General features: G+C 41.5%; 2 protein-coding genes across 2 annotated transcripts; one reads left to right on the top strand and one right to left on the bottom strand.

The window, feature by feature from the left end:
* Positions 1-14,597: 14,597 nt before the first annotated feature.
* Positions 14,598-35,627, top strand: LOC308299590 (MAM domain-containing protein 2-like; the record flags this gene model as incomplete). The annotated part of the gene is made up of 16 exons (XM_080743385.1): positions 14,598-14,628; positions 14,812-14,922; positions 18,314-18,474; positions 19,586-19,702; positions 21,223-21,307; positions 22,736-22,873; positions 23,690-23,967; positions 26,228-26,321; positions 26,785-26,931; positions 27,863-27,982; positions 28,623-28,768; positions 30,924-31,020; positions 31,781-31,936; positions 34,067-34,320; positions 34,640-34,724; positions 35,575-35,627. 16 exons carry the CDS (start codon positions 14,598-14,600, stop codon positions 35,625-35,627), a joined length of 2,073 nt encoding a protein of 690 aa, XP_080599511.1.
* A 9,082-nt stretch (positions 35,628-44,709) lies between these two features.
* On the bottom strand, positions 44,710-50,899 carry LOC308299377 (uncharacterized protein). Its single transcript, XM_080743151.1, has 4 exons — positions 50,722-50,899; positions 49,981-50,079; positions 49,010-49,111; positions 44,710-46,158 (listed from the first exon to the last, which is right to left on the bottom strand). The coding sequence occupies exons 2-4, from the start codon at positions 50,048-50,050 to the stop codon at positions 45,104-45,106; spliced, it is 1,227 nt and encodes a 408-aa protein (XP_080599277.1). The 5' UTR covers positions 50,051-50,079; positions 50,722-50,899; the 3' UTR covers positions 44,710-45,103.
* Between the last annotated feature and the right edge of the window lie 21,190 nt (positions 50,900-72,089).

The following is a 72,089-nucleotide window of genomic DNA, read 5'->3' as shown; positions in this document are numbered from 1 at the left end:
TAGGCTTTCAACATCGTAGAGCCGTCTTTGTTTTGGTGAGTAGCGAAAGTGTATTTTACATTTTGACTACAGACGAGAGGCTGAGCAGCCTGGGCTACCGCGGCATTGGTGACATAGCGTTAAGGAGGAGAACTCCTTCTAACGCTATGGACCAGAGGTAATTCAGAGGCACCACCAGTAACAGTAGTACAGTGAGCGACAACACGGTCAGTCGATATACAAACACAGCCGGTGTTTAATTCCCCCGTTTATTTAGAAACAAATCCCAGTAAATGACAAGCTGACATAATTCTGGTTTCTCTTACCTGGCCTGGCTGTGTGTGTGTGTGTGTGTCACTGGGAAGGGGTGGGTCGTCGCGTCGCAATCCACATCATCTCCATCTTTTCGTGCGGCTCCCCCTCCCTCCCTCCCTCCCTCCGCATCCTCCTCCTCCCACCCACTTGTATGGATTATAAACCGGAGCGCTCCGCCTCCACCCTCCTGTGTCGTGACATCAGAGCGGATTATGCTCGGTGGTGCAAAACGTACTCACATGTTTTACTTGAGTAAAATGTAAAAGTACCCATAGTGCATGCATGCATACTGTAGGCCTAATACCTCTGTTAAGGCACGGTCACTCACATATTCTACCTAAATGAGAGTGGAATTCTGCCAAAGCATTTCAATGGTAGCCTATAATGGCACATTTTGCTGCCAGTTGCAGATTTCGTTAAAAATCTGCTCCTTTCCCATTGAAATGCATTGGCAGAATCCACTCTCATATAGGTATAGAATATTATTCCAGAATAATTGGATAATTTAGTTATTATATTTTTCTATAGTTTTTTATTTATGTAGCCTAATGCTGCCTTCACACTACAGATATATAGTTGAACGTTTAGTTTGGTAATTCAATGTAATCTCAATGGAAACCAGCTTTAAAGCTTTCAAAGCTTCGTTCTGTGTGTGTCCTGCATCTTTAAAGCTGGTTTCCATTGAGATTACATTGAATTACCAAGCAAAACGTTCAACTATATATCTGTAGTGTGTACACAGCTTTAGCCTATACAAATAACACATTAACATATATAGGCTACAGGCTACAGTATGCGTTACTACTTTAATAATAATCATAATTATTGTTATTATTATTTATAGGTCTACTATTTTTATTATCATTAGCATCATTCATTTATCATTATTATTGCGACCGAAGGTCGCATATAGCCTACTCTGAAGAATCGTGTCGCTTGAGTGTCCGAAGCCTCGTGACCGTCCTTCCGAAGCCTCTGTGATGTCAGTGTGATGTCAGCGAGTTGTGACATTACTTCCTGTACAGGGCAGCTACACGAAATGTGGATAACACTATATATGGAGATAGTCCAGTCCATCATGTCATATGGGACTACCGTCATAGAAAGTAGCCATTGTTAGGCCGGAGTCAATGGCTGTCTGTCTGACTGCCAAGTCTGCCATTGACTTGCAGCGCATGAACGCCGCACTGGAGCGTGAAAACCAACAGGCCTGATGGAAAATGATACATGGCCGCAGGCTTTGTGACGTCCCACATCTTATGTGCTGGGCATACTACTAACCGACGCCAAGGACCTCCAGAGGCCATACAAAGAGTATCTAACCCGAGGCCCCTTACTAAGTAGCATACATTTACAACATACCTTCTCCAAAAACATCAATATTGAACTCCATATGTATATGGATACATACATGTATTTTTATTAATAAAGGATACAATAAAATAAAAATGCCATAGATGGGCATTCCCAAAAGCAAAATCCCTTTATGCCCATATATGGGGATTTCTGATGTCATCAATCTCTGGCCCTAACTAGCTCAAAAGCCTGCTTTACTCTGATTTACACCCTACCTTTCCAGATGATGACCTATTGGGTACACACTTATGTCCAAATATAGAAATCCCAAGGCATCAAACCTAAGCTTGGCTTTACTAATTAACATATGTTTCATGCCCATATATGGAGATCCCTGTCCCAATGTTATCAATATTAAGGACATATCTGGAAATGCCCATATTTGGTAATGTCCACATATGGGCATGTTTTGACATAACATAGTCAGGGAACTCCATGTATGGGCATAACATTGATTCTGTGAGTGTGCCATGATTCTGTGAGTGTGCTGAGCTCCTAGGGTTGATACCCTCACAAAAACATGAACAAACTCCCCCCAGAATGACAACAACTAGAATCGTCAGAGAAACGCTGTGGTTGGCCAGATTGTCAAGAATTGGCGTGACCTCGCCCTTTAGGGCGAGGTTGCATGTCACCCTGAGGTCGCATTCCACCCTTGGGTGTCTTACTAGTTATTATTGCTTTTACGTCTATGCCACATTGCCAAACATTGATTATGTGTTGGGGATTTGTGGGAATCTAAAACCAGTGAATTCTTAATGCACCTGCTGTAAAAATGCTTGTGTCAGGTTTAAAAGTCACATGCAAAACTCGTACAATTCACTGAGCACCGGCTGTTGCCAGCCAAGTTTCCCTCGAGGGCTGCTTCTTTGATGATGGATGTTTTACAGATAGCCTACGGTATTATTTTGAGCCCCTCTCGGCTCCAACGCGTTTCACACCTCAGTCACGTGACGACGTGTCCGTGCCTGCCCTCTGGAGTTGTCGTTTCCATGACAACAACGTGGATGCTGGTGGTGCGAGGAGGAGAAAACATGGTACCCCAGTCTGTTGCAATAGCACACATTTTTCTGTCAACCTCTAAGGTCAAGCAAGGCATCCAATGTGATTATGTCCAATATTTTTGGATTGCATTTCAGAGTTGGCTTCGGACTAAAGAATAATAAAGGGGATGGGATTTTATGGTAAACTAAACCACTAGATTTTGTTGAGGAAATACTTTATTCATAATGTAAATATTTGATGGTTCTGAACCTTCATCAATGTCCAAAATTACTTCAATAGCCTATAGATCGGGTGGCAGTGGCTCAGGGGTAGAGAAACCGTCATTAGAACACAGAGGGTTCCCGAAGGGATCCCAGTTTGATCCCGGGCTTCCCCAGAGTTAGTGTCGAAGAGTCCTTGAGCAAGACTCTGAACCCCTAGTTGCTCCTGATGAGCAGGGGGGTGCCTTGCATGGTTTCCTCTGCCGTGTGTGTGAAGGGTTGAATGTAATGCACAATCTCTGTAAAGCGCCTAGGATAAAGGCGATATATAAATGCACCATTTACCATGTATACATCAGTGACTCACAAACATTTTAGATCAAGACCCAAAAGAGAGATTAGACCTTTGCCCAGGACCCAATAGTGAAAATAACAGATCTGCAAGCGTATGATGAACAGAAACGCCCTATTGAACCCTCATAAGACCCTCACTCCTTATTTTTTACGTTCTTGTTTTTCTTTTTTTGGAGCCGTGTGCAGAGCACATGAGCTCCCTCTGAGTGGCAATGTGTGTCCTGTCTCACCAGAGTCTGTGTCCAGTCAAGAATGAACAGGATCTGCCCATGCGCAATTCTTTGGATGGGATTTATGTCACTTTGAAGTGAGCCGATTTTTTGGATGGGATTTATGTCACTTTGAAGTGAGCCGATTTTTTGGATGGGATTTATGTCACTTTGAAGTGAGCCGATTTTTTGGATGGGATTTATGTCACTTTGAAGTGAGCCGATTTTTTGGATGGGATTTATGTCACTTTGAAGTGAGCCGAATCTCTGGGATCCGTTCTTTTCAAAGAGCCGTTCAAAAGTTATTTATTTTGTAAATACTTTGTAGATTTTGATTATAATTACAAATCACTTCAATCAAAAACATAGACCTGGAACTGCTCAAATTCACGGCTCCACTTCGAACCGAGGTTTGATTTTTACTTTTCTTTTGAACATACATACTTTAACTAGGTTAATTATGAAGAAAATGTGCCGCACATAGCTAATGAGCAGAGTTATCTATGAGGATGTGTTTCATCAATTAATTATAGGTTTATCAGAGTGTGTAATGTAAAGCCTCTATCAGAGTCCAGGGTGAAGAGCTATTCACTTCACCGCGGTGTAGTTTTCTAGCTATCACCTAAAAATACATAACAAAGCCTAGGTGATAGCTAGGAAACTACAACGCGGTGAAGTGAATAGCTCTTCACCCTGGACTCTGATAGAGGCTTAAGATAACATTATTGCTAGGATTACAAGAATCGTTATAAATTATAATCCTAGCAAAGTTAGTTTCCGTGCTCCTATTTTAAGAGGAGGCATCAATAATGTATGAGCCACTCTCTGCATACATGGATGTATGTTCTCTGCACTATGGCCCATTCAGCAATGTGACATGTAGTGAGCATGTACTAAATCCTCCACTGGAATTAACCTTCATGAATGTTTTATGAATCCCACTACACTACAGCCTTAGTGGGGGTGGCAGTGGCGCAAGGGTAGAGCTGCCAGATGGGAACCGCAAGTGTTCCCAGTCCGATCCCGGGCTCCCCCAGAGTTTGTGTCAAAGTGTCCTTGAGCAAGACAATGAACCCCTAATTGTTCCTGATGAGCAGGTTGGTGCCTTGCATGGTCTCCTCTGCCATCGGTGAATGAATGTGCGTGTGAATGTAATGCCCAATCATTGTAAAGAACTTTGGATAAAAAGCGCTTTATAAATGTACCATTAAGGTAATTAATGTACCTTATCTCTGTCACCACCGTTTCACACTGCACACACCCACCACCCAGTGATGCTACTGCATCCTGCGTCCCTGACGCATATGTTTAATAAAGGAAGCATTAAACTAAGCATCACTGCATCCCCAGGACGCTATCCTTCCTGCTATCAGTCATTTCACTGCACCAGCTGAGCTGCATGTGGTGGAGTCTGCACAGCTGTGCGTTCTGGCATTATTGATGAGATGATTGAGATTGTCTTGCAAATCCATGCTTCTGTCTTTTATTAACTATATACAAGTAGCTATTTGCCACTATTTGTTTAAATTACAGTCCTTTTTGATGTTATATTGATGTTTTATTTATTGTACTCACAGTCACAACAGTCACTTGACAATGTCAATGTAATTATTATTTTTTTTAATCATGTAAATATGAGTATGTTGTGTCATCATCAAACTTTGAATTGAATCTACGCCTGTCGTATGAAATGTGCTATGTATTTGACTTGACTGGACACTGCGGCCACAGTTCCACCTGCACCAATGTTCTTACAGCCTACTGGATGTACAGCAACATTCAGTTAATTTATCTCTGAGAGCGTACACAATCTGTAACCAAATGGACCCGTAACTGGTTACATTTGTACACTCTAAAATCTGATAAATACATTTAAAACTAGCCCTTACCCGTTCAAAGATATGAGCTCCAAAATGATGTGCAGTGTGTGGGTTATGGGATGTGCACTGTGCATACAGTATATGAGGGATGGAAAGTAACTTTAACTGGTGCTTGCATGATAATATGTAGGAGCATCAATGTAAGAAATACCCGTTTCGTTTAATGGCAAACGGGCTTCACAGTTATGTTAGGTGTGTTCATATGCTAATGGTGATGCGATTTCAGATCAATTGCTCCAGCCACTGAGGAGAAACGCTGTTTCAGACAGACAGACAGACAGACAGACAGACAGACAGACACTCACTCACTCACTCACTCACTCACTCACTCACTCAGACATTCGCAAAATTATAGTATAGATGTGGTGATGAGCTAGTAAATGGACAGTAACTAATAGTCTGAACTGGCCTGTAGGTGGCACTGTTTGACATCTCCAGAACAGATACACATGCACAGTAGCCAATATACAAACCAATGCATGTGATACACAATAGTATTGCAAGCTCCAATAACCAATAGTATGAAATGAAGTAATTAAGGGTATTTATAACCTTGAAAAGAGCATTTAATTTGGAGACTTTACAATGATAGAGATTTAAGGATCCAGAGAAAGGGTAGTGTGTGTGTGTGTATGTGTGTGTGTGTGTGTGTGTGCGTGCGTGCGTGCGTGCGTGCGTGCGTGCGTGCGTGCGTGCGCGCGCGTGTGTGTGTGTGCACGCGCATGTACGTGTGTGTGGCCTTAATGGAGGGTGTAACCTCAGGGTGAGTGGGTCTCCCCCAGGGGCCTTGTGGAAACACATCTACATTGTGAGGGGAACACGTAACAGTATCCTCTTACAGACCAGTGCTCTGCATGCTCCACAGATGTCATCTCCTGGCGCTCTGCTCTTATTTATTGAAACACCCACATGTTGTTTACACAGAACAATGCTCTGAGATGAAGGATGGGGTTCTAGGTGTGTCAGCGGCTTGTAAGCTGTCTGACCATTTGCATGCAGACAGTTGTAGTTCTGCTGCGTCCAATTTTCCAAACCAATGATAACCCTTTCTTTCATCATCATAATTTTTAGATTACGTCTTCAGAATGTAACGAATACGTTTATTGTAACCACAAGGCCCCCCTTAAAACCACTTAACTCTATATTACCAGGGTCCCTCAAGGCTCTAGTCACTGTCCACAAGTATGTCCATCTAAGTGTACACAAACCGGTCTGTCTTCTTCTCTCCAGATAGAGCCTTGATTGCAGTGAAATCAGACACTCATGGTGGATGGATGTGGTGAAGAGAGAGAGAGAGAGTTCACCCACCCTTCTGCTCCCACCTTGAAATGATTCAACACACCTCATGAAGCAGGCACGTGCACACATAGACATCAAAGGGGGCTTGAGCCCCTGCCCTTTTACCTGCCCTCTCCAGACCATGAATTATTTTACAGTTTTTAATATGGTGAAAGAAATGCAAATGCCCTCTTTCCATGCCATACCTGAAGGCAGCATTCAAGAGAATTGCCTTTTCCAAACTCTCCTGAACCTGAATGCAGCATCTTGTTGAAAGAATTGCCCTCTCTGTGTAGATATCCATGCCATTACGCCACATCTCCAGTATTGACTTGATCATGCTTAATTCAGTGTGGTATCAAGTATCGATATTTCCACCAAAAGGCCCCTTTAGAAATGTCAGCCCCTGCCTCTCTAACATTCTCTGCACGTCCCTGCTATGAAGTCACTGAAAAACACAGGATGAAGGTATGTACTGCACTAGAATATCGCCCGCCTTTGGCGGGCGAATCCTAGAGTTCGCACGCTTCGCGTGCTCACATGCACACACACGCACAACTGCTCCAAGCCATGTTGCCCACAAAAAGCACTGTTTCTTCATGTATTTTGAGTGTGTGTGTGTGTGTGTGTGTGTGTGTGTTTGTGTGCCCTCTTGTAACCTGAGACTCACTCTCTCTCTCTCTCTCTCTCTCTCTCTCTCTCTCTCTCTCTCTCTCTCTCTCTCCCCCCCCTGTGCAACTGACCCCCCCCTTCCCTCTTGTAACCTGAGACTCTCTCTCTCTCTCTCTCTCTTGCTCTCTAGCGAATGAGCGGACGGCATAGGGTGGGGGCCAATGATAGAGTTATGGGCGGTATTCCCTACGTTCTACCTACATCGGACGTTCTCCCTACCTACCGCTTGGAAGTGGGATGCGGCTTTAAGCTAATTGTAAATATAAGATGCACAAGGAGAGGGAGAGAGAGAGAGAGAGAGAGAGAGAGAGAGAGAGAGAGAGAGAGAGAGAGAGAGAAATACCATGGTAGACTGTAAAATCACACCCGTGTGAACTGAGCGGTGGTTCCCCCCCCCCCCCCCCCCCCTCCCCCCCCTTCCCCCCTGTGTGTGTGTGTGTGTGTGTGCGTGTGTGTGTGTGTGTGTGTGTGTGCCTGGTCTGGCCTGGCCTGAACAACATCGCCCCTCCCTTAACATGTGTGGTCAGAAAAGGTTACTGCAGGCTACAGACAGACAGACAGACAGACAGACAGACACGCAGACAGACATACCCACACACACGGCCACGTATAGGAGCGTTGTGACCACCGCTCAAAAATCAGAGAGATAGAGAAATACAGAGAGAGAAAAGAGACAGACCAAAATAAAGAATGGCAGAGGTATAGAAAGGGCAGGAGGTAGACAGTGAAAATGAGAGAGAGAGAGAGAGAGAGAGAGAGAGAGAGAGAGAGAGAGAGAGAGAGAGCAACATAAGGTCTTAAAGTCTTGCAGATGGATGACAAATGTGGAATAAAGTGTTCCCTTCAGTATGTCATGTGTTTCAGCAGTCTACTCCCAGTCTGACAGACACTGTGTTCTTTTCCACCTCTATTATGTGGAGTCACTCAGAGTATCAGTTTATTGACCAAGGAGGTTTGCTGCACATGAATGAAGACTATGATAACACATTAAAAAACGATACAACTGGGGGAATAATTAAAAGCAGAAATGACAAGGTAAATAAACAAATAAAACACGTAGGGTAATTATCGGTGTCAACTCTGTATGTAGTAAAAGCCTGGGAAAAGCCTGTATTTATTTGTATTAAGAAGTTATAAACACATCTGTATGGCTTTCAGTCCTCTGTAATCCAACTAAAAATCGACTGCTGTGAGGCGCCCAACTGAAAATTGATGTTTTCACTCACCTGTCTTTCTTTTGATCTGAATCACAATCGTTCATGTTTGCCAAGTATGGTTGGCACATAATAGTATGCTATGAGCTATTGGACAGGGCATTTTAAAAGAGAGCAAAATAGTCTGGCTCAAAATGCAGGGCTGGATTAAAGGGGTGGATGCCCCCTGGGCTTGAGTAATTGGTGGGGCCTCCATACTACACCACAGTGGTGGGAAAAGTGCTCACACTTTTTTGCTTGGACAGTACTGCAGTCAGTGTAGAAATAACTATGTTACAAGTAAAAGTCTGGAATTCAAAATGTACTTCAGTGAAAGTACAAAAGTGTAGGGGCAGAACGACCCTTTCACACGTTTTCAAATTTATAAATTGTATACAAATCTTTGAAAATAGCAGATCTACAACCTCACATTGCGTCGTAATGTGGCGCATTGTGAACTTGTAGAACCGCTATTTTCAAATGGCCAAAAGGTAGGTCTGAAGTTGTTAATGTTATGTTTTGTAACAGTAGTTTTCTTTTTAGGAGTAAAAGTACAATATTTGCTTCTGAGATGAAGTGGAGCAGAAGTAAAAGTAATGAACATTGGAAATACTCCAGTAAAGTAAAAACTCAAAACTGTACTTAAGTACAATACTTGAGTAAATGCACGTAGTTACTTTACACCACTGCTACACCACAAAATGATAAGCTAACTACTCCAACCAGCACTTATGACCAGAAACACATGCATCCCAATAGAGTATATTATTGGCATAATTGTAAGCACATGCAGAAAAACCAAGACTCTCTGAGGATGACAGAAAAACGTATATGCAATGTCAGAACTAGGGCTGCTACTATTGCTTATATTCATACTGATTAGTATTGATTATTAATCTATTAATAGTATGATTGCACGTTTAGAAGCATGTTTAAAAAATATGTATTTTTTAATTTATGTTATGTTACACTTTGTTGCACAATGGTGTCATGCAAAACAGCAGTTCTATACAAGCTCACAGTGCATCACAGTAGGTCATCTATTTTGGGCTACTCATGTATAAATCCAGCTGTGCTCAAGTGTCAAGTAAGGTGGTACAGTACAGAATGCAGACTCAGCAGGCAACTCGACTTGGTAGAGGTGGAAGATTTATTCACAATGCTCACCGTTTCACAGGTGCCTCGGCCAAATAGAACAATAATAAAAAATAGCTCAATGGAACGCCAGCTGCACACAGCCGTACAACAATGCCAAAAATTAAACAAGACCCACAAGTCCAACTCAACATGTAATAAATTAAACAAACAACTCATGTGTGTCTCAACATGGTCTCACCTCTCCCCCTTAAACTTCTTATTCTTTAACTTGTCTTATGTTTTACTATAGAGTATAAGTCTGACTGCTGCTGCTCGATTATGTCAGCTTCCCAGTGCAAACTATGTACAGTACAGTGTCTCCCATAGTATTGTCTATTCCAGACCTGTCTGAGTTGGTGCAAATCCTTCCCGCAGTGTATCAAATTCTGGGGCAGTGGTGCTCAAACCTTTTAATTTCAAGGACATCTATAACTCTGAGAGTTACAGACCTGTAAGGTTCAATTTGGTAACCCCCTCAAGGAAACCTGAGGATCCCTGCACCCCATTATGAGAACCACTAATCTAGATCCTCTCCATTAATGTCCACATCAAGAATCTCCTAGTCCTAGCTGCATCCATTCCAGCACCATCTTAATTCTTTCCGACTTCAGCTCTATTTCCAGTCCACACGTTTCCACAGTTTATAACCATACCAATGAATGCCAGAAATCGTCTTGCTTCCGTGCAGATATTTTGCCCAGTTCCAGTCCTTTTTTTGCTCTAATTCCTGTTGAACTGCCATCTTTCATTTTTCTCCCTCAGCAGAGGACAGTCCCCTTTCTAATATAATCCTGTTCACATTCACATTCTTGTTTTCTTTCAGGACATTGTTCTGAACGTGCATAGTAATTTCCTTCACAATGCAGACATTTTGCTTGCTCTTCCTCTTCTTTACACTCTTGAATCGTGTCAATCGTTTCGCTTCAATGACTTGGCCTCAGCTGACAGTGGCAGGCCACTTGTAACTCCCTTATAACCTTTCTTCTTTTGCACAGCAGTGATTGATCTATGTCCTGATGTTGAGGGCTTTATCCCTCTGCTCACCCCACTCGTAGTCGTCCTTGTAGATCTGCTATTTTTGAAAAGTCGTGAAAATGTGTCCATATCTTTGAATATATGTATTTTTTAAGCAAACATTTGTAACTGAAATGTTGCTTCTGGGGGGTACCAGGAACTAAATGTTTTGAGATGGGAAACATAGGTTTTTCCAAAAACCTTAGAAGGATTTGAAATATTCAAAGATTTTTCAAAAATAGCAGATCTACAAGCACTCGGTGCCACGCTGTGAGCTTGTATATCTGCTATTTTTTAATAGTTAAAGCACAATATAATGTGTTGCGTTCCCAGTCTAAATGGCTTAAACCCCCTCCCCATATGAAGAACATTCATGGGGGGCCCGCAGTGAATCCTTGTACCCAGGACCCAGAATTTGGTGCGACACCCCTGGTAGTCCTAATCGACCATTTGTCTCCAACCTTTCTTCCATCAAACTTTCCTACCTCATGTGGATCATTAATAATACTATTTATTTTCCTTATTGACAGAGTAGAATCATCTTTTTCCTTCCCTTTTCTTTTACTGTCATATCCAGGACCACTCGCGACCTCCTCCTCGTTTTGAATTTCACTCTCTAAGAACTTAAACAAACATATTATGGTTGTGTTTCTGCTTTGACCTACCATACAGTACCAACAGTGTTAATTCTTTCAGCAAATTTTGATATAGTCAGTCTTAGGCTTTTGAATAACACACCATTTAGCCTTAGTCCTGTCTTAGTCTTCTGCAATTGTATTAGTCTAGTCTAGTCTTAGTCGTCTAAATATAACTAGACCAGGTCACCTGGTCGTGCCAGACCCGCAATGAAAACTAGTATGGCACTGAACTAACACATGAACACACAGGATTTTATAGTCTCAGCAACAAAGCGTAGTGAGCTTGTAGATCGGCTGTTTTCACTAGTATGGCACTGAACTAACACATGAACACACAGGATTGTATAGGCTGAGCAGCTGGAAATGTTTGTGAGCTTGTAGATGGGCTGAGGAATTTATAGTGTCAGCAGCTCGTCAGCCAACTCAACTCAGCTGGTCCTGTACAGGTGACGGCACTCAAGGCAATCAGCCCAGCAAGGGAAGGGAGGGGCAGATGAGCAGGCACACTGAGGAAAAAAGGGACAGGCACACTGAGGAAAAGAGGGACCGACAGACCGACCGACAAAGCCTTATGTAGGCCGACCCCCTGGGTCTGGCAAAAATATTATAGGCTAAGTCTTTTGGGCTAAACATAACTCTGAACATGTCATTGTCTTCTACTGCCTGTTACTTGGTCGAACTATACTATTACCATACATAAAATATGTATTTGGCTTTAATTTCATTGCAGTTACATATCAGTGTTAATTTTTACAGCTATTAGTCTTAGGGCTAACAGGATGATAAGTGAAGAACTGTTATGAACAGATTGAACACAGTCAGTATGGTGTAAAGTAGTAGATAGATGATAGATAGATAGATACCGGTACCTTTATTATCCCAAGGGGGAAATTCAGTAGTGTATAACCATGATGACCAAGGAGACAAGTGACTTGAGTACAGAAGATAATTCTCACCCACTTTGTCACATTATGTCACACTTTTCATTAAAGTCAATTGGCTGCATATGTGCACAACACACGCACGCACGCACGCACACACACACACACGCACACCCACACCATGTGTGCACTTATGTACTGTGACACACGCAGTGCACATTTTGTCATAATTTCTTGAATGTTATTGTCACATTATGTCACACTTTTCATTAAAGTCAATTGACTGCATATGTGCACAACACACACACACGCACACGCACGCACACACACACGCACACACACACGCACGCACGCGCGCGCGCACACCCACACCATGTGTGCACTTAAGCACTGTGACACACGCAGTGCACATTTTGTCATCATTTCTTGAATGTTATTCGGTACACATGTTGGATCGGAGCTCTACTGTGGTCAGTATTCCTATGGGAGGGCCGGGCCGGGGATATGCCTTCTGCCAAGCTTCTGCTAAAGACCTCATCCTGGAGGAAATTACAGGAACACGCTAATCCGTCTAATTCAAATTTATTGAGCGGAACCTTTTTTTTTGTCCTTCTTCTTTTGTTCATGATTTTTGGGGCAGGTTTTTCCCCCCTCCTTTTTCTTTTCATTTAGATAAGATGGTAGAGAAACAGGAAATCAAGGGCAGAGATGTGCTATCCAGTCAGCCCCCGGCATGCACCAGTCAATCTTCTATATAAAATCCAATTGTACAAACAGCCTCTCTTCTCCTTTCATTTTTTTACCTCTCATCTCCTCTACCCCTCTTTTCAAATAAAGCCTGTCCTGTGTTTTCAAAAGAAATACTCTCCTCTTCTCTTCTAATCCTTTCCTCTACACTTCTCTCTAGCTGTTTTCAGGCCTCTTTTTTCTCTCCTACGTTCTTTCTGTTCTTCTCTCCAGCCCCACCCCTGCACACACACTTGCACACCCTTACACACACACACACTCACCCGCTCCCCTACAGTGCCTCTCACCCCTGCCGTTCATACTGCGTTCTTCAGATGCCTGCAGAAATCTCCATCCTGATTGCCATCTGGTGAGGTCTGGTGAAGTCATTGCTTTTTGTCATTTATAGTGTCACTGTTTTTTATTTTCCCCTTTTTTCTTTGAACTATTTTTTTTTATTGTGTTGCAGTATTATAGCAATGCAACTATGTAGTTATATTTGCATACTTATTCAAATATTTTCAAACACAAAACAATTGGTTACTTTTACAGCCTGTCTCAAGAATTGCCCCTCAGGGATAGGCTACATTTTAGTTTTTTTTTTAATTTAATGAATTGAATATTTCTCTCCTTCCCTCAGTCTCATGCTCTCCTCCATACAGCTCCGCCTCCTCTTTCAGTGACTCTCACCCTCTCTCTCTCTCTCTCTCTCTCTCTCTCTCTCTCTCTCTCTCTCTCTCTCTCTCTCTCTCTCTCTCTCTCCCAGTCCCTCCTTCCTTATAACTTTCTCCCCATCCCTCACTGACTGGCTCTCTTCTCTTTCCATCCCTTCACTGTGTCCTTTTTTCTCATTCCATCTATAAATCCTTTCCTACTCTGCATCTCAATTAAAGGCTGCTGCTGCCTTCGATGGAGTTATTTATCTTAACCTTTCTTTTCTCCTCTGCACTGTAACTGTATTTATTCATTTTTTACTTATTTTGTTATTTTTGTTTCCTTTCCTTCCTTTGTTGAAATGTGCTAAACAAAATGAATTCCCTTGCCTTGCCTCGTCAGACCGCACCAATGCAACTCCTTGCAACATGCAACTACTTGCAACCATTATCCTCGATATCAGTTGCCTGACCTTAAAGGAGTTGCAACTAAAGTTGCAGACTATAGTTGCAGGCCCTTTTATCCGTCTGTAAAAAGTGCCCTTAATTTCCAAATCATGAATGCAGTGGTGAAAGAAATGCAAATGCCCTCTTTCCATGACATACCTGAATTCCATGCCATTACTGTAAGCTGACCTCCAAGCTCACAAAGCATCGCAGCGCGATGCGAGCTTGTATAGTTGAGCCTGTATAGTTGCATTGGTGCGGTCTGGCCTTTTCTCTCCCTGCTCCCACTCCCTCTCTCCCTCCCTCCTCCTTACAGCTCTCTGTCCTTCTCTCCTCCTCCTCTGTAGAGCACACAGTCTTCCCAATGCAACAATCCTCAGTGTGCTGCCAGTCTGCCTGCTGGAGAGACACTCAGAGACAGTGGCACAGAGGGATATTACTCTGGGATACCGCCATAAACACTGAAAGGTTATATTTTTTTGAGTTTCGGGGAGTTTTATTTTTTCTGCTGAGGAAGCACGCACGCACGTGCACACACAATCGCGCATGCACACACATATGCATGCACACACACACTCTCTATACCTTGAAGTGCAGTAGTACTGTGAGGATCCAGAAAGTCTGTCAAGGTAGGCCTGTTTGCTGCACAAAAGCTCTGCGATGCTTCCACTCTACCTCCTGTCTCTCGCTGGTGAGTATACTGTATGCTCTGCAAAGATGGAACGGGTCTACAGTGGCACTGCTTTTAACTTTTGGCTGATGTTTATTTGCCACTTGGTATGATTCATACTTACCATTCCCTCTCTCTCTCTCTCTCTCTCTCTCTCTCTCTCTCTCTCTCTCTCTCTCTCTCTCTCTCTCTCTCCTTTCTAAGTCACCGTCCAAGCCCTGAACCAGCTTTTGCCAGGGTCCTGTAACTTTGAGTCCAGCACCTGTGGATACACGTCAGACCCAGAGTTAACGAGCTGGACCCTGAATGACGATGGTACTGGAGAGACTTTATGATGCCACCCACTGTCTGTTGTAACCATAGCATAGGAAACAACATATACAGTAGCTCTAACGCTAATACAGATAAAAATCAGATGTAGCCTCTGTCCTGGGTGTCTTTATATCAGAACAATATTTAGGCAGGTACATTCTGTCAAGATGACTTTGAGAAAGTTTTTATTGCTGTAGTGGTTGTTGAATTAGAGTGAAACGGGGGCCTTCTTTGCGAGGCTGCGTCGCAGTTGACTTTACGTGCTATCACTTGATGTGGTTTTTCACCACACCGCACCATAATAATCCATCTGGACTGCATTGATTCCAGAATCCAGCAGGAACAACATCTGGAGACAGTGAAATAACACATTTAGGCATCTGTGTGCTGTAACTGGGCTGGTACCATGTTATCACAGACCAGACAGCCCTGCGCTTGTCCAGGGTGATCAAAGCTATAGCGGATGAGCTCGAATTAGATCCTTGATTTATATAGCATATCGTCACTGTCGGGCAGAAACCTCGTATCTCCAAGTTTCAAATGTAAACCTTTTTTCAGCAAGCAAAGCCCTGCTTCATCATACAGGCCGTCGCACAAAAGTAGTGAAAACAGCCGATCTACAAGCACACAACGCCTCGCAGCGTGAGGCGTTGTGTGCTTGTAGATTGTCTGTTTTCACTAGTTTAAGTCATTTTTAAAATGATAAATGCAAAACGAACGGTTTTGGACATACAAGTTTTTCACCCGACAACGACGATATTAAACTAATACGTGTTGTGTTTCCCCCGGAGGTATGGTGACAGATGCTGTTGTCGTTGCCATGGCAGTTTTATGGAAGGACTTGTGTTGTTACTTTGTACTTTGTTTAAGAGCCCCAAAACGTGAACCCTAGCGGTCTGTCATGCAGCAGTAATTGATGAGTCAGGAGGAGGAGACAGTATTCTAGGTGGTGATGGACATCGTCCCTGTCGGGGGTGGAAACCTCATTGTGTCCAAAACTGTTACGTTTCAGGATTCAAATTCAAAAACAGCAAAAGTAACAGGTCTACAAGCTCAAAATGCATCGCTTCGTGCTGTACTTCGAGCTCGCGGATATGCAGCTTTTGATGCTTTTGTGTGACACTGTAGTATGAATGTATGATCAAGCTGGGAGTTCATTTACGAAAAAATTACGCCTAGAAATGAGCAGAGCTATTCACGAGTTAATTTCATCAAGAGTCACACTATATCACTGGTTCTCAACCTTTTCAGGCCACGACCCCCAAAATAATCATATTTTAAGTTAATCATCTGGGGACCCCCAAAATAATTTGGGGACCCCCGACCCACAGGCTGAGAACCACTGCGCTACTTCACAGCGCATCCTGCGAAGCTTGGCCAATGGGACCCTGGGCGAGTGGGCGTACAACAAACCTTTTTGTGGCACCGCCTACATCTTGGCACCGTTTGTGCCAAGATGTAGGCCATATCTAGGCCAGAAGTAGGCCACGCATCAGTTTACTTACTGTAAGCCCCGGACATTTTTAACACGTTTTTCCCACTGGTTTCGAACCGGACAAAACAGATGTTGGAGCTTAGCTCCTGTTCCCGGGAGCGCTGCTCAAAAAACACAAAAAAGTTAAAATATGGAGATAGGAGGTTTCTGGCCAACAGCAGCGATATGCTCTAATGCAGTGGTTCTCAACCTGTGGGTCGGGACCCCCCTTGCTTTCTCACTCAATAGTAAACTGGCCAACATACAGTATAAGTGTATAGAGTATCTGCACATTTATAAAGTCACAATTTAAGGACCTTAAATTGTTACTAATTTTAGTACCTCTGGTGAAACATTGGTCAAATTGTCAAATATTGGAGGCAGAAATTGTGAAAATAACCGATCTACATGCTCACAACGCCTCACAGTAGATCTGCTATTTTCACAATGGAATAGATCGAGTCAAACTAAATGTAATGCCAACTCCTACAATTCCAAGTGCTTGTGCAGGTTGGGGGTCCCCAGTTGAAATATGATAATTTTGGGGGTCGCGGCCTGAAAAGGTTGAGAAACACTGCTCTAATGTACATGATATCATGGGGAGAATTATGTTTACACTGATATCGGTGGTGCGGTAGATCTGCTGCCAACAAGCACAGGGATCTGACCATAGTCATACTGGCTGCTACAAGGACATGTTGAACCATAACAAGCAAGACAGGCTCTTTTCAAAACAATGGCTATCAGGCCTAAATAATAAATCCTCAAGTCCCTATTCTCACATGGCCCTAGCATCCCTGTGTTGGGGCTTACATTCTTCAAACACAGCTGATCTACAAGCTCGCAACATGTTGAGAGCTTATAGAAAGGCTATTTTCGACAAGGACATTTTGGTGTAGAGGAAAAAAAAGGGGCAGACCCAATAAAGAGACACAGGGAGCCCCGGTCATGTAGAATTTATATTTTGAAGGCACAAAAAAACTCTAAGTTTGTTGTATTTTGGTCCTTGTTTTTCACATTTCTCTGAGGTGACATTCCTACTGTCTGCTTTCATTTCCTGTGGAATACGTCAAGTGTCCCTGGTTTCCTGTTTCCATCGGTAGTGCTCTGCACACATAGGGCTCTTGTTAGAAAGGTCAACCTGGGAGGTTAATTGAACAGCCCTTGATTGTGTCTTTCCTCCTCCACGTCTCTCTGGAAACGGCAGAGAGACGAGAGAGAGAGAGAGAGAGTGAAGTCATGGTAGTCGAATGCATCGCTAAAGCACTAAGGCATAGTGGTTTTCTGGGTAATAGTTGATGATAATGCAGATTCTGAACAACGGAGAAGAACTGACAATTTGAGTCAAGAGTTGAGTTTTGTGTGTGTGTGTGTGTGTGTGTGTGTGTGTGTGTGTGTGTGTGTGTGTGTGTGTGTGTGTGTGTGTGTGTGTGTGTGTGTGTGTGTGTGTGTGTGTGTGTTGTGGATGGATGGATGGATGCCCGCACTGAGTGCATGAGAGTTTAGTAATAGGAACAAATGATACATGACGGACTAGCAGCAACTCAGACTCTCATCAAAGGAGGAATGAGAGGAATGGTTAACTGCACTGCAGGGACAATATATATCAGGGGTCTTCAACGTTTTCAGGCCAATGACCCCTTAGTAACCCCCCTGTAGTAACTTTGAGGACCCCCTAGGGGTCCCGGACCCCCTGTTGAAGACCCCTGATATATATATTACAACCGTAAATCACGTGCAGGTAAAATGCAAGGCAAAGAATTTGCAGTTTTCTCTTGAAATCTCCAGAATTAGACTTTTTCAGGGAATACAAGTTCAGATTTCTTTTGTAAAATATTTATTTTAATCACTACTCTGTACTTGATTTTTGATTGGGAATCGAAAAATCGACAAAAAAAAGTCCCTTCTTTATCCATTCAGGCCGGTTTGTGTCATTGGAGCAGTCGCTGGATGACCTCCAGACGGGTGAAGGCCAGGTGCAGAGAGACAACAGGGGCATTCTGCAGAGTCCTCGTCTGGAGCAGGACGACTGGAGCTGCCTGACGCTGGTCTACCAGATCACTGAGGCAGGATCCCTGCAGGTCCGTGAGGAGAAGTACTCCCACTTGTTACCTTTTAAGTAAAAGTCGGCTACAGTATATGCACACAGCTATATTCCTTCACAGGTGTTACCAATGATTCTAATGAAGGCTCTGTTCCATTTAATGTAACACATTGATTCTGAAACGTTTTAATTTCAACGACTTCCATAAAAGCCTGTCTATCCACCGGTTTCAGCGAGAATTTACTGTAGCATTATCTGTGGGACACTTCCGGTTAACAGCAGACATACAAGCTCACGTCGCGTCGCAGATGCAACCGTTGTAAGCTTGTAGATCTTTCTCGGCTGCGACGCCGGAAATTGCCGCACACCCTCTGCGCAATGCACGACGGGACGTGGGAAAGTTGTGGATACTTTGACCGAAACCGAACCTTTCATTCAAAAGGTCCGGTTCGACTATAAAATGACGCCACTTGCGACTTCTGAAAAGCACTACACCTGACCGAATGAAAGTTCGAAAATTTGCACGTCGGAAATCGCAACTCAGCGAACATTTCGGAGATAATATGGACAGGCCTTAACTCTGAGAGTTTTCAAATGGAACCAAATCGACCTGTATAAGGGTATACATAAGGCGTCATTTGGAACTACCTCAAGGACACTTTGAGTCCCACTGGTGTAGCAGAGAGTTTCCAGGGAGCCAACATGCACAATGTCAGCACCCTGACTGTCTGACCAGAATGGAACAGAGCCTCAATTAGTATCACCTGTGAAGGAAGTAAGGAGGAGGCCCAATTTCTATCCAATATTGCTGCTGAGGCATAGAGCAGAAAATACTCAAGTAAAGTAAAGGTACCTCAACATTGCATTCCAGTTCTTGCCCTGATGAAGAGCTTAAACGGTCGAAACATGTTTTTATAGAATAAAATTAGTTTTATAACTTTCTCTCCTCCACATCTTTTGAGAGCTCGGATCTCCTCTTCCCTTTTAAGTCTACATTCCCACTGATCCTATATGGAAGCACCTACAATACACTTCAATACAATACGTTGTTTTCTTTTTTTTTTATGTTATCTGCAGTGAGCACCCGGTTGGCCTCAGTGTTTCTTCTCTTCCTCAAACATTGTGCTTGTAAATGTGACCCACGGCAGGTCCAGAGGCGCCTGGAGGGGAAGAGCTTCGACAGGCCCATGTGGAGCAGCCAGAGCCCCTCAGACAGCTGGGTCATCGCCACCATGGACCTGAAGAACACTGACCAGCCTTACAGGGTAAGATACATGCTGTAGCCTACTTCTTATTATAGAGCTTTTATTTAACCAGGAGGTCCAGATTAAAACAGCTTCTTTCTTTCTTACTTTCTTTAATTGATTCTAAGATTTTATGGTTTGTTTTTAAATCACCGAATGGGTTGGCACCCCAGTGTCTCTCTGAACTTTTAGAGGTTTATGATCGCCCTAAGACTAGGTCGTTGCGGTCTACGGGCCTGTTAAAACTGGAGGCCCCAAAGTATATAATGAAAAGAATTCTCTTTCTTTCTTTCTGTCTGTCCTATCTGTGGATGAGTGTTCAAAGAACAGAGGGAGGGAGGATAACATGCACATCCCCACAGTCCTTGAAACAACCATAGTGCTGGGCCAAAGAAAATGTGGAATGGAAATGTTCGCACACAGGATCACGCTCTCCCGTGCTTTATTCAAAAATCACACCCGTGTGAACTGAGCGGTGTGTGTGTGTGTGCGTGTGTGTGTGTGTGCCTGGTCTGGCCTGGCCTGAACAACAGCGCCCCTCCCTTAACATGTGTGGTCATAAAAGGTACTGCAGGCCTGCAGGCTACATACAGACACACACGCACACACACACGCATACACACACGGCCACGTATAGGAGACGGTGTAACCACCGCTCAACAATATCTCAAAGAAGCACAGGAGAGCATTATACTGTGCACGGACATTTCCTGTCTTAACCGTGTGTGTTTAGGGGACCCTGTCTGACACTGTGCTGTGGATCCCCATAGTGTTTATATTACCTTATAGTGCAGTCCAAATGTGGTGTCGAGACTTACATGATGACAGAGCATGTCTCTGCTATGTGCATATAGAGGCCCCTAATAGCATAAACACTTCTAGTGCAGGCATGGGTTGACCTCAATAGGCCATAGCTAAAATAAGCCTGTCATTTAACTCTGCGTTTCTTCAGACTGATCTGGGACTACTCTAAACACCGCGTATGCATGCATGGTGCAGGCATACACAACGGTACATGCATGTACGCTGCACACATAAGCATACATTTACAGCACATATAGTCTGACCTCATTTCCTATATTAGTGGTTCCCAAAGTGCGGTGCCCCAAGGGCAAGGGGGTCCTTGAGAGTGTTCCAGGTGATTGATAGTTAGGAAGCAAATAGAACCTTTAGGGGTCTATACCGGTAACTCAGAGAGTTATGGGGGTCTGTGTGTGGCTCTGATGCATATCAAACTGGAGCGGGGGTGGGGTGGTGGGGGGGTCCCTGAGATTAAAAGGTTTGAGAACCTCTGTCCTACAGAAACATTAGTGACATGATTGCCGTTTGTTGCAAGCGAATCGTAGACATTTTCATTTCGTGCCTTGATAAATAATGACGTGCAGATACCCGTGAGGCTTCAGGCGTGCACTCAGACTGAACCTCCATGCGTCATCATCTCACAGGTCCTCTCTCTCTGTACAGTATGGTGTTTTAATGTTATTCCTCTGTCACTCCACACCGTTGCTGGATATATGACCGAACATGTGCTGCTGGTTAAGCTGGTCATTGAAGGCAGGCCTGGTGAGAGACCTGGGAGCAGTGTGGCCGTCTTCCAGATCCACATCAGCCCCGGATACTGCTTGGGTCAGTGGCCTCGTAAATGAATCACTCTCACGTATCTGAAGGAGTGAAAATGTGTTTTAACGTATAGCACATGCATGTCGGCATGCATATCGTCGTTGTCGGGCAGAAACCTTGTATCTCCAAGTTTCAAATGTGTACGTTTTTTCGTAAAATAAAGCCCTGCTTCATCATACAAGGCTATCGCACAAGACTAGTGAAATTAGCCGATCTACAAGCACACAACGCCTCGCACGTGTGCTTGTAGATCGGCTATTTTCACTATTTTAAATCATTTCTAAAGTGATAAATACAAAACAAACGGTTTTGGACATACAAGATTTCCACCCGTCTCACGTATTTGAAGGAGTGAATGTGTATACATCTATAGCACATCTCTCCTCTCTCTCTCTCTCTCTCTCTCTCTCTCTCTCTCTCTCTCTCTCTCTCTCTTTGTCTCTTTCTTTCTCAGGTTAAGGGTAACTGACATGTTTGCCAAGTCCATTCTAAACACACATAGCCTACTGTCAGTTGACATTAGCTAGCTACATAATCCAGTTAAATTACATATTCTGCTATACATCGAGCATCAAGCAAAACAATATAAACCAGAGGTTCTCAAAGTAGGGGTTCCAGGGTTCTTTGAGGGGGTTCCAAATGGACCCATACAGATCTGTAACTCTGAGAGTGCACAAAATGGTTCCATTTGTGCACTCTCATAGTTATGGGGGTCCATGAAGTTACAATAGATAAGAATAAAAAATAGTCTGCATACCAATTTCTGCTCCCAAACGTACGTTTACTAGTGGTAACGTTTGAGAACCAATGATAAGCTGCAACATTGTGGGGTTTTGTGGGTTTGTTATTCATTTTGAAATCTAGGCCCCAGGAGACCACATTTGTCAGGACTGATCGACCTTGTACGTTTCCAATAACAACAGGGGTGGAGCTGGAGCTAGGATTTTACCAGATCCGGGGCTTATTAGCCCAAAAGCTCCACGGGCTTGGGGTGGTTCCTACTATTGTGCATAGAACACTTCATGTTCTTAAATGTAATGTAGAACACGTTATGGTCTTAAATGTAATGTATACTTGTACTGCATTCATTGTATGCAAGCAAATATTGCAAACATTACATTTAAAATGTTATTGTACTGTATTTCTCATTACATTTCACTTCACACAGTAACACTGCCTCTTTTGAGTTTTTTTCCACTTTTATTAACAACTCTTATAAACTCAATAACACCTTATAATGAAGCTGGTTGAAGTCACTGTTCGGGTTACTATTCCTTCTATGGTGCAGAAGACATGACTCGTGTTCACTGAGAGAAGAAAAATATTCGACCCAAAATGAAAAACAACCCAAAATGAGTGTAGGCCAAAGACGACTATTTGAAAAGATCTTGTGCCATGGACATGTTGCTGATTTCTCTTCCTCTCTTCCTCTAGAATGTGACTTTGAGGAGTCCCACCTGTGTGGATACAGCAATCAGTGGAATACCAACGTTAACTGGTATGTGGGGGGCGGCATGTCCCATGTCCCACGAAGCAATCTGCCAGTGGACCACACATACAACAACAGAACAGGTCTGTCACATTTACACAATATTGTACATCGCCTCTGCGGGGTGGGAAAGATACTTTTCAGGATTCAAATTAAAAATTGCTAAAATAACAGATCTACAAACTGAAGCTCAAGTTTCGAGCTTGCAGATCTGCTACTTTTGATACTTGTCATTTTGTGTGACGCTGTCACGTATGATCAAGTAGGGTATTCATTTACGAAAAAACACAAAAAGTAACAAAAAAAAAAAGAATAAGGAGATTAGAAGTTTCTGCCCCACGTCGATATGTCATTAGATCAGGGGTCTTAAATATTTTCAGGCCAAGGACCCCTAAGTTGAGAGAGAGATGAAGCAGCCCCCACAACCTGTTCATAGATTCCATATACCGGTAGTTTCATTGTTTGACAGCACAATCATTAGTGTATTTTGGATTTGTGTCAATTTGTGTTTTCAGATATTTAACCACTTGAACCGTCAATACTTAATAAACTTGTCCTTTCACTCTGTACTTAGTCTGCTCTTTTTCCCCTCTACACCAAAGCTCTTTGCCGAAAATAGCCGATCTACAAGCTCACAACGCCTCGCGCTGCGAGGCGTTGTGAGCTTGTAGATCTGCTATTTACAGCAAAAGTAGCCTACTCCGAATATGGATGCTAGGGTTCAAGTGGTTAATATAAAAAAGGAGGAATCTTTTTTTACTATCACTCAAAGATTTCTGAGGACCCCTTAGGGATCCCGGACCCCCTGTTGAAGACCCATGCATTAGATTAATATTCCAAAGTTATTATTATTATAATCATCTTGCATGATATTATCTCTTCTTCAATCTGTGCTCCAGGCCACTACATGTACGTGGACTCCACGTACGCCAAGACCTTCAAGGAAGTGGCCAAGCTGATGTCTCCGATGACCAGGGTGCCCATGTCCGGGTGCCTGAGCTTCCAGTACCAGCGGGGAGAGGAGATAGGCTACCTGTTCTCCATCTACGCCAGGGACCAGATGGGTCAGTACCAGGAGCTGTGGAAAGCAGGCCCGGAGAACCAGAGCGTGTGGGCCGTGGCCCCGGGCCAGTGGATCCCCGTGCAGGTGGATCTCAAGGCCCCGTATCCTCTACAGGTTAGTCACGCTGTGTTTCCCTAACAGTAGGTCGTGACCCATTTGTAGGCCCCGAAAACAATTTGTATTGGTCACGAGTAAATATCCCTTTATTTTTGGTTATACGTTTTCTAATTATTCGAAATTTTCAAAAACAAATTCAATGAATTTTAATAATTGCATGAATAAAGAACAAACAAAATCTAATGGCCGGATGGGAACCACGAGGTTCCCAGTTCGATCCCAGGCTTAATGACAAAGTGTCCTTGAGCAAGACACTGAAACCCTAATTTCTCCCGGTGTGCAGGTTGGTGCCTTGCATGGTTTTCTCCGCCATCTGTGTACGAATGTACAAAAAAAGCGCTATATAAATGCACCATTTACCATGAGTAAAAAGTATAATGACCATATTCTTTTACCATCTGATAGAATGTGTATAGAATGAAATGAATGAAAGACACATCCTAAGATGCACTGGGACTCTGGGACACATCTTCAGTGACGTGCCTGAGATCAAGGGACGTTCCGGGTGTTTCAACATCCTCAACAGCCTTTCAACAGCCTCCGTGATACCAAGTAGCGTGCATACCTTGCACAGCCCTTTAAAATGATATATAAATATAAATATATCATAAAGTATGCCCTTTGTGCACCAAAGCACCTGATATATACTTCATTGACCAGAGTCCCTCTCTTATGAAAGATCCAGGCACTAGAACTTGTCAAACAGTGCCCTTCAGATAGCATTCCTGTCTCCTTGAAGAAGTTTTCCATTCTGTTGGGCTAAGTATTTTATTACTGGTTAATACCTGCCTCAGCTCAGGATCTGTTCCAGCTGCTTTTAATCACACCGTGGTCCAGCCCTTAATCAAAAATAATACATTTTATTTTTGACCCCTCCATATAGGCCCATCTCCCAGCAGCTGTTTTTGTAGAGTAGTCTATCTTCAGCTACAGTCATTTTTAACCAATTATGGCAGTGGTTTTCAACCTTTTTCTCATCAAGGTCTATTATTTATTCGGCTTTTGAGTCACAGACCACCATTTGATGAGATTTAGCCTCTCATACCAACACTTATGTTGTTATTGTTGGATAATATTTTGTCCACAATTCCATGCTGTATTGATGTGGTACCATAGGAGAGATACCAGGCAAACGTTGATTAAAATAACAAGGGTAAGGATCCATTTGGTTTCATTTTACACTCTCAAGGGTTAAATATCTATAAGGCTCCATTTGGTTACCAACTCTCCATCATTTATGGGGACCACCTGGAACCCCCTCAAGGACCACTGGTGGTCCCTGGACCACTGGTTGAGAACCACTGAATTATGGCATTCATGAAAAGTTCCAGTCAGGCTATAAACCAAGCCACAGTAAACTCTTCTGAGAGTTTTTATTGACCTAAGTTTAACTGCCGCCTCAAGTAGCTCTGCTGTGCTGGTGCTCCTAGATATGACACAGTTGCGTTGCTAGGCGTAGTGAGCTTGTAGATCAACAATTTGTTTTTGCAAAGAGATTTAGTGTAGACAGAAAAAAAAAAGCTGTCCAAGTACAAAGCTTTACAGGGCTTAAGGAAAACAAATGTCCCGTACATCAGAAGGCTGCACTGTACTTCTGGTGTTATTTTATTTTTAGTCTGCTTTGTTCTCTTTAAAGATATTTTTGGGGGCTTTTATGGCTTTATTTATAGCGTGTAGTGTAGATTGACAGGAAACAGGTGCAGTAAAAATTCTCGGTAACGGGACTCGATGGGACTCGTCAGGCTACATAGGAGCCTAGGTGCCCGGACCAGTCTGCTTTTTTCTAATATATCTGTCTACATTTATTGTTGTTGTGAGGAGTTTGAGAGAGATTATGCCTTACAGAGATATGCCTACAACATACAGTAGATACAGTGGACAGTCACATACAGTTGAGAAATTTGGACTTCCAATATACACTTTCAGGAAAATAGTTACATGGGGTTTGCAGGGAGTCCTGCAGATTGCAGGAATGCCCAGGCTAAAGAGCTAAGGCATTGACTAAATTACTGTATCACATATAAAACAATGAGAACAAACATTTGGTGTAGCGGTATGTGGTTGAGTTTCCCAAGGTAATATTGTTTTTTGTTCAAGAATGTCTTGTTAAATGTGAAAGCGTGTGTAAGTGCGTGCGCAGTGTGTGTGTGTGTGTGTGTGTGTGTGTGTGTGTGCGCGCGTGCGTGGGTGTGTGCTTGCGCGTGCGTGCGTGTCAAAAACACACACATATTACGTATATTTATTTATGTGTCTTTAGGTGGTCTTTGAAGTGGCCTTTAACAGTCCCAGAGGCGGCCATGTTGCCATTGATGACATCTCCTTCTCTCCTGAGTTCTGTAGCGAGGACACAGGTGGGATATTTAGGCTGGTCATGTTCAGTTTGCTCAGGGTAATAAAATGTCTACGTCACCAGTGGCACTCCATCTGCTATTTATTATTGTTGTATATCCCTGGAGGGATTTCTTTCTGCTGCTGCTCCTCCTGGTGTGTGTGTGTGTGTGTGTGTGTGTGTTTGTGTGTGTGTGTCTGTGTGTGTGTGTGTGTTTGTGTGTGTGTGCGTGCGTGCGTGCGTGCGTGCGTGCGTGCGTGCGTGCGTGCGTGTGTGCGTGCGCGTACGCAGCTATTCGAGCAAATTACTAGGCCAAACAGTGTCATACTACATGTATTTCTTGTGCGCTGTGTTAGGGTTACACAAACATTTGTTCTTGCAAAGTAATGTTGTTCTTCTTTTGGTCAAGATTGTGAGACACTGACACAGTGTGCTGTATTTTTGTAAAACATGCACTGGCTGATTTGAGCCGTTTTATTCCACAGAGCCGACCTTCGACCCCTCCATTGCCAACTGTGACTTTGAGCTGGGGTTCTGCCGTTACACTCAGGACCACATGTTGGGTTCAACATGGAAACGACTGTCTGTCAAACCCAACATATTCAGGAATGGAGATCACACCACAGGGGCAGGTTGGAATTACACAGTGGTGTAAAGCAGTGGTTCCCAGACTGTGGGTCAGGACCCATTGTGGGTCACGGACCAATTCATCAATCAAAGGATTTTCCCTTCCCCCCCAAAAGAATCCCCACGCCGATCTACAAGCTCACAACGCTGCGCGAAGCAACGCGTTGTGAACTTGTAGATCTGCTATTTTCACAAGTGTGGATCCCGGGCAAACGTCTAATTTCTCTTTTGGGTCTCGACTCTCGAGTTCAAAAGTTTGGGAACCACTGGTGTAAAGTAACCAAGTATACATTTCATCAAGTACTGTACTTAAGCAGTTGAGTATTTCAATTAAAAAAATATGCTGTATATACTAATTCTACTCAGCTACTATCTAGCTCTATAAATCTCTAATATCGTCCAGCACTGATTCTGGACTTAAATGGATAGTTCAACCAAAGAAATCACCCCATGAATTGATGGATATTTTTTTAGTTTTTGTTGCATTCCTAAGCCAATAATTTGAGGAGACTCTTTGTGTCTCCATAAGGAACAAAGCAGACGCTTTGTGTCTCCATAGGGAACCACTGCTAGCCATCAAATTATTGGCTTAGAAATTTGACAAAAACAAAAAAAATATCCATCTAGTCTCCATGGGCTGAGTAATCGATCGGAAAATAATATATATATTTTTTGGATGAACTATCTCTATGTGTCATTTGTAATCTTAAACTGTGTCTCAGTAGCTGAATAAAACATTTCAGATTTCAGAGATGAAACGGAGATCAAAGCCAGGTGCCATGTGTGTGTGTGTGTGTGTGTGTGTGTGTGTGTGTGTGTGTGTGTGTGTGTGTGTGAGAGAGAGAGAGAGAGAGAACATTCCGTGACCAGCAGGCTGAGAGGAAGTGACAGTTTTGCAAGAAAATAAAAGAGGCTCTTCTTTTCTTTCCCCTGCAGGATCTTTCCTCTTGGCTCACTCGCGCCTGAGCCTGCGCTCCGGCTACGTCAGCAGGCTGACCGGGCCAGTTCTGGCTGGCAATATGAAGTACTGTCTGAGCTTCTACTTCTCTCTGAGGGGTGAGTGTGGCAAGCAGAAACTACACTGGCCTAAAACCAATACCAGAAGAGTCGCCGGAAAGAAACTCGCCTGTATAAGGTGCTGGGAGTGAAAATTATGAATATAACGTAGGGGTGCCTCGGATGGAAAAAAGAAATCTGTATAGGGGTGCCCTGAGCCAAAAAAGTTTGGGAATCCCTGGTCTAGATCAGGGGTATTCAACAGATTTTGACCCAGGGACCACCATCCTGACTACGAGCAAACTGGGGAACACCGCTATTGTGTCGGTGCATCCATCATAGACCCACCTGAAACAATAGTGTCAGTTTTCAAAGCATGTTATTACCACTAAAGAGCAGGGATATCATTTGCCAAGAAGCGCACCATTTCTGTTGGATACAACCACATTTGAATGCACAATTATTTTTTTACTTGGACCAAGCAGGAAAGCTCATGTCCTCTCTCAAAATAGTATTATTCACTTGCAAACAAGAAAGAAAAGTAGCAAATAAGTACAAGTACAAATTTCAAAAAAGGTAAAAGTACTTTATTTTTATTTTTACAAATGATATGTTTTAAGTAGACCTACATAATACTGTTATATTAGAGATGATCATTTCTCATTCACTTTCTCATGCACGCTTTTGATCACAACTCCAGGTTTCAACCAGACGGGCCGGGCCCTGGCTGTGTATCTGCAGCACCACCAGTCCAACAGGCAGGAGAAGATCTGGACTCAGGGGGAGAAGTCCACTGGCATCTGGTTTGCAGGAGACGTCACCTTCCAGACATCACAGCCAGCCATGGTGAACAGAACTGCTTTCATAAACTGTCACAGTGTCAGGGACTCCGAGGTTGATGATAGACAGACGGACCAATGAGCATTGTTGGATGGATTAATCATTATAGAAATTAAGACTTAAAAGAGAATTCCGGACGAGTGCTTTTCTTACTGCATCTGATGTTATTCCATCCATTCACCCAGGCAGTTTGCCTTTTTACAGCAGCTCCCCAGAGACTCTTTGAAGACATTTCTCCCATTATGAAAGTAAGATGCAAACAAACAAAAAAAGAATTGTCGAGCGATACAAATAAGCGATTTAGAGTAATGGGCTGTCTTGGCTGTCTGTCTTGGCCATACATGGATTCTGTTAGTGTGGTATGATTTGTGGTTGATTTTATTAATTACCATCTTTTTGCTGGAAAGATTAGCTTCAAGGATACATCCTAAGGAGGAAACTTCTTTTTTACGTGTTATAACCTTGCCACCCACTTTGATTGTGAAATTATCTACCTTTTTGGGGTTATGATTTGAACCAAAGAGGATGGATTCAGTTTTGCCCAGGTGAACTGATAATGTGTTGTCGTTAAGCCATGTGCAGATCTTACTTAGTTCAGAGTTCAGGGTCTTGAAGCCGGAGCATGATGTCGTGGTCAGAGCTGCAGAGGACTCAAGATGACAAATAAATTATAATAAACTTGTTCCAATCGTTCATGGTTATCATAACATCAGATTAACGTGGTAAAATGGCTAGTTCGGAATTCACCTTTAACGCTTAGATATTTAACACTTAACATTATATACTTTGTTCACTGTGGTCCCCCAGGGGTCTATACCTCAATTTTGTCCCTCTACACAAAATATCTATAGAGGTAAGATCTGTGAGCTTGTAGATTGTCTATTTTCCCGAATGTTCACCCCGGAATAGGGACTCAAAGTGGGACACTGGTGTTTTTTTTGTTTGTTTTTTATGCATGTTTTGCCTGTTAACTGTGTGTCATGTATACTTTACATTACTGTGAACTAAATTAATGCGATCTATAATGGTTCTCAATCTTTTTTTTCAGGGCACTGCTGTAAATAACCTTTTCTTCCACGCAACCCATGCATTAGATTGATACTGTACTTTTATAGAACCTTAAATTTATGTCATGTTACAGTGCATATTATGGCAATCTTGCCCGCTAAAATATAATATGACATGCTAGGGTATAGGGTTTCCATTTGGACGGATAACTTTATACTGACATTAAATCATTTGAACCCCAGTATCCCTATTCTAGAGGGAACATTTAGCAAAAAATGCTGAACCTTTGATCGTACGGAGCGCTGATTTCTCACAGGACACATCTTCTCTGTTCTCGGTCATCTTTGGTTTGAGTCCAGCATATTAGATAACAGCTGTTGGATGACATGGTTACATCCACCCACATGCCAAACTACTCAAAGTTCTATCTCCCTCAGCAGGCTTTTTTCTTCTCTCTCCTAGGTAACAGTGTCAAACACAGTTTTAATATCTTAAGCCATTGCAAGTCATTGTCATCTGAATAATGAGTTATTGGTCCCCTCCAAGGAGTTTCTATGTACAAGTATTCAAACACAAACAAGACAAACATGGCCCTAACAGGCCCAACATTATCGATCAACAACACGCACAGCCTAGCCCTATACAATCATGAGATTAATCAAACTGTTTGAACTAGCCTTGCGTAGCCAGGCGATCAGAGACATCTGGGGACATCTGGATTCAATGTATGGGCTGAAACTGGATGGAAACAATTCTGAAATTAAAGAAAATAACAGCATAGCGGAATCGTCCAATGCAAAGACTTTGGGCGGTAAATGACGTTGCATTATCGCCATCTAATATTCCCAGTCTGTGACACAAACAGTTTAAATTAATGTGAATTAAGTCTAATTTATCTCACCAACTAAATCCTGTATAAGGAAGAAATTGAACTCCAGCATGCCCATTCTGGGGAGAACATTCAGCAAAAAAAGGCCGATCTAAACACGTTTTATTTTGGGGTGAAGAGATAATGGTGTGTAGACGGAAAAAGACGTTCAAGTAAAGTCCGTTTCACTAACACTAGTAGAGGGTTTAAGTGATCACGTCTGAACTATCAAAGCCAATGAGGAGACAGGACAGTCATGATGTGTTCCTTGTCCTTTCTGCCCAGGTGGTGTTTGTCAGTACATGTGTAAGCTTCTGGGACTGTGGTTCTGTTGCTCTGGATGACATCAGAGTAAGCCTCGGAGACTGTGAGATGACAGCAGGTAATTATGAGATCTTAAGCTCTGTGCACTGTTCTGTAGACATAGGCATGCTTTCTATATCTGTGGTTCTGTTGTCCCAGATTTTCCAGAAGGTGGCAGCGTACCCACTAGTTTCTGTTCCGTTTCATTTCCCCATAGCTTTGAACTGGAAAGGAAACACATTCATATCAAGACACATTCATATAATAATCTATTATTAATTTATTGTAGCTACTGCTGCTCACGAGTCACAATGTGACGGTTGTGAGGTTGAAATTGGCTATTAAATATCTTAAATTAAATTAAAAGAATCTTAGAAAATGTAGACCTTTTCTTTCTTTTTGGAGCGGTGAAAGCGCTCCCAATAGACAGGTATGTCCGTGGGTATGTGGGTGGGTGGCTGGCTGGCTGGCTGGGTGGGTGGCTGGGTGGCTGGCTGGCCATGTCCGTAGCCTGGCAATACCTTGAGTGGCCACACACAACACACTAGTTAAAGGAGGGGTGCTGTTTTGTGCAGGCCAGGCACACTCACCCCTCACTCACAGGCACAGTTTACTCACTCAATCACTCACTCACATAGGGTACAGCTGCTCAAATTCACCGCTCCACTTCGAACCGAGGTTTGATTTTTTTAACTCATTTGTCACCAATAATCACATGCCCGAAATAGGGACGCCGGTTGAAAGAGGTTTAAATAAATCAACAATGTTACTGTGAGTGAGTGTGCCTTATTCTACCAGGCTCCGTGTGGCCATCCCATCCCATGTTTTTGCGTTGACAGGACCACAGCTGTCTGTCCCAGGACACTGTGACTTTGAGGCAGGTCTCTGTGGCTACACTCAGGAAAAACACAAAGACGCCGGTGACTGGGAACAGAGGAGAGGACAGACCCCCACCTCCTACACTGGACCCCGAGGGGATCACACTACAGGGCTAGGTGAGGGTTCTGTGACGTCCACATGGTAATGTTTAGTATCCATGGTTTATCTATATTCATTACTTTACACGGCTTGTTTGGATGCTTGATTCTGATTGGTCAAACGCTGAATTCAGTCCATATAGCACAAAATATAACATAACATAACATAATATAATATAATACAATATAATAAAATATAATATAATATAATATAATATAATATAATATAATATAATATAATATAATATATAAACATAAGAGACATACAATGTGGGAAAAAAATATACCAAAAAAGTACAATAGTGCAGCATCCATCCATCCATCCATCCATCTTCAACCGCTTATCCGGAATTGGGTCGCGGGGGTAACAGTTCCAACTGAGACCTCCAGATTTCCTTATCCTATTTCTTTATATCGTCTGTGTCGGGCAGAAACCTTGTATCTCCAAGTTTCAAATGTGTCTGTTCTTTCGCAAAGCAAAGCCCTGCTTCATCGTACAAGGCCGTCGCACGAAAGTAGTGAAAACAGCAGATCTACAAGCACACAACGCCTCGCGGTGCGAGGCGTTGTGTGCTTGTAGATCGGCTGTTTTCAGTAGTTTAAATCATTTTTAAAATGATAAATGCAAAACGAACGGTGTTGGACATACAAGGTTTTCACCCTACAACGACGATATAGTGCAGCAATCCTGCCTAATCAGCAGCAGGCTGCTGAGCCAGTGCTTGCGTAGCCTGGATGTGACCCGATAACAGCTTTTTATAGGGCTTGTTAGCCCACTATGATGACACTTCCAGGCGCTGCATACAATTTTAAATTAGTTGCCTTAAATTAACAGGGCCTCACAGGTGGGCACACCAACAGAAGTGAACAACTGACTGGCACTATGCCACCTAGGATAATGAGCCAGGCTCAGAGAACCTGGCTGCGCTCAGTGCCGCTGCTTGAATTTTATGCTGTATCTTAAATGATGGCCATGTAAACAAACACACAATATCATTTACAACTAAAGATTGCCCTTTGAACGTTTTTGAAAACATTTGAAGTGAGAAATAGATGTGCAGTAACCGGTATATTACGGTAAGCAAGGAACTTCTTTTTGTTGTTACTTTTGGGTACATTTATTAATGAATTTATTAAGTGATTATTGAGAAATAAAACCTCCCTGTCAGGTTTTATTTCTCAATAATGACCGGCTGTCCATAAATGATCCCTTGCTTAGAAATCTAGTCCTGATGCTGGAAGAAAGCTTGATTTATTACCTGACCAGTTCTGTTGTGAAGCATATTTATATGATTTAGTAATGGCATTTAACCAGATGTTTGGTAATGTATTCTAAAAATCAAATGGTTCTAGCTCTAGTAGCCTACCATATGGTACTGGGCAAAATGCAAAACATAACGTCATTGCCTAGCAATTACAGAGAGTAAAGTTTCATTTTTCTGTGATGATGTAACTCAGTACTGACATGTTTTCATACGTTTGTCAACTCTAACGAGTTTAAAATTGGAACCAAATGAATCCAATTACATTCATTAAAAATAATTTAAGTGTTAAATAGCGCTGACAGAGTTTGACAGTTTGTTCAGCTATGTGGTCTTCCAATAAACAGAAAATAAATTCTCATGACAGGATACCAAACAAATCTAATAAGGAGAGAGAACTCCTCAGAATATAGAACTTTTTTTTTATCCCACAGATTTGTAACCCATTTATTCACACAGTCATTGCCAACTGCTTAAACTGTAATCCTGGGCGCTACTCGCCCTTTGCCATTTTGGGGAGAGCCCTGAACTGAGCTCATGCTTCCTTTAATGCATGAGGAGTGTGGAAGCCGCTTCTTATCACCTGACGGGGGAGTTTCCCCAGTAGGACGTAGAGTGTGGAAGGAACACATTATTCCAACCAGTTCCTTTCCCCTCCATCAGGTGCCCTGGGTGACCAGGGGGAGGCGTTATAGAGACCAGGATTACTGCATGTTTTAGTGAGGGTACCTACCCTAGGCCACAGTGGTTCCCAAACCTTTCAGGCCGAGACCCAAAAGAGAGATTAGACGTTTGCCCGGGACCCAAACTAATGATCTACAAGCGCACAATGCGTCGCACCGCATTGTGAGTTTGTAGATCATCTATTGATTGTATTGATTGACAGGGTACTACATGCACATCGAGGCGTCGGCCATGCTGTCGGGTCAGAACGCCCGGCTGCTGTCCCAGCCGCTGAGGGGGTCCCGGGGGTCCCAGTGCCTGTCCTTCTACTACCACATGTACGGCTCGGGGAGTGGCCAGCTCAGGGTCTACCTGCACCAGGCCGGGGAGGACACGTTGCTATGGCAACGCAGCGGCGAGCAGAGCATCACCTGGCTGAGGGCCGCCGTGGAGTACCAGACTGACCAGCTACACCAGGCAAGAACAACACTGGAAACAAAGAATGTGCTAAAACAGGGCTTTTCAACCTCTTTCACATCACAGTCCATTATATATATTTGGCATTTGAGGCACATGCCCTTATTAGAGACCATAAGGAAAACAAGTCTGTCAAAAATACATAAAATATTATTTATTTTTTTTCTCCTATAATGACATGCTCAAAATAGGGACGCCAGGTTGAAACTGGTTAATTGACTAGTACAAATCATAATGTAAAGAAATGAATGATTTTACGTTACCCTATGTGCTACCTGTATTATGCTAATTAGAGTTTTTTTTTCTCCTCCCTTTCCAGATTGTGTTTGATGCCACCAGAGGTTCATCGGTAAGGAGTGACATCGCCATTGATGACATTATATTTGAGAGTGGACCATGCCCAGGTAAACATGCTTATCATATTTGTCACTGTTGGGTGGAAACAAGTGTGCAAAAGGGTTACTTTTCAGGAAATATTAAAAAGAACCTGTGTTCCAATGAATCCACTAGTTTATTATTTAGTCACAAGCTGTTGTTAATATGTTTGTTAATATGTTGTTAATATGTTGTTAATATGTTTCATTGGTTAAAAAAACATCAGACACACTTACCCACTTTCACTTTAGTAGTGTGAGCTGGTATTTCATCTATTTTTGCTACTTTTGTGTGACATTTTATGGGGGCGAGTGTGTTTAATTTAAATTTAAATGTGAAAATGAGGGAAAAAAAGCTTTATGTTGACAGCAACAATATTTATTGGGCTAGTCCCGTTTGGGCGGTGTAGCGATAAGGCGGTGTAGCGATAAGGCGGTAACAGGGGGAGCCTTTCCAACAGACTGTAAAGCAAGCGATCTTCATCCCATTCATGCGTTTATAACGATTGCATTCACCACGGCTTCGTAACTGGGGGTAACTGCGGGCACTCGCGCCTGCGGCGCTCGGGCGCGAAGAGCAGGACCAAGGTCCGCTGGCCTTCGCGCCGCTTGCAATGTCGTGGACAATAACTGTGACATATAACCATTGTATTGCTCATCAGTACGGTAGGAGAGCCCGTTCGTACATTTGCCACTGTTAGTCCACTTCGCCGTCGCTACACCGCCCTATCGCTACACCGGCCAAGCGGGATTTTCCCTATTTATTGACCATCATCTGATAGGCCTACTGATACATATGAATCTCTCCTGCAGATAAATGTGAGCTACTCTTGTCTGAAATAATTTCCTGATTAATGTACTTTGTTTGTTTCCACTACAGAAAGCGAGATCAGAGCCACCCCATCCTCTGCTATCTCAAATGAGATTGAGTAGAACGGACGGAGCAGGATGTGGAATCCTTCTTCTTTTCATTTTTTTAAGTCAACGCTCTCAATTATTAGGGTTTGATTTGTACAAAAACAAAACAAAGGGGGACAGACATTTTATTAGGCACTTAGGCCCTACAGCCCTATAGTTTGTTTAAAGACAAATAGGAATAGCCGATCTACAAACCCACAACGGCTCGATCCGTTGTTTGCTGTGAGTTTGTAGACCTGCTCCTCCCCCCCTCACGTTGACAGATTTTTCCGAAATAGGGATGCCAGGGTTAATGTGGTACATTTTAAAGGCGCTGCCTTTAAACAAAAGGTTGTGTGTTAAATTAAATCTCTCCAGTAAATACCAACTACTCCAGTAGTAATCATTGCTTGCTATTAGAGTGTCAGTAACAGGTGTCTCCCCGTCTCTCCAGCTCTTTGGAAGCAGAAAATACATGTTGAGGTGTTTTGTTTTTCATTAACAAACACTAAAAAAACTAAATAAAAATGAGAAGAGAGACTAAAAGACAAGTCATTTGATGTTTGGTTGCGTCTGGGTGTTGCGGTTCGAAAGTAGCAGATCTACAAAATCACAAGCTATTTTCAGCATGCAACCTAATGTAAAATCTGGCATTACGATGCCATCAAGGCCTTGAAGAATATTTTATTGTCGACAAATGCAATGACTTACTGCAACTTTAATTAAATAATAAAACTGGACTTATTGTCAGACAAGACTACATTTCCCAGAAGGAATTGCATGCATTTAATTCAGTCTGACAAGAAGCAGGGATAAAACATATCACCACCGGCCATAAAAATGAAAAACCAGATGAGGAGGTGTATCAAAAGCATGGTTCCATCCGGCCCCCAGCCAATCCAACCCTGCGATCAACACACGTTACAGTGCTGTTTGTCACATGACATTGCTGTCGGGCAGAAACCTTGTATCTCCGTATTTCAACTGCCTATGATCTTCATAAATGAATGCCCTATTCTTCATCATACAAGAGTGTTTCACAAAATGAAAATAGCATATAACGATGTGCTGTACAACGGAACCACTTAAACTCTCAATACTTATACTGTAGTTTAACGGACCGGAGTTGCAATTGTACTTGGTACGCTCTTTTTGCACTTGTGTTGTGAGCTTGTAGATGTACTATTTTTTGGTGAATATGCCCCCCAGGTTAGTTGGGGTTCAAGTGGTTTTCAAGTGGTTAAGTTTATGGGTAAAACATAAGCAATTCATATGAAGATTTACCGTAAGCACCGTTTCATGAAGTCAAACATATCATTGGGGTGATGTTGCTCTTATTGTTGTAGTCGCTATTCGACATCTCTTTCTGCATTGTAACAATAGGGGGTGTTAAATTGTGTTGTTTCTTCACATGTATATGCATTAGATTAATGCTCATCGCTCAAATAAAGGAAAACGGCTATTCGACCTCACTGTTGTTATCACTTTATTTAAATGTACAGTGTACACAAATGAAGCTAAAGATGTCTAACTGAAATGGACCCATTCAAGAAGGGGCTTCTGTACCTGTAACTGACTTGATATACAGTAGCCAATAAAAAGTACAGTAGGCTTATTACATATTACAGTATCACTGTGTTACACAATGGTGACCGCCTGAAAATATGCTACCCAGATATAATTAAAAAACATAAGTGGTCTTATTCCACAATGCTGAGATAATAATTTTACAGTAGACCTACATAAACAAATTCACTATACAGGCAATAAGTAAAGTAATTGAAATAGTGTCCCATTCATTGGGCATGTAAGAGAACACAGGTCTTATTCCACAATGCTGAGATAACTATTTTACAGTAGGCCTACATAAGTGTCCCATTAATTGGGCATGTACAGTAATAGAACACAGCAGCATTACATTAAATCATATTATAAAAACTAACATTCTAGTAAAATAGTTCTACCTTGTACACTTAATATGGTTTAAAGGTTTCAATGGAGTGAACAGGTGGCGCAATCTTGGGAGATTTTCAGCTGTTACTTTCAATGGTGTGACACCACGTTCTTCTATTATAATATCAATGAATAACACCAGAATAATTTGAAAAAAACCTGGGTAAAAAACTAAAAAGGTAATTAAAACATTTACCAGTAACACCTAAGACTTAAGCAATATTACACGAGAGGGTGTGCATATAACATGATTATCCTGCACGACAGCCTTGCGGCAGGAACGAGCCGACAGGCGAGTTCCGTAGGTAGGGCTGGAGTGTTGCCCTTAAAAAAAAACACCTCAACTTCATTTCATTGTAATTAAGATATTCGATAGGAATTTGTACATTTTTAATGCCACATTTAGCTACTATGTCCCTGAACGTCACATGAAAACCGCTAGCCTAGCCGCCTAGCATAGTGTGGGGAGAGAGGAGCACTTGCTGTCTTTCGTGACCAACGCAGCTGATTTCTTTATTTGATGAGAGACAGTGCATCTGTGCTCCTTATATGCACGGTTGGAGAGCCTGTTTTCCATTGAGAGGCCGACTACCTGTTGTATAATAATAGTTGTATGGTTGTAAAGGAAGAAAACAAAGGAGCAGGCAAATCTATCTCCAAAAGACGAGTCCTAATGGAGGCCCCTGTTGACAGGAGCAGTTTAAAGGTCTATAATATATATGTCTATCCAACTCCCTGACACCACACAGCTTGAATGCACTCTTTTCAGAGGAATTAACTGACTGAGACTCTTGTCACACTGTTAACATTGTGAAGAGTTTTCCCTTGTGTGGATATGCTGTTGTGTTGTCATGCGAGTTGACTGATTAAAACTCTTTGTTTATACTGGAAAGTTTTTTCTTCAGTGTGGATACGCTGGTGCCTCTTTAAGTAGCCTCGTGTAGCCAGGCTTACTCATCTGCGAAGAGAAAAGCTTGGTGACAATATGAAGCAGAGACAGTTCTAGGAGGTGGGGCTGAATTTTCCCAGAAGTCCCAGAAGTCCTGAAAACGTATTCCCCGCTGGAAAAAAATCTGGTCTACGTCTCCTGCTCCGTCGGTTGCGCTCGCAAAAAACAATATGCAAACAAAAACATTGATTAAGGCGATGTTACACCTATTGAGAGCGAGTTAAGAGCTACAATCTATTTTTGTTTTTTTGCTGGGGAATGTAAACAGACCCGCACCGCATGACGTAACTTCCGTTAAACGCAGCACTTCTGCTAGAAATCTTGGAACCAAGTCATATTGTGGCCAGGGTGCTCTTTAAGTTACCTGACTTTGTGAAAGTCTTCTCACAGTGTTTACAGTAGAACTGTTTTCTCCAGTGTGGAGACACTCGTGTCTCTTCAGGTGATCCGACCGTCTGAAACTCTTGTCACAATGTTCACAGTGGAAAGGTTTTATTCCAGTGTGTATACACTGATGTGCCTTTAGAGTAGTTAACACACTGTAACTCTTGTCACAATATTCACAGTGGTATGGTTTTTCTCCAGTGTGGATACGCTGGTGTTTTTTCATGTCAGAAGACCGAGTGAAACTCTTCTCACAATGTTCACAGTGGAAAGGTTTTTCTCCTGTGTGGATACGCAAGTGTATTTTCATGTCTGAAGACCGAGTGAAACTCTTGTCACAATGTTCACAGTGGAAATGTTTTTCTCCAGTGTGGATACGCTTGTGCACCTTTAGATTACTTAACGTGCTGAAACTCTTGTCACAAAGTTTACAGTGGAAAGGTTTTTCTCCAGTGTGGACGGACAGGTGCCTTTTCAGGGCACCTGGATTTGTGAAACTCTTGTCACCATGTTTACAGTGGAAAGGTTTTTCTCGAGGGTGGATACACTGGTGCCTCTTTAAGTCTACCGACCTCCTGAAACACTTGTCGCAATGTTCACAGTGGAAAGGTTTTTCTCCAGTGTGGATACGCAAGTGTATTTTCATGTCTGAAGACTGAACGAAACTCTTGTCACAATGATTACAGTGGAAAGGTTTTTCTCCAGTGTGGGTACGCTGGTGTGTTTTCAGGTGACCTGACTGACTGAAACTCTTGTCACAGTAATTGCAGGGGAAAGGTTTTTCACCCGTGTGGACACGCAGGTGCCTTTTCAGGACACCTGGCTGACTGAAACACTTGTTACACAGTTCACAGTTGAAAGGTTTTTCTCCAGTGTGGATACGCTGGTGTTTCTTCAGGTCATTTGAACAAATGAAACTCTTGTCACAACTTTTACACTGGAAAGGTTTTTCTCCAGTGTGGGTACGCTGGTGATTCTTCAGTTCAGTTGACTGACTGAAACTCTTGTCACAATGTTTACACTGGAAAGGTTTTTCTCCGGTGTGTATACGCTGGTGTGACTTCAGGTAACCTGACTGACTGAAACTCTTGTCACAATAATTGCAGTCGAAAGGTTTTTCTCCCGTGTGGACATGCAGATGTTTCTTCAGGTGAGATGAATACCTGAAACTCTTGTTACAGAGTTCACACTGGAAAGGTTTTTCTCCAGTGTAGACACCTCCACTTGTCTCCCCCCAATCATCACCGTCGTCAGTGACTTCAGTGTCAGATTCGAGTTCAACTTCGACTTCAGAGCAGTGTGAAGAGATGTCTTGCTCAACTTCACTTTTCACTGCTAGTAATGTCAACGTTGATCCACCAGGCTCCTCTGGTCTTTGAAGGACTTCCTCCTGTTCCTCTTTAATGTGTGGAGTCTCTGGTTCCTCCTGGAGCAGACTGAAGCTCCTCTCGTGTTCAGGAGAAACCTCCTCTTTACACACAACCATGTGCAGGGTGTCTAGGAGAAGAAAAATACAAATAGTGAACACTGGGTTCCTAAAATGTAGGTCTATTTTTTCCATCTTCCATGTACATAGCTATTACCTACTAAGACTGACCAAACAGTTACTAAATAAATACATGTGGTTCTGGGAACTCTAAACCAGGCTCTAAAGTTTTCGCAAGATTTAAGGAAAATATCTTTAACAATAAATGTACCGCCACTGATTCCCAAATGGACCCAAATGCATTTGGGTCCTATCCGGAATCAGTGGGGGTAAATTCACTATAAATGTGTTTTTCTTCTTAGGAATGCGAAAAATGCTAAAGTATTATTGAACTCAAGTCTCCATGGCTTGAGTAATCAATAGAAAAAGTCATTTTGGGGGTGAACTACTCCTTTAATACATGTTTGTGTCAGCTCCACAGACTGCGGTCAGCTCCCTCTCACTGCGCTGTGGGAGTGTTCAGAGCAGGAAAGCGAGAATGCCTCAAAAGGTAAAAAAGAAAAGCGAAATTATTATTATTTTTAATGCAGTAATGTTTTATTTATTTAGTTAATGCAGTAAAAATGTTTTACCTTAAAAGTAACAAGTATTACAAGTAGCAAGTAATTTGTTTTACATCTAATAGTGTCCTGCAAGTCATGGTTGTTATTCAGCTTCCGAGTGCCATGCACTGAAATCTGGAAATAGTTGAAGATGTACTTATTTGTATGTTGTTAACCACTTAAAGACCAGCTGGAATGCCTTTGTTCAACAATATCGTAACGCAATTCCCAGTGAAACGGGCTGGGTGGCTCTGTCACAGCTGAGTTTTCCTGCTCAATATTTACAACAGCCTCACAACACACAGTAAGTGATTTAAAGTCTGTGATCTAAACTTGTGTTGCACACTACAACAAGGCAGTGCCGAATCAAGTGTATGTTACTGCATTGAGTATTTCTCACCTCAAAACATAATAAGGCATCATTCGGCCATCCTATTTGTTCAGATTCAACAGAGTGGCACTGGCCTCTAGTATCTAGCATAGGCTAATGAATCATAGCTGTTTGAAAGACTACTTGAAGTGATTAGCAGCACCAGTAAGACCCCCTAATCGGGAGATTAGGGGGTTTAGAGTAGGTAGGAGCAGTTTCCAAAAATGTGTTTTGCGAAACTCGCCCTGATGGTGGCGCTAAATGGGACAGATCCATGTTGATGACATGACTCTAGACATACTGTGTACTGCTTTGTGTGATTTTACGGCACAATCTGTAGGAGCAGAGTCCAAAAATGTGTTTTGCAAGAATCAGCCTCATGTTGGCACTAGATGAGGGTTTGGCATGGATAGGGGCAACGGTGGCGGAGATATGAGTAGGGCAAAAGTGTGACGTGACGTGATGTGACTGACAGACTAAATGCGATGCAATGCTAAATGCCCCAAACTTGGTAGGTGCTGTTAGACGGCTGGGCTTTTAAACAGCCATAACCTAGTGGTTGGAGTTTCCACCCTGAGATTGGGAGGTGCGAGTTCAATCCGGGCCGGGGTCCTACCAAAAAAACTATAAAAATGTACTTGGTCCTCTTTTTTCCCTTAACACCAGATCCTTTGTGATGCATTGTGAACTTGTATATCAGATTATTTATTTTCTTATTATTATTTTAAATACACCCCCCACCACCAAATGGATGATATGGTACAAGTGGTTAAACCTCAAATCAAGAGAGTTTTAAAAAGCCTGTCAAATACCTGTGTTATCTCACACAGATCAGACTCACAGACCCATTTCTAGACCTCTCACCCCCTATAGATGCCATAAAAATCAACTACCATGTATAAGGGGTAATGTCTGGCTCAGCTGTCATTATCGAGAAAAATCCCAACAAGATGATATCGGATTAGTGGTTGACATCCTTAACTTAAGGGATTTTTTTTTAATAAACACAGACATGCAGAGATTTCGTATAGAATAGATAATAACCGGGTATTATCATTGCCATGACATTTATTTTGCCAAGATTACTGTACAGTGAAAATACGCACCGAGGTGTGGGTGGTCGTCAGGTTCCTCCTGTTTAATAGAAATGACCCTGACTGAGTCTGGAGAGTTCATCTTCACCTGCAGTCTGGACTCCACAGACTGGTCTGAAATTAAGCAAGTGAATAAGGACTTTTAATAACAGGAGAACTAGTGGAGAATAACAATAAAGTTTGCTGAAGGTAAAGACAATATCTAACCCAACTCTCTAATGAACTTTGAATGCACATTTTCAAATACTATTTCCATTACACCCTGTTTAATTTGTATTTTATATTATTCCACACTGATGAGGCACAATAATTTCACTGCCAATAGTGCAGCCAGCAACTGTATCTTGTGTGTACGTGGCAAAGACAATAAACACCTTGAAGCTGGAGAATGTGAAGAAATAGCCCTAGAAATTCTAGAATGTCTGTGATTTTACAAATACGTATAATATACACAGCCATAGATCAGTCCCCTTGAGCGGCAGTTAAGCAGCTAATCTGCGCGGCACTAAAGTGCTGCGTGTTACTTGTGTACTCACCCAATAATTAATTTCTCAGCCTGGGAGAAAGATATTGTCCTGTAGTGTCATATCTCTTTGAAAGTTCTGCAATCTATACAATAGAAAGGTCAGGGGAGGGTACGGTTAAGCTCGGTTTATCGTTACCTGTTTCGCGTGGCAGCCGCCTGGCTGTAAGAGGTTTTTCCAGAGCGGTCTTTGAACCTGGTGTGTAAATTCCTCCCGTTTTCACAACGTGCCAGCCTAGCACTATGCACACTGCACAGACTGTCGTGCAAAGACAACCTCGGACACAACGTAGAACGAAGGTTTGCAGACTTTCTCTGTCTCTCGTTCGCACTCTGCTCTGTTTGTTTGTTTGTTTTGATGACGTGTTTCAACTCGGATGAGAGAGAAGGACGGACACAGTCCTCGCCCGTCCCTCTCTCTCACTCGGGTTGAAACACACATTACTATCCTGAGTTCCACCCATAGGGTTCCAGCAGAAGACCCATAAATGCTCGTTTAGATTTGATCATAAACAGGACACATTGGTTGTTAAAATACATACATAAAATAAAAGAAAGAAGAAATTAACTCCTAGCTAATTAATAATGCACTGTGAATTTCAATGTGTATTCTCTGAGACCCCAATTTATATGGTAAAATCAATGTTAATTTAACTCTGAGAGTGTACATGGGTCTCAATGCGTAAACAAATGGGTCTCAAATGGTCGCGACCCACAGGCGTTGTCCCCAAATTATTTTGGGGTATCCCCAGATGAATAACCTAATGTGCAACATTGTTTTCTCACTCAACAGTAAACAAACCACCATTAAGTTTAGGGTATCTGGACATTTCTAAAGTGTCAATTTAAGGACTTTTTAATATCTCTAAAATGACACTGTGTCATACAAAATGTGATTCCTCAATTCTTAGTGCTCGTCAGGGTGGAGGGGTCCCCAGTTAAAATATGATTATTTTGGGGGTCGAGGCCTGAAAAGGTTGAGGACCACTGGACACTGGTGTAGAGAAGAGAGTGTCTATCGAGAGTGCAACATTTAATCTAAGTAAACAATTTAAATTATACAAAATGTGTTAATCATTAACTTGATAAATTAACCGATTAATAATCAATCCCTATTTTGTAAATGCCATCATTTACGCTATATTCACAATTTTATACATTTTGCATCACAATGCAACTCATAGCACAGTGTGTAGAGGAAAGGATTAACCACAAGAGGGCGACATTGATTGATTGTTTGAAGACTTTATTAGAGGTTTGCACAGGAAAAGGTAGTTTCATGACAGTACAGTTCACTGGTACACGGTCAACAAAAAAAGCTTTCGCGCTTGTTTCTATTTTGGCCTTTTTAAAACTCATTAAACATAGAATGACAGACAAATGGAACAATGCAAAATAAATGGTATTTACAATAGAAAGTTCAGGGGGAGGTAAGGATAATGCCATTCTATGAATGTGTAGATTAATATAAGTGAAGTAAACTGATTGATCGATTGATCGATTTATTGAAGACTATTAGAAGTTTGCATAGGAAAGGGAATACAGTTTCATGACAGTACAGTTCACTGGTACAAGCCAAGGTCAACTAAAAGGATTAACACCTCAAGAAAGCTTTTGGGCTTGTTTCAATTGGGGTTCTTTGTTAACTTATAAACTCTGGTTATATACTAATACTCATTATAACTACTATTAATGAATGAAGTGAATAGTTATTATAATTCATGGATTATTTTAATGAATATTATTTTAATGGAAATTCTTTGTGTGACGACTATAAGGGATCTTATGAATAGATTGATACGTTATTGGGACCATAGCTCGCAGTTAACTATCAAAACCGGCACATCTTGTCCGTCCGTCCGCCCGTCCTTCCTTCCTTCTGTAGCACCTTAATTTTGTTGACATTGTGACATCACATTGTGTGACATCAACTTTGATAAGTTGATGTCAACTAAAAGGATTAAGCTTTGATAAGATCAACCCTGTATATCCATTAAGGATCATCACCTAGATCCCCATATATGGAGCTGACCTCTACATCAGATGTTCTCTGTATCACGTTCACTCTCTGCTCTGTTTATTTGGCTCTCCTGTTCATGCTCGGAAAGAAAGTATTCTTTATGCAGAATGTCTCAAATGTATAAAGATCTTTTGACAATAGCATGTCTACAAGCTCACAATGTGTTGCATCGCGATGCAATGTGCGCTTGATTACTTTACACAACTGGTGTGGACATGCAGGTGTCTCTTCAGGTCATAAGACCGTCTGAAACTCTTGTCACAATGTTCACAGTGGAAAGGTTTTACTCCGGTGTGGATAGGCTCATGTGCCTTTAGATTACTTAACGCACTGAAACTCTTGTTACAATGTTTACAGTGGAAAGGTTTTTCTTTAGTGTAGATACACTGGTGCCTCTTTAAGTCTTCCGACCTCCTGAAACTCTTGTCACAATGATCACAGTGGAAAGGTTTTTCTCCAGTGTGGATACGCAGGTGTATTTTCATGTCTGAAGACTGAATGAAACTCTTGTCACAGTAATTGCAGGGGAAAGGTTTTTCACCCGTGTGGACACGCTGGTGCCTTTTCAGGGCACCTGGCTGACTGAAACACTTGTTACACAGTTCACAGTTGAAAGGGTTTTCTCCAGTGTGGATACGCTCGTGTTTCTTCAGGTAATTTGACCACCTGAAACTTTTGTCACAACTTTTACACTGGAACGTTTTTTCCCCAGTGTGGGTACGCTGGTGATTCTTCCTGTCATTTGACTGACTAAAACTCTTGTCACAATGTTTACACTGGAAAGGTTTTTCTCCGGTGTGGATACGCTGGTGTGTCTTCAGGTAACCTGACTGACTGAAACTCTTGTTGGGTGTTTCTTCAGTGTGGACATGCTGATGTTTCTTCAGTTGAGATGAAAAGCTGAAACTCTTGTTACAGAGTTTACACTGGAAAGGTTTCTCTCCAGCGTGAAGACCTCCACTGATCTCCCGCCACTTATCCCCCCAATCATCACTGTCTTCAGTGACTTCAGTGTCAGATTCGAGTTCAACTTTAACTTCAGAGCAGTGTGCAGAGATGTCTTCATCAACTTCACTTTTCACTGCTAGTAATGTCAACGTTGATCCACCAGGCTCCTCTGGTCTTTGAAGTTCTTCCTCCTGTTCCTCTTTAATGTGTGGAGCCTCTGGTTCCTCCTGGAGAAGACTGGGGCTCCTCTCGTGTTCAGGAGAAGCCTCCTCTTTACACACAACCATGTGCAGGGTGTCTAGGAGAAGAAAAATACAAATAGTGAACACTGTGTTCCTAAAATGTAGATCTATTTTTCCATCTTCCATGTACATATAGCTATTACCTACTAAGACTGACCAAAAAGTTACTAAATAAATACATATGGACGGTTCTGGGAACTCTAAACCAGGCTCTAAAGTTTTCGCAAGATTTAAGAAAAATATTAATACATTTACCGCCACTGAATGCAACAAATGCAAAAGGGTATTATTGAACTCAAGTCTCCATGGCATGAGTAATCAATAGAAAAGTCATTTTGGGGGTGAACTACTCCTTTAATAAATGTTTGTGTCAGCTCCCTCTTGCTGCACTGTGGGAGCGTTCAGAACAGGAAGCAAGAATGCCTCAAAGGGTAAAAAAATTATTATTTTTGTGTTAATGCAGTATTCTTTTTTATCTTAATAAGTAACACATATTACAAGTATCAAGTAATTTGTTTTCTAATAGTGTCCTGCAAGTCATGGTTGTTATTCAGCTTCCAAGTGACGTGCCATGCACTGAAATCTAGAAATTGGGGCTCCTCTCGTGTTCAGGAGAAACCTCCTCTTTACACACAACCATGTGCAGGGTGTCTAGGAGCAGAAAAATACAAATAGTGAACACTGGGTTCCTAAAATGTAGGTCTATGTACATAGCTATTACCTACTAAGACTGACCAAACAGTTACTAAATAAATACATGTGGTTCTGGGAACTCTAAACCAGGATCTAAAGTTTTCGTAAGTTTTAAGCAAAATATCTTCTATCTATCTATCTAACAATACATTTACCGCCACTGATTTCCAAATCCATCCGGAATCAATCGGGGTAAATTTACTATAAATATTTTTTTCTTCTTAGGAATGCGACAAATGCAAAAGTATAATTTAACTCAAGTCTCCATGGCGTGAGTAATCAATAGAAACGTAATTTTGGGGGTGAACTTCTCCTTTAATACATGTTTGTGTCAGCTCCCTTTTTTCAACAATATCTTAACGCAATTCCCAGTGAAACGGGCTGAGTGGCTCTGCTCAATATTTACAACTGCCACACAGCCAGGGGTGAGATGCCACAGGAGCGCAGAGGGACAACGTCCCCTTTCTTTTCAAGCTGCACGCACCGCCCCACATATGCGTGTGCACGCAGCCACGCACACCGTCAAGATGTGTTGACGCTGCGGTCAACACTTCAATCCCTCTACATGGCTGCTTTGCATAACAATACTCGGGCATGCCTCACCTACGTCCTCACAGCACTGCTGTGCATTTCACACCGCGGTTTTGCACGCATTGTATTCTCTGCTGTGTTTACTGCCTGGCTAACGTGCTTAGCTGCACTAAACACTAACCGTGCACATTTAACCGATAGATGGGGCTTGATGAGCAAGGGAAACCCCAGGAAATACAAAACAGAAAATTGGATTAAAATGCTTTTTATTAAAACAATACAGAAGGTACAGGTAATTCTGGTTGAGCGGCACATATTCTGGCACCCGTGAACCTTCAGTAAGCACTTACAGTAAGCATGTTTAGCATGCACGGGCAAATTGGCTAGTCTGCTTCAAACCAGGTTCAGGTGGAAACACGACGACAGTGTCATACGGTCATCATGTTTTTAAATTTAAAGTCTATGATCTAAACTCGTGTTGCACACTGCAACAAGGCAGTGCCGAATCAATTTCTCACCTCAAAACGCGTCATTCGGCCATCTTATTTGTTGAGATTCAACAGAGTGTCACTGGCCTCTAGTATCTAGCATACCAGTAGGCTAATAAATAATAGCTGTTTGAAATACTACTTGAAGTGATTAACATAATCCTATATTAAACATTTTTAGATGATCAACCGACGGTGGATGGACTTGCAAGGCACATCGTTGCTCTGATACTCACCGGGGCCCCTGGGTGCTAAAGGCACACTATTGCTCCGCCCCTCTGTGTTCCTATTGGTTGGGTTTAAAAAGCCAGAACTCCAGTTCCCAGCATGCTAAATGACCCAAACTTGGTAGGTGCTCTTAGACGGCTGGGCTTTTAAACAGCCATAACCTAGTATGTTAAAATTGGTTGGAGTTTCCACCCTGAGATTGGGAGGTGCAAATTCAATCCGGGAGCCAATGTCTCCCCGCTTGGCACTCAGCATCAAGGGTCCCCATTAAGAACGCCTATGATCTCTGAAAGTGTGAAAAACATACTTTCCAAATGGATGATATAAAAAGCCTGTCAAATACCTGTGTTATCTCACACAGATCAGACTCACAGACCCATTTCTAGACCTCTCACTCCCTATAGATGCCATAAAAATCAGTTTTCACAGTTGACAAGATGATATAGCATCGGTGGTTATTGTAGAACCTCTACTGAGGGGCAACTGGGTACAGGGTTAAGTCAGACGCGTGCATGTATACATTACATGTCCAGAGTAGAGATATCTTTAGATATGTCAATCCATTTATTAACACGTTCTTTAGATAACAAACTCACTTGATGTCATATACATTGAAGGCCGCACCAGCCAACATAGGCTACACTGAACACGGTCGAAAACTGTGTGGCTTTCCCCATTGCACACCTGCCACACTCACCCACTAACAGGTATAAGTGGGTAACCATCCCCTGTGGTGGTTGTCATGGTGATCCTCTGACAAGGCCAACAGCATTAATTCAAAATGAATCAAAACAAAATAAACCAAAAGGCCAATTTGGCTCCAACAGTTATCATCCTTAAGGGATTTTTTTTGTAATAAACACAGACATGCAGAGATTTGGCTAATGTATAGAATAGATAATAACCGGATATTATCATTGTCATGACATCTATTTTGCCAAGATTAGCGTACAGTGAAAATACGTACTGAGGTGTGGCTGGTCTTCAGGTTCCTCCTGTTTAATAGAAATGATCCTGACTGAGTCTGGAGAGTTCATCTTCACCTGCAGTCTGGACTCCACAGACTGGTCTGAAATTAAGCAAGTGAATAAGGACTTTTAATAACAGGAGAACTAGTGGAGAATAACAATAAAGTTTGCTGAAGGTAAAGACAATATCTAACCCAACTCTCTAATGAACTTTGCATGCACATTTTCAAATACTATTTCCATTACACCCTGTTTAATTTGTATTTTATATTATTCCACACTGATGAGCCACAATCATTTCACTGCCAATAGTGCAGCCAGCAACTCTATCTTATTTGTATGTGACAAAGACAATAAACACCTTGAAGCTGGAGAACGTGAAGAAATAGCCCTAGAGTGTCTGTGATTTTACAAATAAGTATTCATAATATACACAGCCATAGATCGGTCCCCTTGAGTGGCGGTTAGCAGCTAATCTGCGCGGCACTAAAGTGCTGCAAGTTGCTTGTGTACTCACCCAATAATGAATTCCTCAGCCTTGGTGAATGATAGTGTCCTGTAGTGTCATATCCCTTTGAAAGTTATGGCTGAAAACTTGTATTTAGTCAAATATCTCCACTTTTCCAAGAGCTTTCCACACGGATGACTTTCCGACCTGGCGAGGGGCCCGGAATGACTGCTGAACTGAACTTACTTTGGGAAGCACAAATGTACGGGGCACAACATTGACAGGTGTGTTGTGATTAATGTGGGGTGATTAATTACACCACCTGCGTGATTGTGTGCCCATACATTTGTGCTTCCCGAAGGAAAGTCGTCAGTGTGGAAAGCTCTTGGAAAAGCGGAGATATTTGATTAGCTGCTAATCGCCGCGCAAGGGGACCGATCTATGGCTGTGCATATTACGAATACTTATTCGTAAAATCACAGACATTCTAGGGCTAGTGAAGAAAGAGATGGTGAAACTTACTGAGGTCTGGCTGCTCTTCAGGTTCCTCCTGTTTCATTGAAACACTTCCAGTCGGGTCTGGAGAGTTCATCTGCACCTGTAGTCTGGACTCCACACAGTCTGGAAACAAACAATTACAATCCCAAAGTTCAGGACTAATTACAAAGACTTTAAGAGAGACACTCAACATAAGACAATAAGGAAGGGGTAACATATTAGTGGTAATAACGTGTTAATGAGGCAAGTTACTTTTTCACAGAACACTTCCTGAATATGCAATTATTATAATTCATAACCTTTCAGTTCCCTTTTCACTTCAATTTGTTTTGCATAGTCTTTAATATAAATAAAACATGATTACTTTAATGTAACCCTCTCTCTGATAGAAGATATTCCCTCTTTAAAGTGAGAAAAAATATTAGTTTTTAGAAAAACAATTTAATTATTAAGTCATGATTTGTGCAATTGAAATACTCCTCCTCCTCCTCCTACTACTACTAAATAACAATAATAAAAACATGGAATTTCTTATTTCAGGTAAATAATTCAGGTTAAATGAAATAGGCCTACACCGTTTCAGGTCAACACTCAAGTTACATTCTTATTCATTATTGTAGGCCTATATAAACGACAGAAAACATACCTTCCCCAATCATTTATTATGGTAGAAAACACACTTTAACAGCTCTAAAGTGGGGAAGGATTCTAGTCTCGACACGACTAAGCTTTAGCTTAGCAGTAGCCTTAGCCCACAAAACAAACCTTCTTTGAAGTTTGAACTTGGTGTGTGAATTTCTCCCGTTTTCACAACGTTCCCGCCTGTAGCTCTCTTTGCGCAGACTGTCGTGCAATGGCAACCTCGGACAAAACATATAACGAAGGTTTGTTCTCTGCAAACGTTTATTTATAACAGACTTTTTCTGTCTCTCGTTCGCACTCTGCTCTTTTTGTTTGTTTTGTTGACGTGTTTCAACCCGGATGACAGAGAAGGACGGACACAGTCCTCGCCCGTCTCTCTCTCTCACCCGGGTTGAAACACACATTACTATCCTGAGTTCCAGTCACATAGGGTTCCAGCAGAAGACCCATAAATGCTCGTTTAGATTTGATCATAAACAGGACACATTGGTTGTTAAAAGAAATAAAAGAAAGAAAGAAAGAAACTCCCCACCGTGTATTTCAATGTGTATTCTCTGAGACCCTAATTTATATTGTAAATCAATGTTAATTTAACTCCGAGAGTATACAAATGGGTCTCAAAGTGGGGTCCCCGGACCGCACTTTGAGGACCAATGCTGTGTAGAGAAGAGAACAGAACACCTATCTAGACTAGAGTGCAACACAGTTAAGTAAACAATTTAAACGATTACAACAATTGTTAATTACGTTGGTAGATTAACCGATTCATAATCAATCCCATCAATCCCTGTTTTGGAAATGTCATTATTCGCGCTATTATCTACTTGTTTATACATTTTGCATAATGCAACTCAAAGCACAGTGTGGAGGAAACGATGAACCACAAGAGGGCGCCATTGACTGATTGATTGAAGACTATAATAGGACTTTTGAAAGGTTATGTTGAGTTATGCACTCAGTACTTGGTATGGAATAGGCTACTTTTGAACAAATGTCTTCATCAATGGGGCGTGGCAAGCCTGTGGTACTGCTGAGGTGTTATGGAAGCCCAGGTTTGCTTTGATAGAGGCCTTAAGCTCATTCATGTGTGGTTGAGTCTGGTGTCTCTCATCTTAAGACCTCTTGACAACTCTGTGGGGTTCAGGTCAGGCCAGTTTGCTTGAAGCCCAGTAATACCATTGTCAGTACACCAGTTAGTAGTTTTGGCTCTGTGGGTAGGTGCTAGCTCTGGTCCATCGCGTCTCCTCCCGGAGACGCTCTGACAGACCCGTCGGGAAACGCCTGGACTTGAGATTGTCGGCCCCTCCGAGCGCTATTTTTTATTACTGTTTTTATTTTCCTTTTCTTCTGCATTTTACTGTGTTCTATCCATTTGTCATTCATTGTTATATTGCATACATAATTAAAGGTTTCCTGTGTAAACAAGCCGAAAAGCTTACTAGCATCTGTTTTAGTTGACTTTGTACTGTACTGTCAAGAAACTACCTTTTCCTATGCAAACTTCTAATAAAGTCTTCAATCAATCAATCAAGACACAGGAAAGGTTTTTCATCTCCCTGAAGTAATGTCAGACTCTTGTGCCAATTTACGTCCAGTGGATACGCTGGTGTTTTTTACATGTCATAAGACTGACTAAAACTCTTGTCACAACTTTTACACTGGAAAGGTTTTTCTCCAGTGTGTACATGCTGGTGCCTTTTCAGGGCATATGACCGTCTAAAACTCTTGTCACAATGTTCACAGTGGAAAGGTTTTTCACCGGTGTGGATACGCTGGTGTATTTTCATGTCAGAAGACTGAATGAAACTCTTGTTACAATGTTTACACTGGAAAGGTTTTTCTCCCGTGTGTACAAGCTGGTGCCTTTTCAGGGCAATTGAGTTTGTGAAACTCTGGTCACAATGTTCACAGTGGAAAGGTTTTTCACCAGTGTGGATACGCTGGTGTATTTTCATGTCAGAAGACCGAGTGAAACTCTTGTTACAATGTTTACACTGGAAAGGTTTTTCTCCCGTGTGTACACGCTGGTGCCTTTTCAGGGCATCTGACTTTGTGAAACGCTGGTCACAATGTTTACAGTGGAAAGGTTTTTCTCCAGTGTGGGCACGCTTGTGCCTTTTCAGGGAACCTGACTGACTGAAACACGTGTTACACAGTTCACACTGGAAAGGTTTTTCTCCCGTGTGGACATGCAGATGTTTCTTCAGGAGAGATGAAAACCTGAAACTCTTGTTACACAGTTCACACTGGAAAGGTTTTTCACCAGTGTGGACACCTCCACTTGTCTCCCCCCAATCATCACTGTCTTCAGTGACTTCAGTGTCAGATTCGAGTTCAACTTCAACTTCAGAGCAGTGTGAAGAGATGTCTTCATCAACCTCACTTTTCACTGCTAGTAATGTCAACATTGATCCACCAGGCTCCTCTGGTCTTTGAGGTACTTCCTCCTGTTCCTCTTTAATGTGTGGAGCCTCTGGTTCCTCCTGGAGCAGACTGGGGCTCCTCTCGTGTTCAGGAGAAACCTCCTCTTTACACACGACCATGTGCAGGGTGTCTAGGAGCAGAACATGTAAAATAGTGAACACTGGGTTCGTAAAATGTAGATCTATTTTTTCCATCGTCCATGTGCATAGCTATTACCTACTAAGACTTGGATTTGTCTGTATCTAAAGTATGTACTGTATGTATGTCACCTCCAAATTAGACCAATGCCACTAAGTGCAAGGCATTATGAAACAGAAGCTAGACTTGTCCACACAAGCTAGACCAAAAACTTAAAGTAAAAGTAATGCTATAGGGTATTATACTACAACTGCTAATGACCATTACATAATACTGTCACTTTACTTAAAGGTTACTATGTTGTACTATAAGGTATTATTATAGTATGATACAATTGCTAATAACCATTCATTAATGTTGTCACTTAAAGGTCTCAAAGTCATGCTATAGCATATTATTGATGATTATTATATTTAATAAACACATTGGTTATAATGCATTATGACACCTTATAGCACTTCTCTATGTGCCTTTATAACTAAGTCAGTTATAATATGCTGTTCCACTTTGCATAATAATTTATTATAACCATGCACTTATAATGTGTTAACACATTCCCCGCCATTTAACAATACCTTCGTACTCTACCATGCCTCCAGTCTCCATAGACTTCCATGTAATTCATAGTGCACGGATCATGCACACCCATGCCTAGATAATGCACCACGTGTGTCCACATTGCTCACAGCTTTCAAACAAAAAAATCCGAATGGAAATCCGTTCAGGCATTCATGAGATAGAAGCCATTATGTTTTCCTAAAATGTAAACAAAGATGGCTGCCATGTTTGATAGATGGGGTTGCTATGGGAGCTAAACATGCAATTTCGCGATTTCTATCATGCCTACTACATTTTTTGGGGTCAAAAAAAGATTTAGAAAAAAAAAAGAATTTGAAAAAAAAAAATCTTTTTTTTTTTTTCAAAATGGCGGAAATTCTCGGGACTATCGGGCCTGGCAGGGAAAGACATTGAAATAATCTCGGGACTATCGGGCCTGGCATGCAATGAGTTAACATGGTTATAAGCTGTTATACATGATTATAAACATTTATAACAAGTGTTATAATGCCTTATAAGTGCTTTATAAGTGTTACCAAGTGTTGCTTTTAATTGTTGTACGTTACCAAGTGTTGCTTTTAATTGTTGTACGGCGACCTTGAGTGCCTTGAAAGGCGCCTTATAAATAACAGTTATTATTATTATTACAACCACCAATATTCTCATAATATTGAAAGTGTGAAAATTCATGATGTCATGCACTTGGTGGCTTGAGCTGTGTGACAGACCAACCCTGTTCTAGATGCTTTGGCCTACAGCATGTGGTGCAGCTTTTATTTTTTATTGCATAATTTTTATTTAATATTTACTGATGCAGATTTATATTGATATATTGGTTATTTAGTCAAAAAAAACGTTAATAGCACGGAGGTACAGTAAAACATTTAGGCCAAAAAGATAACACACAAAGTCCTAGGGACTCCATTGTGGTCATATAACCGGCTATTATCATTGTCACGAAATGTCTTGGCAGTCTTGCCAAGATTACCGTACAGTGAAAATACGTACATACGAGGTGTGGGTGGTCGTCAGGTTCCTCCTGTTTAATAGAAATGACCCTGACTGAGTCTGGAGAGTTCATCTTCACCTGCAGTCTGGACTCCACACAGTCTGGAGAGTTCATCTGCACCTCTTGTTTGTGACAAAGACAATAAACACCTTGAAGCTGGAGAATGGGAAGAAAGAGATGGTGAAACTTACTGAGGTCTGGCTGTTCTTCAGGTTCCTCCTGTTTCATTGAAACACTTCCAGTCGGGTCTGGAGAGTTCATCTGCACCTGTAGTCTGGACTCCACACAGTCTGGAGAGTTCATCTGCACCTGCAGTCTGGACTCCACACAGTCTGGAGAGTTCATCTGCACCTGTAGTCTGGACTCCACACAGTCTGGAAACAAATAATTACAATCCCAAAGTTCAGGATTAATTATAAAGACTTTAAGAGAGACACTCAACTTCAACAATGAAAGACATTAAGGAAGGAGTAATGAGGTAATAACGTGTCATATAAATACAATATGCTTACAATCTTAATGTAATCCTCTCTCTGGTAGAAGATATTCCCTCTTTAAAGTCAGCACAGCAGAAGTATTTATTTATGTTTAAAAAAAAATATTAATCATGATTTGTGCAATTGAAAGAATCCTCTTCCTACTTCTACTAAATAACAATAACAAAAACGTGGATTTTCTTATTTCAGGTAAACAATTCAGGTTCACTGAAATACACATTTTCTTTCAGGTCACACTCGGTCACACTATGCAGGGGACAGTACCTATGTTCCCCAGGTTCTATGTTCCCCACTTTCTTACCACCTAAACCTACCCCTAACCCTGACCTCACTATAATGCTGTGAGGTGGGGAACATAGAACCTGCATGGGGAACATACCCTATGCAGTAGTAGATATTGTAACGTTTAGCAGAGTGGGGCAGTCCGCCTCGTCAAACGGGAGGCGAACCCACGCCCCCCACTCAGCAGGCAAGGCAAGCAACCCGCAATGCCAAGAAAAACATTGACATAGCGAATTACGGCCCACTCTCTCGTTAATATCATCAGAATAACAGTTGTACATTTGAAGGGGAAAAAAGGGGGAAATCTAAATAAAAGAAGGGTCAGGGAAGGGTAAGATTAGGCTAGGTTTATTGTTACCTGTTTCGAGTGGCAGCCGCCTAGCTGTAAGAGGTTTTTCCAGAGCGGTCTTTGAACCTGGTGCGTAAATTCCTCCCGTTTACACAACGTGCCAGCCTAGCACTAATATGCACACTGCAGTGACTGCACAGACTGCCGTGCAAAGACAACCTCAGACACAACGTAGAACGAAGGTTTGCAGACTTTCTCTGTCTCTCGTTCGCACTCTGCTCTGTTTGTTTGTTTTGTTGACGTGTTTCAACCCGGATGAGAGAGAAGGACGGACACAGTCCTCGCCCGTCCCTCTCTCTCACTCGGGTTGAAACACACATTATCCTGAGTTCCAGCCATAGGGTTCCAGCAGAAGCTCCATATTTATTTTAACATTATGATCAAATCTAAACGAGCATTTATGGCATAAATGCTCGTTTAGATTTGATCATAATGTTAAAATAAATACATAAAATAAAAGAAAGAAAGAAGAAAAAATGAACTCCCAATTAATTAATAATGCACCGGTGAATTTCAATGTGTATTCTCTTCTCTGAGACCCCGGTAAAATCAATGTTAATTTAACTCTGAGAGTGTACATGGGTCTCAAAGTGGGGTCCGGGGACCCCACTTTGAGAACCAATGCTGTGTAGAGAAGAGAGCGTCTATCGAGAGTGCAACAGTTAATCCAAACAATTTAAATTGTTTACTTAGATTAACTGTTAATCTAAGTAAACAATTTAAATTATACAAAATGTGTTAATCGTTAATTTGATAAATTAACCTATTAATAATCAATTCCTATTTTATAAATGCTATCATTTACGCTATTATTCACAATTTTATACATTTGCAGTGTGTGGAGGAAACGATTAACCACAAGAGGGCGACATTGATTGATTGAAGACTTTATTAGAGGTTTGCATAGGAAAAGGTAGTTCATGACAGTACAGTTCACTGGTACAAGGTCAACAAAAAAAGCTTTCGCGCTTGTTTCAATTTTGGCCTTTTTTTTTTAACTCATAGAATGCCAGAATGACAGACAAATAAAAAATGCAAAATAAATGGTAGGTCTATTTACAATAGAAATGTCAGGGGGAGGTAAGGATAATGCCATTGTATGGATGTGTAGATTAAGTGAAGTAAACTGATTCATTGATTGAAGACTATAGGGCATCGCAGCGGAAGTGGTTTACTGGTCCCACTAAACAATATCCTGTTCATTTTCCCCATAGACTTTCACAAAAATATTTGTAACAATTATGTTCCCAAGCCATCCAGGATTGCAGTGAATCATGACCATAAAACCTTTGATCCTATGTGAAAACATATTTTAATATTACATTATTTGATATAATACATTCAATAACTACCCTTTGTTCCTTTCATAGAAACAAATGTTTTATGGTCATGATTCACTGCAATCCTGAATGGCTTGGTAGGCTTAACATAATTGTTATAAATATTTTTGTCAAAGTCTACAAGGAAAATGAACGGGATATTTTTTAGTGGGACCAGTAAAACACTTCCGCTGCGTTTGCATAGGAAAGGGAATACAGTTTCATGACAGTACAGTTCACTGGTACAAGGTCACCTCAAGAAAGCTTTTGGGTTTGTTTTGAAAAAAAAAAAAAAAAAAAAAAGATTTTTAAACTTATAAACTCTGGTTATATACTAATATTCATTATAACTACTATTAATGAATGATGTGAATAATAGTTATAATTCATGGATTATTTTAATGAAATATTATTTTAATGGGCATTTTATGTGCGACGACTATAAGGGATCTTATAAAGGGATGATAAGCAATAGATTGATTGAAGTTATTGGGACCATAGGTCGCAGTTAACTATGAAAACCGGCACATCTTGTCTGTCCGTCCGTCCTTCCTTCCTCAATTTTGTTGACATTGTGACATCACATTGTGTGACATCAACTTATCAAAGATCAAACCCTGGATATCCATAAAGGATCATCACCGTCCTAGATCCTCATATATGGAGCTGACCTCTACATCTGATTCCCAGTTAGGGTAACCACACTAATAGACCCACCTTTTATGCCCATCAATATTAAGCCCATATCTGGGAGTTACACAAAGCTGTATTCACTGCTAAGCTATATTTGAACACAGACGTTTTCTGTATCATGTTCACTCTCTGCTCTGTTTATTTGGCTCTCCTGTTCATGCTCGGAAAGAAAGAAAGTATTCTTTATGCAGAATGTCCCGTTTCAAGTTTCAAATGATCTTTTGACAATAGCATATCTACAAGCTCACAATGTGTTGCATCGCGATGCAATGTGAGCTTGATTACTTTACACAACTGGTGTGGACATGCAGGTGTCTCTTCAGGTCATCCGACCGTCTGAAACTCTTGTCACAATGTTCACAGTGGAAAGGTTTTACTCCGGTGTGGATAGCCTCATGTGCCTTTAGATTACTTAACGCACTGAAACTCTTGTTACAATGTTTACAGTGGAATGGTTTTTCTCCGGTGTGGGTACGCTGGTGTATCTTCAGGTGACCTGACTGACAGAAACTCTTGTCACAGTAATTGCAGGAAAAAGGTTTTTCACCTGTGTGGACACGCTGGTGCCTTTTCAGGGCACCTGGCTGACTGAAACACTTGTTACACAGTTCACAGTTGAAAGGTTTTTCTCCAGTGTGGATACGCTCGTGTTTCTTCAGGTAATTTGACCAACCGAAACTCTTGTCACAACTTTTACACTGGAACGGTTTTTCCCCAGTGTGGGTACGCTGGTGATTCTTCAGGTCACTTGACTGACTAAAACTCTTGTCACAATGTTTACACTGGAAAGGTTTTTCTCCGGTGTGGATACGCTGGTGTGTCTTCAAGTAACCTGACTGACTGAAACTCTTGTTGGGTGTTTCTCCTGTGTGGACATGCTGATGTTTCTTCAGTTGAGATGAAAAGCTGAAACTCTTGTTACAGAGTTTACACTGGAAAGGTTTCTCTCCAGCGTGGAGATCTCCACTTATCTCCCGCCACTTATCCCCCCAATCATCACTGTCTTCAGTGACTTCAGTGTCGGATTCGAGTTCAACTTTAACTTCAGAGCAGTGTGCAGAGATGTCTTCATCAACTTCACTTTTCACTGCTAGTAATGTCAACATTGATCCACCAGGCTCCTCTGGTCTTTGAAGTTCTTCCTCCTGTTCCTCTTTAATGTGTGGAGCCTCTGGTTCCTCCTGGAGAAGACTGTAGCTCCTCTCGTGTTCAGGAGAAACCTCCTCTTTACACACAACCATGTGCAGGGTGTCTAGGAGAAGAAAAATACAAATAGTGAACACTGTGTTCCTAAAATGTAGATCTATTTTTCCATCTTCCATGTACATATAGCTATTACCTACTAAGACTGACCAAAAAGTTACTAAATAAATACATATGGACGGTTCTGGGAACTCTAAACCAGGCTCTAAAGTTTTCGCAAGATTTAAGAAAAATATTAATACATTTACCGCCACTGAATGCAACAAATGCAAAAGGGTATTATTGAACTCAAGTCTCCATGGCATGAGTAATCAATAGAAAAGTCATTTTGGGGGTGAACTACTCCTTTAATAAATGTTTGTGTCAGCTCCCTCTTGCTGCACTGTGGGAGCGTTCAGAACAGGAAGCGAGAATGCCTCAAAGGGTAAAAAAAATATTATTTTTGTGTTAATGCAGTATTCTTTTTTATCTTAATAAGTAACACATATTACAAGTATCAAGTAATTTGTTTTCTAATAGTGTCCTGCAAGTCATGGTTGTTATTCAGCTTCCAAGTGACGTGCCATGCACTGAAATCTAGAAATTGGGGCTCCTCTCGTGTTCAGGAGAAACCTCCTCTTTACACACAACCATGTGCAGGGTGTCTAGGAGCAGAAAAATACAAATAGTGAACACTGGGTTCCTAAAATGTAGGTCTATGTACATAGCTATTACCTACTAAGACTGACCAAACAGTTACTAAATAAATACATGTGGTTCTGGGAACTCTAAACCAGGCTCTAAAGTTTTAAGCAAAATATCTTTAACAATACATTTACCGCCACTGATTTCCAAATCCATCCGGAATCAATCGGGGTAAATTTACTATAAATATTTTTTTCTTCTTAGGAATGCGACAAGTGCAAAAGTATAATTGAACTCAAGTCTCCATGGCGTGAGTAATCAATAGAAAGGTCATTTTGGGGGTGAACTTCTCCTTTAATACATGTTTGTGTCAGCTCCCTCTCGCTGCGCTGTGGGAGTGTTCAGAGCATGAAGCGAGAATGCCTCAAAAGGTTTTACATCTAATAGTGTCCTGCAAGTCATGGTTGTTTTTCAGCTTCCAAGTGACGTGCCATGCGCTGAAATCTGGAAATAGCTGAAGATGTACTTATTTGTATGTTGTTAACCACGTAAGACCAGCTGGAATGGCTTTTTTCAACAATATCTTAACGCAATTCCCAGTGAAACGGGCTGCGTGGCTCTGTCACAGCTGAGTTTTCCTGCTCAATATTTACAACTGCCACACAGCCAGGGGTGAGATGCCACAGGAGCGCAGAGGGACAACGTCCCCTTTCTTTTCAAGCTGCACGCACCGCCCCACATACGCGTGTGCAAGCAGCCACGCACACCGCTGCGGTCAACACTTCAATCCCTCTACATGGCTGCTTTGCATAACAATACTCGGGCATGCCTCACCATGTCCTCACAGCACTGCTGTGCATTTCACACCGCGGTTTTGCACGCATTGTATTCTCTGCTGTGTTTACTGCCTGGCTAACGTGCTTAGCTGCACTAAACACTAACCGTGCACATTTAACCGATAGATGGGGCTTGATGAGCAAGGGAAACCCCAGGACATACAAAACAGAAAATTGGATTAAAATGCTTTTTATTAAAACAATACAGAAGATACGGGTAATTCTCGTTGAGCGGCACATATTCTGTGTTTCTGTCACCCGTGAACCTTCAGTAAGCACTTTATTTTTTAAATCTGAACATTTGTTTAGCATGCACGGGCAAATTGGCTAGTCTGCTCCAAACCAGGTTCAGGTGGAAACACGACAGTGTCATACGGTCATCATGTTTTTAAATTTAAAGTCTATGATCTAAACTCATGTTGCATACTCCAACAAGGCAGTGCCTAATCAATTTCTCACCTCAAAACGCGTCATTTGGCCATCTTATTTGTTGAGATTCAACAGAGTGGCACTGGCCTCTAGTATCTAGCATACCGGTAGGCTAATGAATCATAGCTGTTTGAAATACTACTTGAAGTGATTAACATAATCCTATATTAAACATTTTTAGATGATCAACCGACGGTGAATGGACCTGCAAGGCACATCGTTGCTCTGATCCTCACCAAACTAGGCACCAATACTGGTCAGGGGTCTACCATCAGAATAGTCACACCAGGGACCACATGTGGCACCGGGGCCCCTTGGTAGGTGCTCTTTTATTAGACGGCTGGGCTTTTAAACAGCCATAACCTAGTATGTTAAATTGGTTGGAGTTCCCACCCTGAGATTGGGAGGTGCAAGTTCAATCCGGGAGCCAACGTCTCCCCGCTTGGCACTCAGCATCAAGGGTCCCCATTAAGAACACCTATGATCTCTGAAAGTGTGAAAAACATACTTTCCAAATGGATGATATAAAAAGCCTGTCAAATACCTGTGTTATCTCACACAGATCAGACTCACAGACCCATTTCTAGACCTCTCACTCCCTATAGATGCCATACAAATCAGTTTTCACAGTTGACAAGATGACAAGATGATATAGCATCGGTGGTTATTGTAGAACCTATACTGAGGGGCAACTGGGTACAGGCTTAAGTCAGACGCGTGCATGTATAAATTCAATGTCCAGAGTAGAGTTATCTTTAGATATGTCAATCCATTTATTAACACGTTCTTTAGATAACAATCTCACTTGATGTCATATACATTGAACGCCGCACCAGCCAACATAGGCTACACTGAACACGGTCGAAAACTGTGTGGCTTTCCCCATTGCACACCTGCCACACTCACCCACTAACAGGTATAAGTGGGTAACCACCCCCTGTGGTGGTTGTCATGGTGATCCTCTGATTGACATGACGTCATAGTCATTAACAAGGCCAACAGCATTAATTCAAAATAAATCAAAACAAAATAAACCAAAAGGCCAATTTGGCTCCAACAGTTATCATCCTTAAGGGATTTTTTTTGTAATAAACACAGACATGCAGAGATTAGGCTAATGTATAGAATAGATAATAACCGGGTATTATCATTGTCATGACATTTATTTTGCCAAGATTAGCGTACAGTGAAAATACGTACCGAGGTGTGGGTGGTCGTCAGGTTCCTCCTGTTTAATAGAAATGACCCTGACTGAGTCTGGAGAATTCATCTTCACCTGCAGTCTGGACTCCACAGACTGGTCTGAAATTAAGCAAATGAATAAGGACTTTAATAACAGGAGACCTAGTGGAGAATAACAATAAAGTTTGCTGAAGGTAAAGACAATATCTAACCCAACTCTCTAATGAACTTTGAATGCACATTTTCAAATACTATTTCCATTACATCCTGTTTAATTTGTATTTTATATTATTCCACACTGATGAGGCACAATCATTTCACTGCCAATAGTGCAGCCAGCAACTGTATCTTGTTTGTATGTGACAAAGACAATAAACACCTTGAAGCTGGAGAACGTGAAGAAATAGCCCTAGAATGTCTGTGATTTTACAAATAAGTATTCATAATATACACAGCCATAGATCGGTCCCCTTGAGCGGCGGTTAGCAGCTAATCTGCGCGGCACTAAAGTGCTGCAAGTTACTTGTGTACTCACCCAATAATTAATTCCTCAGCCTTGGTGAATGATATTGTCCTGTAGTGTCATATCCCTTTGAAAGTTATGGCTGAAAACTTGTATTTAGTCAAATATCTCCACTTTTCCAAGAGCTTTCCACACGGATGACTTTCCGACCTGGCGAGGGGCCCGGAATGACTGCTGAACTGAACTTACTTTGGGAAGCACAAATGTACGGGGCACAACATTGACAGGTGTGTTGTGATTAATGTGGGGTGATTAATTACACCACCTGCGTGATTGTGTGCCCATACATTTGTGCTTCCCGAAGGAAAGTCGTCAGTGTGGAAAGCTCTTGGAAAAGCGGAGATATTTGACTAAATACACGTTTTCAGCCATAACTTTCAAAGGGATATGACACTATAGGACAATATATTGGTTGAGTACACAAGTAACGTGCAGCACTTTAGTGCTGCACAGATTAGCTGCTAATCGCCGCGCAAGGGGACCGATCTATGGCTGTGCATATTACGAATACTTATTCGTAAAATCACAGACATTCTAGGGCTAGTGAAGAAAGAGATGGTGAAACTTACTGAGGTCTGGCTGCTCTTCAGGTTCCTCCTGTTTCATTGAAACACTTCCAGTCGGGTCTGGAGAGTTCATCTGCACCTGTAGTCTGGACTCCACACAGTCTGGAAACAACTATTACAATCCCAAAGTTCAGGACTAATTACAAAGACTTTAAGAGAGACACTCAACATAAGACAATAAGGAAGAAGTAACATATTAGTGGTAATAACGTGTCAATGGGGCAAGTTACTTTTTCACAGAACACTTGAATATGTAATTATTATAATTCATAAGCTTTCAGTTCCCTTTTCACTTCAATTTGTTTTGCAGTCTTTAATATAAATAAAACATGATTAATTTAATCATGTAACCCTCTCTCTGATAGAAGATATTCCCTCTTTAAAGTGAGCAAAAATATTTGTTTTTTTGTTTTAATTATTAAGTCATGATTTGTGCAATTGAAATACTACTACTACTACTAAATAACAATAATAAAACATGGATTTTTTCTTATTTCAGGTAAATAATTCAGGTTAAATGAAATAGGCCTACACCTTTTCAGGTCAACACTCAAGTTACATTCTTATTCATTATTGAACGACACAAAACATACCTTCCCCAATCATTTATTATGGTAGAGAACACACTTTAACCGCTCTAAAGTGGGGAAGGATTCTAGTCTCGACTCTGTAATTGAGGCTTAAGCTTAGCAGTAGCCTTAGCCCACAAAACAAACCTTCTTTTAAGTTTGAACTTGGTGTGTAAATTCCTCCCGTTTTCACAACGTTCCAGCCTGTAGCTCTCTTTGCGCGCGTGCAAAGGCAACCTCGGACAAAACTTATAACGAAGGTTTGTTCTCTGCAAACTTATATTTATAACAGACTTTCTCTGTCTCTCGTTTGCATTCTGCTCTGTTTGTTTTGTTGACGTGTTTCAACCCGAATGAGAGAGAAGGACGGACACAGTCCTCGCCCGTGCTCGGGTTGAAACACACATTACTATCCTGAGTTCCATCCATAGGGTTCCAGCAGAAGACCCATAAATGCTCGTTTAGATTTGATCATAAACAGGACACATTGGTTGTTAAAATAGAAAGAAAGAAAGAAATTAACTCACACTTTGTCTTTCAATGTGTATTCTCTGAGACCCTAATTTATATTGTAAATCAATGTTTATTTAACTCAGAGTATACAAATGGGTCTCAAAGTTGTGTCCCCGGACCGCACTTTGAGGACCAATGCTGTGTAGACAAGAGAACATCTATCTAGATTGATTGATTGATTGAAGGCTTTATTAGAAGTTTGCATAGGAAAATGTACAGATTCATGACGGTACAGTTCACTGGTACAAGGTCTACTAAAAGGAGATCCATGAAAAGACTAAGCTTATTTCAACAGGAAACCATTTAAGTATCTCATATAACATTGAATGACAGACAAATAGAACACAGTACTATGCAGTAGACATGTAAAGAAAAAAAGAAAGAAAAAGAAAACAGTAGGTCTATACAATCAGTAAGTACAGTATATACAATATATACAAGGAAGGGGCAGGTAACAGTAAGTCTAAACAATCAGTATGTACAGTATATACAAGGAAGGGGCAGGGAGGGTAGGGTTGGGCTAGGTTTTTACCAGTTGTGAACGGCTGCTGCCTGTAAGTGGTTTTTTAGGGCAATTTTAAAGGATGCTAGTGATCCACACTCCTTTATGGCCTTCGGTAAGGCATTCCACATTTTTGTGGTATAGCAGAAGAACGAGTTCGACCCTTTCTTTGAGTTGACTCTGGGTTGAACGTGATCTGTGGCACTGCCTCTGGTGTTGTAATTATGGACATCCTTAACGTTTATAAAGTATTTTGACAGGTAGGCCTACTTGGGTATCATAGTGGTGTAGTGTATCTTGTACACCAGTCCCATTGCAAGTTGCTGTACTCTGTCATCTACTCTGAGCCACCCCACTCTTAACTGGTGAGTAGCGGTGAGGTGAGTCTGATTGGGAAGGTTAAGCAGGACCCTAATTAGTTTATTTTGGGCTGTTTGGAGTTTAGTTTTTAGGGCTTGTGGGGCGTCACGATACCATACGTGGACTCCATAGTCAAAGAGGGGCTGGATTATTGCACCAGCTATGGTCTTCAGTGTGTTGAAGTTGACCATTGGGGCGATCCTCTGTAGGAAACGAGTTCGTTGGTTGATTTTTTGTATTACTTTTGAAGTCATCTTTTCGCTGGAAAGATTAGCTTCAAGGATACATCCTAAGTAAGAGGACTAGAGTAAACAATTTAAACGATTATAGCCTACAAAATAATTGTTAATTATTAAATTGGTAGATTAACCGATTAAAAATCAATCCCAGTTTTGGAAATGTCATCATTTGCGGATTTTGCGCTATTATCCACTTTTATACATTTAAGCACAGCGTGGATGAAACGATGAACCACAAGAGGGCGCCATTGACAACACAACACAGATTCTCTGTGAGTTCAGGTCAGACCAGTTTGCTGATCATTGAAGCCCAGTATACCATGGTCAGTACACCAGTTACTAGTAGTTTTGGCTCTATATGGGCAGGTGCCAAGTGCTTCTGGCTAAAGGTGATAATTTCCTCAAGCAATTACTCAAACAAACCCACTGATACACCCAGATTCAGGCTGTACGCAAGAATAAAGAACACATTGTCCACAAATCTTTGAGTTTTGACTTGCAGGTTTACTTCACCAAAATAAAGTACATACAAACAGGTTCTCAGTTATGGCATTGCTTTATGACTGTGGCTCAGGCACTGGTTTGATTGATTGATTAAAGACTTTATTAGAAGTTACATAGGAAAAGGTACAGTTTCATGAAGGTACAGTTCACTGGTACAAGGTCAACTGAAAGGAGATCCTAGAAAGCACTTGGCTTATTTGCACAGGAAACCATTTAAGTATCTTATTAATATTATGTTGCAATGATTTTTTCTCTTCAATGTCCCGCGATGCCATGGTCTCCATAGACTTCCATGTAATTTATAGTGCACGGATCGTGCACGCCCATGCCTAGATGATGCACCACGTGTGTGCACACTGTTCACAGCTTTCAAACAAAAAAATCCGCTTGGAAATCCGTTCAGGCATTCATGATTAACCAGCCATTATGTTTTCTTCAGATGTAAACAAACATGGCTGCCATGTTTGAAAGAATGGGTCGCAGTGCGGTGTCGGAAGTAAACAACCCATTCATTTTCACCATAGCGTTTTTCATTATCAGCCACAAAGTCGTAGCAATTCAATGTACACTTACCACTAGGCTGGTGGTTGTAAAATGGTTCTATATGCTCCTGTAGAACCCCCGAGTATGTATGCAATCACTCTAGTTTTAGTAAAAACACGTTTTAATCAAGATCGCACGGAGAAGAACTGCATTTCCCATACTGCTAAACATGTACATCCGGTGAAATCGACGTCTGTGATTGGTCTAGCTTCTTCTTCTTTCATGTATCTTGCGGTTACCGCGGAAGTAGCTACTGCCCCCTGTCTTCCCGGCGGATTATTGCACGTCAGCAGAACTGCGTGAGCAATCGTCTTTCTTTTACAAATATGATCCACTATGTTAAGGAGGACGATAAGAGCGTCCACAGAGATGACAATCCCTACATTTCTGGCCTGGATAACTAAACTGAGCGTGATTTAAGGGCTTTATTTCAGGAAACAACAACAACATTCGCTATGCATTCTGGGAGTGTAGTTTCCGCAATTTTAAAAATAATGATGTACACAGTCTTGTACCCTGCCCTTTTTTTCAGCTTTCTAATTAATCTTTGCATTCAAAAAAATGTGAATATTGACACGATCCCTCTCCAGCCGAGGTGGCTTTGTCCAAGGCTTAAAAACGTTTAAATAAATACTTTATGAAATGTCTATGGAAGAAATGAATGCGGAAAACGCTTCCGACACCAGAGTGAGGACGGGGTGGGGCTTCAACTGCATGCTCTATGGGGGTTAAACATAGCCTGACTGCAAGCGTCAGACTCAATCACACACTTCGTTTTGGGATTGAGTCTGAGCCTGGGGACGGAGATTCTACTTCTTTTCCTCTGCATTTTACTGTGTTCTATCCGTTTGTCATTCATTGTTATATTGCATACATAATTAAAGGTTTCCTGTGTAAACAAGCCGAAAAGCTTACTAGCATCTTTTTTAGTTGACTTTGTACTGTACTGTCAAGAAACTTCCTTTTCCTATGCAAACTTCTAATAAAGTTTTCAATCAATCAATAAAGACACAGGAAAGGTTTTTCATCTCCCTGAAGTAATGTCAGACTCTTGTGCCAATTTACGTCCAGTGGATACGCTGGTGTTTTTTACATGTCATAAGACTGACTAAAACTCTTGTCACAACTTTTACACTGGAAAGGTTTTTCTCCAGTGTGTACATGCTGGTGCCTTTTCAGGGCACCTGACCGTCTAAAACTCTTGTCACAATGTTCACAGTGGAAAGGTTTTTCACCGGTGTGGATACGCTGGTGTATTTTCATGTCAGAAGACTGAATGAAACTCTTGTTACAATGTTTACACTGGAAAGGTTTTTCTCCCGTGTGTACAAGCTGGTGCCTTTTCAGGGCATCTGACTTTGTGAAACTGTTGTCACAATGTTCACAGTGGAAAGGCTTTTCACCGGTGTGGATACGCTGGTGTATTTTCATGTCAGAAGACCGAGTGAAACTCTTGTTACAATGTTTACACTGGAAAGGTTTTTCTCCCGTGTGTACAAACTGGTGCCTTTTCAGGGCATCTGACTCTGTGAAACTCTGGTCACAATGTTTACAGTGGAAAGGTTTTTCTCCAGTGTGGACACGCTTGTGCCTTTTCAGGGAACCTGACTGACTGAAACACGTGTTACACAGTTCACACTGGAAAGGTTTTTCTCCTGTGTGGACATGCAGATGTTTCTTCAGGAGAGATGAAAACCTGAAACTCTTGTTACACAGTTCACACTGGAAAGGTTTTTCACCAGTGTGGACACCTCCACTTGTCTCCCCCCAATCAGTGACTTCAGTGTCAGATTCGAGTTCAACTTCAACTTCAGAGCAGTGTGAAGAGACGTCTTCATCAACCTCACTTTTCACTGCTAGTAATGTCAACATTGATCCACCAGGCTCCTCTGGTCTTTGAGGTACTTCCTCCTGTTCCTCTTTAATGTGTGGAGCCTCTGGTTCCTCCTGGAGCAGACTGGGGCTCCTCTCGTGTTCAGGAGAAACCTCCTCTTTACACACAACCATGTGCAGGGTGTCTAGGAGCAGAACATGTAAAATAGTGAACACTGGGTTCGTAAAATGTAGATCTATTTTTTTCGTCCATATGCATAGCTATTACCTACTAAGACTTGGATTTGTCTGTATCTAAAGTATGTACTGTATGTATGTCACCTCCAAATTAGACCAATGCCACTAAGTGCAAGGCATTATGAAACAGAAGCTAGACTTGTCCACACAAGCTAAGCTAGACCAAAAACTTAAAGTAAAAGTAATGCTATAGGGTATTATACTACAACTGCTAATGACCATTAAATACTACTGTCACTTTACTTAAAGGTTACTATGTTGTACTATAAGGTATTATTATAGTATGATACAATTGCTAATAACCATTCATTAATGTTGTCACTTTACTTAAAGGTCTCAAAGTCATGCTATAGCATATTATTGATGATTATTATATTTAATAAACACATTGGTTATAATTCATTATGACACCTTATAGCACTTCTCTATGTCACTATAACTAAGTCAGTTATAATATGCTGTTCCACTTGGCATAATAATTTATTATAACCATGCACTTATAATGTGTTATAAACATGGTTATAAGCTGTTATACATGATTATAAACATTTATAACGAGGCCAAAAAGATAACACACAAATTCCTAGGGAATTTGTTTCCATTGTGATCATATAACCGGCTATTATCATTGTCACGAAATGTCTTGGCAGTCTTGCCAAGATTACTGTACAGTGAAAATACGTACTGAGGTGTGGGTGGTCTTCAGGTTCCTCCTGTTTAATAGAAATGATCCTGACTGAGTCTGGAGAGTTCATCTTCACCTGCAGCCGGGCTCCACAGACTGGTCTGAGATTAATCAAGAGAATAAGGACTTAAATGGAGACCTAGTGGAGAATAATAATAAAGTTTGCTGAAGGCAAAGGCAATATCTAACCCAACTCTCTAATTAACTTTTTCTTGTTTACCGTAATTTGTATTTTATATTATTCCACACAGATGAGGCACAATAATTTCACTGCCAATGGTGCAGCCAGCAACTGTATCTTATTTGTGACAAAGACAATAAACACCTTGAAGCTGGAGAATGGGAAGAAAGAGATGGTGAAACTTACTGAGGTCTGGCTGTTCTTCAGGTTCCTCCTGTTTCATTGAAACACTTCCAGCCTGGTCTGGAGAGTTCATCTGCACCTGTAGTCTGGACTCCACACAGTCTGGAGAGTTCATCTGCACCTGCAGTCTGGACTCCAGACAGTCTGGAAACAAACAATTACAATCCCAAAGTTCAGGATTATAAAGACTTTAAGAGAGACACTCAACTTCAACAATAAAATACATTAAGGAAGGAGACAAGGAGTAAGGAGGTAATAACGTGTCATATAAATACAATATGCTTACAATCTTAACGTAATCTTCTCTCTCTGATAGAATATATTCCCTCTTTAAAGTCAGCACAGCAGAAGTATTTATTTATGTTTAAAAAAATATACTAAGTCATGATTTGTGCAATTGAAAGAATCCTCTTCCTACTTCTACTAAATAACAATAACAAAAACGTGGATTTTCCTATTTCAGGTAAACAATTCAGGTTCACTGAAATACACATTTTCTTTCAGGTCACACTCGGTCACACACTATGCAGTTTAGCAGAGTGGGGCAGTCCGCCTCCAAACGGGAGGCGAACCCACGCCCCCCACTCAGCAGGCAAGGCAAGCAACCCGCAATGCCAAGAAAAACATTGACATAGCGAATTACGGCCCACTCTCTCGTTAGTATCATCAGAATAACAGTTGTAAATTTGGGGGAAAAAAGGGGGGGGGATCTAAATAAAAGAAGGGTCAGGGAAGGGTAAGATTAGGCTAGGTTTATTGTTACCCTGTTTCGAGTGGCAGCCGCCTGGCTGTAAGAGGTTTTTCCAGAGCGGTCTTTGAACCTGGTGTGTAAATTCCTCCCGTTTACACAACGTGCCAGCCTAGCTCTATGCACACTGCACAGACTGTCGTGCAAAGACAACCTCAGACACAACGTAGAACGAAGGTTTGCAGACTTTCTCTGTCTCTCGTTCGCACTCTGCTCTGTTTGTTTGTTTTGTTGACGTGTTTCAACCCGGATGAGAGAGAAGGACGGACACAGTCCTCGCCCGTCCCTCTCTCTCACTCGGGTTGAAACACACATTACTATCCTGAGTTCCAGCCATAGGGTTCCAGCAGAAGCTCCATAAATGCTCGTTTAGATTTGATCATGTTAAAATAAATACATAAAATAAAAGAAAGAAAGAAGAAAAAATGAACTCCCAATTAATTAATAATGCACCGTGAATTTCAATGTGTATTCTCTTCTCTGAGACCCCGGTAAAATCAATGTTAATTGTTTAAAGTGGGGTCCGGGGACCCCACTTTGAGAACCAATGCTGTGTAGAGAAGAGAGCGTCTATCGAGAGTGCAACAGTTAATCTAAGTAAACAATTTAAATTATACAAAATGTGTTAATCGTTAATTTGATAAATTAACCGATTAATAATCAATTCCTATTTTGTAAATGCCATCATTTACGCTATTATTCACAATTTTATACATTTTGCATGTGTGTGGAGGAAACGATTAACCACAAGAGGGCGACATTGATTGATTGATTTAAGACTTTATTAGAGGTTTGCATAGGAAAAGGTAGTTTCATGACAGTACAGTTCACTGGTACAAGGTCAACAAAAAAAGCTTTCGCGCTTGTTTCAATTTTGGCCTTTTTTTAACTCATAGAATGCTAGAATGACAGACAAATAAAACACAATGCAAAATAAATGGTAGGTATATTTACAATAGAAAGGTCAGGGGGAGGTAAGGATAATGCCATTGTATGGATGTGTAGATTAAGTGAAGTAAACTGATTCATTGATTGAAGACTATAGGGCATCGCAGCGGAAGTGGTTTACTGGTCCCACTAAAAAATATCCTGTTCATTTTCCCCATAGACTTTCACAAAAATATTTGTAACAATTATGTTCCCAAGCCATCCAGGATTGCAGTGAATCATGACCATAAAACCTTTGATCCTATGTGAAAACATATTTTAATATTACATTATTTGATATAATACATTCAATAACTACCCTTTGTTCCTTTCATAGAAACAAATGTTTTATGGTCATGATTCACTGCAATCCTGAATGGCTTGGTAGGCTTAACATAATTGTTATAAATATTTTTGTCAAAGTCTATAAGGAAAATGAACGGGATATTTTTTAGTGGGACCAGTAAAACACTTCCGCTGCGATGCCCTATTAGAAGTTTGCATAGGAAAGGGAATACAGTTTCATGACAGTACAGTTCACTGGTACAAGGTCAACTAAAAGGATTAACACCTCAAGAAAGCTTTTGGGTTTGTTTAAAAAAAAACAATTTTTAAACTTATAAACTCTGGTTATATACTAATATTCATTATAACTACTACTATTAATGAATGATGTGAATAGTTATTATAATTCATGGATTATTTTAATGAATATTATTTTAATGGGCATTTTATGTGTGACGACTATAAGGGATATAAAGGGATGATAAGCAATAGATTGATTGAAGTTATTGGGACCATAGGTTGCAGTTAACTATGAAAACCGGCACATCTT

Source organism: Nannobrachium achirus (assembly GCF_963921795.1).
Source record: "Nannobrachium achirus genome assembly, chromosome: 15".
NCBI classification, from domain to species: Eukaryota; Metazoa; Chordata; class Actinopteri; order Myctophiformes; family Myctophidae; genus Nannobrachium; species Nannobrachium achirus.
The sequence above is the reverse complement of the archived record's forward strand: the minus strand, read 5'-3'. Positions and strand labels throughout refer to the sequence as shown.

Excerpts from the sequence above, each read along its gene's own strand:
- LOC308299377 (XM_080743151.1), bottom strand. The coding sequence starts at position 50,050 with ATGAACTCTCCAGACCCGACTGGAAGTGTTTCAATGAAACAGGAGGAA. Across the intron at positions 49,112-49,980 it reads TGAAGAGCAGCCAGACCTCA|ACCAGTCTGTGGAGTCCAGA; the intron begins GTAAGTTTCACC and ends GCTTAATTTCAG. Across the intron at positions 46,159-49,009 it reads TGAAGACCAGCCACACCTCA|ACACCCTGCACATGGTTGTG; the intron begins GTACGTATTTTC and ends TTCTTCTCCTAG.